The 72,089-nt window shown below is 42.1% G+C and overlaps 2 protein-coding genes across 4 annotated transcripts; both read left to right on the top strand.

Moving 5' to 3' along the window:
- Window positions 1–17,727: 17,727 nt before the first annotated feature.
- LOC106561272 (gastrula zinc finger protein XlCGF17.1-like) lies at window positions 17,728–20,422 on the top strand. Its single transcript, XM_014125043.2, has one exon. The coding sequence runs from the start codon at window positions 17,926–17,928 to the stop codon at window positions 18,889–18,891; it is 966 nt and encodes a 321-aa protein (XP_013980518.1). The 5' UTR covers window positions 17,728–17,925; the 3' UTR covers window positions 18,892–20,422.
- Window positions 20,423–25,137: 4,715 nt separating this feature from the next.
- LOC123733195 (protein MNN4-like) lies at window positions 25,138–58,168 on the top strand. 3 transcript variants are annotated; one of them, XM_045712614.1, is made up of 2 exons: window positions 25,138–25,405; window positions 37,705–37,796. In XM_045712614.1, the coding sequence occupies exons 1-2, from the start codon at window positions 25,141–25,143 to the stop codon at window positions 37,710–37,712; spliced, it is 273 nt and encodes a 90-aa protein (XP_045568570.1). In that variant the 5' UTR covers window positions 25,138–25,140; the 3' UTR covers window positions 37,713–37,796. The 3 variants fall into 3 exon arrangements, 1 of the variants encoding a protein (XP_045568570.1); XR_006763654.1 differs by lacking the exon at window positions 37,705–37,796 and adding an exon at window positions 58,110–58,168 and having other exon boundaries at window positions 25,267–25,405; XR_006763653.1 differs by lacking the exon at window positions 37,705–37,796 and adding an exon at window positions 29,364–31,002 and having other exon boundaries at window positions 25,267–25,405.
- The last annotated feature ends 13,921 nt before the right edge of the window (window positions 58,169–72,089 follow it).

Genomic DNA, 72,089 nt, shown 5'->3' with positions numbered 1-72,089 from the left:
ACACGTACCCGATTTAATCTGTTTACTACTCCTGCCCAGTAACTACAATATGCATATAATTATTGGCTTTGGATAGAAAACACCCTAAAGTTTCTAAAACTGTTTGAATGGTGTCTGTGAGTATAACAGAACTCATATGGCAGGCAAAAACCTGAGAAAATTCCTTACAGGAAGTGCCCTCTCTGACAAGTTCTTGTTCTTCTTGGCTCTGTTTATTGAAAACTGAGGATCTTTGCTGTAACGTGACACTTCCTACGGCTCCCATAGGCTCTCAGAGCCCGGGAAAAAGCTGAAAGATATCGAGGCAGCCCCAGGCTGAAACACATTATCGCTTTTGGCAAGTGGCCGATCAGAGGACAGTGGGCTTAGGCGCGTTCACGAGTCGACCCCATGCTTTATTTTCTTTCGTCTTTTTACCTAAACGCAGATTCCCGGTCGGAATATTATCGCTTTTTTATGAGAAAAATGGCATAAAAATTGATTTTAAACAGCGGTTGACATGCTTCAAAGTACGGTAATGGAATATTTAGAATTTTTTTGTCACGAAATGCGTCTGGCGCGTAACCCTTATTTACACTTCGGATAGTGTCTTGAACGCACGAACAAAACAACGCTATTTGAACATAACAATGGATTATTTGGGACCAAACCAACATTTGTTATTGAAGTAGAAGTCCTGGGAGTGCATTCTGACAAAGAAAACCAAAGGTAATAATATTTTTCTTATAGTAAATCTGACTTTGGTGAGTGCTAAACTTGCTGGGTGTCTAAATAGCTAGCCCTGTGATGCCGGGCTATCTACTTAGAATATTGCAAAATGTGCTTTCACCGAAAAGCTATTTTAAAATCGGACATATCGAGTGCATAGAGGAGTTCTGTATCTATAATTCTTAAAATAATTGTTATGCTTTTTGTGAACGTTTATCGTGAGTAATTTAGTAAATTTTTAGTAAATTCCCCGGAAGTATGCTAGTTCTGAACGTCACATGCTAATGTAAAAAGCTGGTTTTTGATATAAATATGAACTTGATTGAACAACACATGCATGTATTGTATAACATAATGTCCTAGGTGTGTCATCTGATGAAGATCATCAAAGGTTAGTGCTGCATTTAGCTGTCTTCTGGGTTTTTGTGACATTATATGCTAGCTTGAAAAATGGGTGTCTGATTATTTCTGGCTGGGTACTCTGCTGACATAATCTAATGTTTTTCTTTTGTTGTAAAGCCTTTTTGAAATCGGACAGTGTGGTTAGATTAACGAGAGTCTTGTCTTTAAAATGGTGTAAAAATAGTCATATGTTTGAGAAATTGAAGTAATAGCATTTCTAAGGTATTTGAATAACGCGCCACGGGATTCCACTGGCTGTTACGTAGGTGGGACGAAATCGTCCCACTGGCCCTAGAGAAGTTAACATAGAACAGTGCTCAAAAACCCCGGAATACATAAATCGAATACCCTTCTACAAAAACACCACCACGAACCACATAAAACAAATACCCTCTGCCACGTCCTGACCAAACTACAATAACAAATAACCCTTATACTGGTCAGGACGTGACAGTATGGCTCCCTCCATACTAATTTTCCTGAAAAAAACTGTCCTAACCAAACAAAGCCACAAAAAAATGTTAAAAAAAATAAAATAATAATAATAATAATAATAATAAAAACAAATAAACTTGACTCCCCTTTGGAGTGCTAACTTTTTTTTCTACCTAACCAGCGGTATGGTTAATCCAGTGCCCACATTCTCCACCACGTGTGGCAAACCTCTTCAAAGTTAGGAGCGTTTGTCACAAATTAAGTGGGAAACTGTCACCAAAGTCAGCCCAGAATGAAAGTTATTTTGAACATGACAGCACCTGTGTGTTTGTTTCTCTGTCCTGGTCCACCCAGGCCGCAGGTAAGGTCAAGGATAGCAGGGTTCGGTACACAAATCTGATTCTCAGTAGGTCCATGTCTAAACGCCAACAGGTAAGTCCAAAACAGTCCAGCTCGTACACGGTAAATCCAGCCAATGTAGATTGTCTCTTTCTCTATGGTTTGTAGATCCTTCCCGCCCTCTCTCTCTCTCTTCCTGGTTTTTCTTGACCCTTTATCCGTGGGTCGGCTCCACCTTCTGAGGGTTCCCCTTGCTTCTGGGAACTGTAGTTTTGGCAGTCGGCCATTTTGTGATCTGTAGTTCTGATCGGGGTGGCCGTTTTAGTGATCGGGCAGAGCCCGTTTATTAGTTCTGCCCTCACATATCTGCCATTTATCACTCGACCCCCTTCTTTGCCACAGTTTGTACAGTCTGGTGATATACCAGGGACTGGGGATGCAGTTAGGTTTGTATGCAGTCTGATGATATACCAAGGACTGGGGATGCAGTTAGGTTTGTATACAGTCTGGTGATATACCAGGGACTGGGGATGTAGTTAGGTTTGTTTTCCTCTAGCTATTCTCCAGTTTTCTCCCAGCTGCGTTCATAGAACATAGATCACTGTTAAACTAGGCTGCAGAGTTCCTAGTTTGACAGATAATTCAACCAGTGTGTGACCAGTGGGTTTCTTTAAATGAATGAATATCAAACTGCCTTAAATACAGATGTGAAGGACAGTATGTTTTAAATTCTCACTTAAAATATGCACTGCTCTATTTGAATGTCTCAATATAAGATCACTGCACCAGTACACAGATGGGCTATCTACCTACCTCATCCCCATACTGTATTTATTTATCTTGCTCCTTTGCACCCCAGTATCTCTACTTGCACATTCATCTTCTGCACATCTACCATTCCAGTGTTTTATTGCTATATAGTAATTACTTAGCCACCATGGCCTATTTATTGCCTTAACTTACCTCATTTGCACTCACTGTATATAGACTTTTTGTTTTCTTTTGTTCAACTGTATTATTGACTGTTTTGTTTATTCCATGTGTAACTCTGTGTTGTATGTGTCGAAATGTTATGCTTTATCTTGGCCAGGTCGCAGTTGCAAATAAGAACTTGTTCTCAACTAGCCTACCTGGTTAAATAAAGGTGAAATGAAATAAATAAAGAAAAATATTATTTCATGAAAGGAATGAAAAATACATTTGTGTGCAACAAAAAAAGTATCTAAACTGCGTTTCCCTCCAGACGGCGATGTGCGTCTTTCAGGTGATGCTGCCAGCGTGACGTATAATCTAGTGGACGGAACGGATCAACAACAACGAGTCAGCCACCTTGGTAGCCAACAGCCGAAACATTTAGACTGTTTCTGTGCATATTTGCCTCTGTGTTTTAAATATACTTCTGACGTCTAGTTAATTGCCCCCATTTAAATGATATAGGTACATTGTTAGTCAACTAGCTGGCTTGATAAGTTAGCCTAGCACTACACTAGTCGCTCATGCTAACTAGCTAGCTAACATCCCCGACCATGAGCTCGCTGATGTATTCCTCGCCTGCTAAAGAAGACGTCTGTTGGACGGAGAAAGATGCTCTGGGGCTGAACATTGTCGTGAAAGAGGAGAAGGAAGAGGAGGATGTTACAGTAAAAAAATAAGTAGAGGGTGAGGCTGTTACCGTGAAAGAAGAAGAGAAAGACGTTACAGTGAAAGAAGAAGAGAAAGCCGATACAGTGAAAGAAGAGGAAGACGCGTTCAGAGTGAAAGAGGAGGAGGATGTTACTGTAAAAGAAGAGGAGAAAGTGGATGATGCAGTTTTTGGAGTGAAGAAGGAGAAAGAGGGAGAGAACTGTCATATTGACAGAGGAGGCAGGAGATCTGATTACCATCAGTAAGTACTGTCTTAAAAACGGGCTCTAACTGTCCAAAGGTTTTGAACGAATGTGAGGTTTTAAAGCAGCATACTGAAATTCTATACTTGAAAATGTTGTTCTGTACTATAGGAATTTATGTTATAATATAATGTTAAAGCTACATTTTAAAATGGGTTATTAAAGCCCTGAATGCTGATTGGCTGACAGCCGTGGTATATCAGGCCGTATACCACGGCTATGACAAAACATGTATTTTTACTATTCTAATTACGTTGGTAACCAGTTTATAATAGCAATAAGCCACCTCGGGTTTGTGATATATGGCCAATATACCACGGCTAAGGGCTGTATCCAGGCACTCTGCGTTGCGTTGTGCATAAGGACAGTCTTTAACCATGCTATATTGGCCATATACCACACTTCCTCAGGCCTTATTGCTTAACTGTAACATGTGTATACCATCAGAGTCCCTCCCACCTCAAAATCACAACTTAATTGTCTCACAGAATGGCAAACAAGTTATATATTAAACTTTTGACGTGTCTATTGTAGGCCTTGCGTGGAGTGTGGATACCAGCAAAACGCAGATTTCTAAATAATGTTGGAGAAATACATAAAATAAGTAGCATTATTGACATGAAAAGGACAGTGGTTTTGGGGAGACTGAACATATTAGCAAAAGGACAAGCGTTTTGGGGAGACCCAACATATTAGCAAAAGGACAAGTGTTTTGGGGAGACTGAACATATTAGCAAAAGGACAAGTGTTTTGGGGAGACTGAACATATTATCAAAAGGACAAGTGTTTTGGGGAGACTGAACATATTAGCAAAAGGACAAGCGTTTTGGGGAGACTGAACATATTAGCAAAAGGACAAGCGTTTTGGGGAGACTGAACATATTAGCAAAAGGACAAGCGTTTTGGGGAGACTGAACATATTAGCAAAAGGACAAGCGTTTTGGGGAGACTGAACATATTAGCAAAAGGACAAGCGTTTTGGGGAGACTGAACATATTAGCAAAAGGACAAGCGTTTTGGGGAGACTGAACATATTAGCAAAAGGACAAGCGTTTTGGGGAGACTGAACATATTAGCAAAAGGACAAGCGTTTTGGGGAGACTGAACATATTAGCAAAAGGACGAGCGTTTTGGGGAGACTGAACATATTAGCAAAAGGACGAGCGTTTTGGGGAGGCTGAACATATTAGCAAAAGGACAAGCGTTTTGGGGAGGCTGAACATATTAGCAAACGTTTGTTAGTCGACAAAAAACATGGGCAAAATAGCCATTTCAAGGAAAGGCTTGGCTAAAGAATTATCATTTAGAAAAGATAGTAATTATTACTTTAGAGATTAAGTGGGCCACCAACAAAACGTTATTAACATTGGATCAAATGCAGCCTTTAACATTGACTGGAATAGTAATATATATTATTATAGAGCTCTGCTCAGCTTATAAACATTACATTATCTATTATTATAGAGCTTTGCTCAGCCTATAAACATGACATTATCTATTATTATAGAGCTCTGATCAGCCTGTAACCATGACATTATCTATTATTATAGAGCTCTGCTCAGCCTATAAACATGACATCTATTATTATAGAGCTCTGTTCAGCCTATAAACATGACATCTATTATTATAGAGCTCTGCTCAGCCTAAAATACGACATTATGTAGCCTGGCAGGTAGGAGCGTTGGGCCAGTAACTGAAAGGTTGCTGGATCAAATCCCCGAGCTGACAAGGTAAAAAGCTGTCATTCTGCCCCTGAGCAAGGAAGTTAACCCACTGTTCCCTGGCTGCCGATGACGTGGATGTCTATTAAGGCAGCCCCCCACACCTCTCTGATTCAGAGGGGTTGGGTTAAATACAGAACACACATTTCAGTTGAATCCATTCAGTTCACTAGGTATCCCCCCTTTCCCTTTTCCTATTATAGAGCTCTGCTATAAACATGAGAGCAAGATTAGATTTTATGTTCAACATTATTATTATTATTAGGGCAGCCACCAAGTTTTTATTAAACTATGGAATGTTCTGAAAACTGACTTCAGGTTTTTGAGGAATCTTGCCTCACAGGAAGACTAATATTTAACTAGTATTTAACTAAATACTCTGTTTGTCTTTGGTAGGAGAGGGACCAGACTGTCACTCTGACAGCGGGGAGACTCCTTCAGGGGAACCAGACCCAGAGACGCCCAAACCAGCGAGACAACACCACTGTTCCCAGTGTGGAAAGAGTTTTAAGTGGTTAAGGAACCTCAAAGTACATGACAGAACGCATACAGGAGAAAACCCTTATGATAGCTCCCACTGTGGAAAGAGTTTTACCAAGTTAGGGAACCTAAAAGAGCATGAGAGGACACACACAAGAGAAAAGAGTTTCCAATGTTCCCAGTGTGGAAAGAGGTTTACCCAGTTACGGTACCTGAAACAACATGAAGAAATACACACAGAAGATAGGAAGACCTACCACTGCTCTCAGTGTGGAAAGATATTTGCTGGGTTAGGGAACCTGAAAATACATACGAGAATACACTCTGGAGAGAAGCCTTATCACTGTTCCCACTGTGGAAGGAATTTTAGGTTGTATGCGAGCCTGAAGGAGCATGAGAGAATACACACTGGAGAGAAGCCTTATCACTGTTCTCATTGTGGAAAGAGTTTTAGGTGGTCAGGGAGTCTGAAAAAGCATGTGAGAAAACACACAGGAGAAAAGCCTTACCACTGTTCCAATTGTGAAAAGAGTTTTAACCATCGAGGGAGTCTGAAAGCGCATGAGAGAATACACTCAGGAGAAAAGCCTTACAAATGTTCCCGATGTGAAAAGAGTTTTACCCGGTTAGGGAGCTTGAAAAGGCATGAGAGAACACACGCAGGAGAAAAGCCTTTCCAACATACTAATACACAGGAGGAGAAGGCATACCACTGTTCTCATTGTGAAAAGACATTTTCCCAGTCAGAGGACCTGAAATCACACGAGAGAATAGAGAGGCTGTGTTCTGACTTGTGTTTTTGACTGAGAATTTGTGTTTTTGTTCATGCTACATTAAATCAAATTGTATGAATGAAATTATACTGAAAAATAGGTCAACATTTTTTTTTCAGCTCAAGAAATGATCATGTCGAAAATCGCATTAAAATAGTTAAAACATTTTTTTTAAATATTTTGATTATGAACTTAAGATTGATTGAATGCAAGTGTAAACCCCTAAATGTTGTTCACGATATAATTGGGATATTTCAAACATGTTAATTATTAAATAGATTAATATTAGTATTTCTTCATTCAGATTGTCATTGTAAATTCGAATTGGTTTTTCTGCTAAGGGGACAGGACAACTTCACCGCATCAAAGGGACGATGGATGGGGCCATGTACCGTCAAATCTTGGGTGAGAACCTCCTTCCCTCAGCCAGGGCATTGAAAATGGGTCGTGGATGGGTATTCCAGCATGACAATGACCCAAAACACACGGCCAAGGCAACAAAGTAGTGGCTCAAGAAGAAGCACATTAAATCAAATTTATTTATATAGCCCTTCTTACATCAGCTGATATCTCAAAGTGCTGTACAGAAACCCAGCCTAAAACCCCAAACGGCAAGCAATGCAGGTGTAGAAGCACGGTGGCTAGGAAAAACTCCCTAGAAAGGCCAAAACCTAGGAAGAAACCTAGAGAGGAACCAGGCTATGAGGGGTGGCCAGTCCTCTTCTGGCTGTGCCGGGTGGAGATTATAACAGCACATGGCCAAGATGTTCAAATGTTCATAAATGCCCAGCATGGTCAAATAATAATAATCATAGTAGTTGTCGAGGGTGCAACAAGTCAGTAACACAAGAGTAAGTGTCAGTTGGCTTTTTCATAGCCGATCTTTGAGAGTATCTCTACCGCTCCTGCTGTCTCTAGAGAGTTGAAAACAGCAGGTCTGGGACAGGTAGCACGTCCGGTGAACAGGTCAGGGTTCCAGCAGGTCTGGGACAGCAGGTCTGGGACAGGTGGCACGTCCGGTGAACAGGTCAGGGTTCCATAGCTGCAGACAGAACAGTTGGAACTGGAGCAGCAGCACGGCCAGGTGAACTGGGGACAGTAAGGAGTCATCAAGCCAAGTGGTCCTGAGGCATGGTCCTAGGGCTCAGGTCCTCCGAGAGAGAGAAAGAAAGAAAGAGAGAATTAGAGAGAGCATATTTAAATTCACACAGGACACCGGAAAGACAAGAGAAATACTCCAGATGTGACAGACTGACCCTAGCCCCCCGACACATAAACTACTGCAGCATAAATACTGGAGGCTGAGACAGGAGGGGTCAGGAGACACTGTGGCCCCATCCGATGAAACCCCCGGACAGGGCCAAACAGGTAGGATATAACCCAAACAGGTAGGATATATCCAGAGTGACTTACAAATTGGTGCATTCACCTTATGATATCCAGTGGAACAACCACTTTACAATAGTACATCTATATCTTATTTTGGGGGGGGGGTTAGAAGGATTACTTTATCCTATCCCAGGTATTCCTTAAAGAGGTGGGGTTTCAGGTGTCTCCGGAAGGTGGTGATTGACTCCGCTGTCTTGGCGTCGTGAGGGAGCTTGTTCCACCATTGGGGTGCCAGAGCAGCGAACAGTTTTGACTGGGCTGAGCAGGAACTGTGCTTCCGCAGAGGTAGGGAGGCGAGCAGGCCAGAGGTGGATGAATGCAGTGCCCTTCTTTGGGTGTAGGGACTGATCAGAGCCTGAAGGTACGGAGGTGCCGTTCCCCTCACAGCTCCGTAGGCAAGCACCATGGTCTTGTAGCAGATGCGAGCTTCAACTGGAAGCCAGTGGAGTGTGCGGAGGAGCGGGGTGACGTGAGAGAACTTGGGAAGGTTGAACACCAGACGGGCTGCAGCTTTCTGGATGAGTTGTAGGGGTTTGATGGCACAGGCAGGGAGCCCCACCAACAGCGAGTTGCAGTAATCCAGACGGGAGATGACAAGTGCCTGTATTAGGACCTGCGCTGCTTTCTGTGTGAGACAGGGTCATACTCTGCGAATGTTGTAGAGCATGAACCTACAAGATTGGGTCACCGCCTTGATGTTTGCGGAGAACGACAGGGTGTTGTCCAGGGTCACGCCAAGGCTCTTAGCACTCTGGGAGGAGGACACAATGGAGTTGTCAACCGTGATGGCAAGATCATGGAACGGGCAGTCCTTCCCCGGGAGGAAGAGCAGCTCCGTCTTGCCGAGGTTCAGCTTGAGGTGGTGATCCGTCATCCACACTGATATGTCTGCCAGACATGCAGAGATGCGATTCGCCACCTGGTTATCAGAAGGGGGAAAGGAGAAGATTAATTGAGTGTCGTCTGCGTAGGAATGATAGGAAAGACCATGTGAGGATATGACAGAGCCAAGTGACTTGGTGTATAGCGAGAATAGGAGAGGGCCTAGAACTGAGCCCTGGGGGACACCAGTGGTGAGAGCACGTGGTGCGGAGACGGATTCTCGCTACTTCACCTGGTAGGAGCGACCTGTCAGGTAGGACGCAATCCAAGAGTGAGCCGCGCCGGAGATGCCCAAATCGGAGAGGGTGGAGAGGAGGATCAGATGGTTCACTGTATCAAAGGCAGCAGATAGGTCTATAAGGATGAGAGCAGAGGAGAGAGAGTTAGCTTTAGCAGTGCGGAGAGCCTCCGTGACACAGAGAAGAGCAGTCTCACTTGAAAGACCAGTCTTGAAACCTGACTGATTTGGATCAAGAAGGTCATTCTGAGAGAGATACCACGAGAGATGGCCAAGGACGGCACGCTCAAGAGTTTTGGAGAGGAAAGAAAGAAGGGATACTGGTCTGTAGTTGTTGACATCGGAGGGATCGAGTGTAGGTTTTTTGAGAAGGGGTGCAACTCTCGCTCTCTTGAAGACGGAAGGGACGTAGCCAGTGGTCAAGGATGAGTTGATGAGCGAGGTGAGGTAAGGGAGAAGGTCTCCGGAAATGGTCTGGAGAAGAGAGGAGGGGATAGGGTCAAGCTGGCAGGTTGTTGGGCGGCCGGCCGTCACAAGTTGCAAGATTTCATCTGGAGAGAGAGAGGGGAGAAAGAGGTCAAAGCATAAGGTAGGGCAATGTGAGCAGGACCAGCGGTGTCGTTTGACTTAACAAACGAGGATCGGATGTCGTTAACCTTCTTTTCAAAATGGTTGACAAAGTCGTCCGCAGAGAGGGAGGAGGGGGAAGGGGGAGGAGGATTCAGGAGGGAGGAGAAGGTGGCAAAGAGCTTCCTAGGGTTAGAGGCAGATGCTTGGAATTTAGAGTGGTAGAAAGTGGCTTTAGCAGCAGAAACAGAGGAAGAAAATGTGGAGAGGAGGGAGTGAAAAGATGCCAAGTCCGCAGGGAGGCTAGTTTTCCTCCATTTCCGCTCGGCTGCCCGGAGCCCTGTTCTGTGAGCTCGCAATGAGTCGTCGAGCCACTGAGCAGGAGGGGAGGACCGAGCCGGCCGGGAGGATAGGGGACATAGAGAGTCAAAGGATGCAGAAAGGGAGGAGAGGAGGGTTGAGGAGGCAGAATCAGGAGATTGGTTGGAGAAGGTTTGAGCAGAGGGAAGAGATGATAGGATGGAAGAGGAGAGAGTAACAGGAGAGAGAGCGAAGGTTGCGACGGCGCAATACCATCTGAGTAGGGGCAGAGTGAGTAGTGTTGGAGGAGAACGAGAGGGAAAAGGATACAAGGTAGTGGTCGGAGACTTGGAGGGGAGTTGCAGTGAGATTAGTAGAAGAACAGCATCTAGTAAAGATGAGGTCAAGCGTATTGCCTGCCTTGTGAGTAGGGGGTACGGTGAGAGGGTGAGGCCAAAAGAGGAGAGGAGTGGAAAGAAGGAGGCAGAGAGAAATGAGTCAAAGGTAGACGTAGGGAGGTTAAAGTCACCCAGAACTGTGAGGGGTGAGCCATCCTCAGGAAAGGAACTTATCAAGGCGTCAAGCTCATTGATGAACTCTCCAAGGGAACCTGGAGGGCGATAAATGATAAGGATGTTAAGCTTGAATGGGCTAGTGATTGTGACAGCATGGAATTCAAAGGAGGAGATAGACAGATGGGTCAGGGGAGAAAGAGAGAATGTCCACTTGGGAGAGATGAGGATTCCAGTCCCACCATCCCGCTGACCAGATGCTCCCGGGGTATGCGAGAACACGTGGTCAGACGAGGAGAGAGCAGTAGGAGTAGCAGTGTTTTCTGTGGTAATCCATGTTTCCGTCTGCGCCAAGAAGTCGAGGGACTGGAGGGTAGCATAGGCTGAGATGAACTCTGCCTTGTTGGCCGCAGACCGGCAGTTCCAGAGGCTGCCGGAGACCTGGAACTCCACGTGGGTCGTGCACGCTGGGACCACCAGGTTAGAGTGGCAGCGGCCATGCGGTGTGAAGCGTTTGTGTGGCCTGTGCAGAGAGGAGAGAACAGGGATGGACAGACACATAGTTGACAGGCTACAGGAGAGGCTACGCTAATGCAAAGGAGATTGGAATGAAAATTAACTAAACAACTGGGGAAGCGAGAGAGCAGGGCCTCCCTCACTAACCATTCGCTGAAACACTCAAATATAACTATTCCAACTTCCACTTAGAAATTATAATTGATGTAAACCACAGTGGTTCAATGTTTCCAGGAATAGGCTCAAACTTATTTTATTCAGCTAGATAACTTGGTACAGTGTTCTTCCGTGAAACCCACCCAGTGCACCGTGTCCTATGACGCCATAGCTAACTAGCATGCTAGCATCCAATAACACACGGTTAGCACCAATACACAATGTTAGCACCAATACTTGGTTACAACAAACTACCAATGGATCATTCGTGTCCGTGTCTAGTTCCTTTCATAACGCAGAAGTAATTAAACGTTGGCTAGCTAACACAAAGTCAGTCCTGCTAGCTACACAAGTGGACTACACAACTCGAAAACTTACGTTGCAAAAATCTTATTGACTATAAATGATACACTACTGCTAGCTGGTAGAGTTGGCTAGCTAGCAGTGGCTGCGTTTACCTTTATCTTTGATACAAAGACAACTATGTAGCTAGCTAACGTTACACTAATCAAATCGTTCCGTTGTAATGTATTTCGTTTCTACAGTACTGCTAGTTGGTAAAGTTGTCTAGCTAGCAGTGGCTGTGGTGTTGTGTTGTTGACACCGTTTGGAAAACGGCGCGAACGAACGAATACAGCTGGCTAGCTAACCTTGTTAGTTTCTCAAAGTTAGTTTCTCAAAGCTACACCTACACCTTTAGCTACACCTTTATCCTTGATGCAAAGACAACTATGTAGCTAACTAGCTAACATTACACTAATCAAATCGTTCCGTTGTAATGTAAGGAATGTAAGGAAATGTAATATTACCCGCGGAGCGAAGTACAGCACGACTACTCACTCCAGCATCCGGAAGTCTCAGGTGGCTGTTGTCCTTGATGATCTAGTTTGTCCCCAGTGATGGGTTGGGCAGACCGCATCACCGGGGGGGAGTGCAGTTGCAGGCATTATCAGTTGCCGTACCAGACGGTGATACAGCCTGACAGGATGCTCTCAATTGTGCATCTGTAAAAGTTTGTGAGGGTTTTAGGTGCCAAGCCAAATTTCTTCAGCCTCCTGAGGTTGAAGAGTCACTGTTGAGCCTTCTTCACCACATTTCTGTGTGGGTGGACCATTTCAGATTTGATGTGTACGACGATGAACTTTAATCTTTCCACCTTCTCCACTGTGTCCCATCGATGTGGATAGGGGGGGTGCTCCCTCTGCTGTTCCTGAAGTCCACGATCATCTCCTTTGTTTTGTTGACGTTTGGTGAGAGGTTATTTTCCTGGCACCACACTCCCAGGGCCCTCACCTCCGCCCTGTGGGTTGTCTCATCATTGCTGGTAATCTGGCCTACTACTGTTGTGTCGTCTGCAAACTTGATGATTGAGGCTTGCGTGGCCACGCAGTCATGGTGAACAGGAAGTACAGGAGGGGGCTGAGCACCCTTCCTTGTGGGTATCAGTGACGTGGAGGTGTTTTCTCCTATCTTCACCACCTGGGGGCGGCCCGTCAGGAAGTCCAGGACCCAGTTACACATGGCAGGGTTTCAGACCCAGGGCCTCAAGCTTATTGAAGAGCTTGGAGGGTACTATGGTGTTGAATGCTGAGCTACAGTCAATGAACAGTATTCTTACATAGGTATTCCTCTTGTCCAGATGGGATAGGGCAGTGTGATGGCGATTGCATCGTCTGTGGATCTATTGAGGCGGTAAGCAAATTGAAGTGGGTCTAGGGTAACAGGTAAGGTAGAGGTGATATGATTCTTGACTAGTCTCTCAAAGCACTTCATGATGACGGAAGTGAGTGCTATGGGCCGATAGTCATTTAGTTCAGTTACCTTTGCTTTCTGGGCTCCCGAGTGGAGCAACGGTTTAAGGCACTGCATCTCAGTGCAAGATTCATCACTACAGTCCCTGGTTCAAATCCAGGCTGAATCACATCCGGCTGTGATTGGGAGTCCCATAGGGCAGCGCACAATTGGCCCTGTGTTGTCCGGGTTTGGCCAGGGTAGGCCGTCATTGTAAATAAATAATTTGTTCTTAACTGACTTGCCTAGTTAAATAAAGGTTAAATAATAATAAATAATAATAATAATAAATATATATATTGGCTACAGGAACAATGGTGGACATCTTGAAGCATGTGGGGACAGTAGACTGGGATAGGGAGAGATTGAATATGTCCGTAATATGTCTCATAGCAAAGGGTCTGAATACTTATGTAAATAAGGTATTTCTGTTTTTTATTTGTAATACATTTCCGATAATTTCTAAAAACCTGCTTTCACTTTGTCATTATGGGGTATTGTGTGTAGATTGATGAGCAACATTTTCTATTTAATCCATTTTAGAATGAGGCTGAAACGTGACAAAATGTGGAAAAGTCAAGGGGTCTGAATACTTTCCGAATGCGCTGTAAACTAAAGTAAAAAAAGGTAATTAAATACATTTAAAATTGACTTTATCTAAAAATAAAATATTTCCCTCAACTGCGTTTCCCTCCAGTCAGCAGACGGCGATGTGCGTCTTTCAGGCGATGCTGCCAGCGTGACGTATAATCTAGTGGACGGTTCTTCATAAACAGCTCGTCAACCACCTCGGTAGCTTGCTAGCCAACATAGCCGAAAGATTCAAGCTATTTAGACGCTTTCGGTGTATATTACCTACCGTGTTTTAGACACACTTCTGTCGTATCTACTTGTTGACCTATTTAATTTAATATTACGTTATTTTGTATTAGTCAGCTATAGTAGCTGGCTGGTTAAGTTAGCATTAGCCTGGTCGCTAATGATAGCTAGCTAGCTAACATCCCCGAACATGAGCTCCCTAAACTACTCCCCTCCTGTTAAAGAAGAGGAGGTCTGCTGGACGGAGAAAGAAGCTCTGGGGCTGAACATTGTCGTGAAAGAGGAGAAGGAAGAGGAGGATGTTACAGTAAAACAAGAAGTAGAGGGTGAGGCTGTTACAGTGAAAGAAGAGGAAGACGCGTTCAGAGTGAAAGAGGAGGAGGATGTTACATTAAAAGAAGAGGAGAAAGACGTTTCAGTTAAACAAGAGGAAGAAGAGGATGATGCTGTTTTTGGAGTGAAGAAGGAAGGAGAGATTATTGTCACATTGGAAGAGGAGGAGATAGGAGATCTGATTAACACCAGTAAGTACCGCCTTAAATTAGTTTTTAACTTTGGATATTCGGAGTTGGCTCGTCAATACCTCTTCAACGGAGGGCCCTGGGATGATGACTGATATGTCTAGAATCAGACGACGTAGAGAGCAAGCTACCCCTTGTTTCCAGAAAGTGACTTAACATATATATTTGAGAAGGGTCTATCTGCTGACCGCAGACTGGGGGGCCACGGCATGTAGTGATTTTAATGTAGTGATGTTTTACTACACACCGTGCACCCCAATAGAGCCATGTGAGAGTTGGGTTGGCTACACCAAAGATTATGGATATACTGACAAGATGTCTCTCTGCCCTAACAAGGGGAGTCGTTGTCCACAAAGCGGCACTGTGAGTTGTCTATTTCCCACCTATCCTTTCTTTAAATTGGTGGATACATCTTATTATTGTAATCTATTGTTTATAGTCTATGAGGGTTGTTGTCGTCAACCGCCTGTATTCAATGGAGAGAGATGCTAAGCTACTAGCATGAATATGCATAGCGATCTGGAGACAACTCCTATAGTGTTTTTATCAAAGTTGTCAGTATGTCACGTGTCCACATAACAACTTTATCATTACGAAACTTCTGTTAGATCAAGTAAACCTCATGTAGGAAATAAGCCATTCATTTTGTTATTGACCAAATTCAACACTTTCCACATTGGGTTGATAATATACAACCTGTTGGGGCAAGGTGGCAGTATTTGCACGGCCGGATAAAAAACGTACCCGATTTAAACTGGTTACTACTCTTGCCCAGAAACGAGAATATGCATATAATTAGCAGATTTGGATAGAAATCATTGAAGTTTCTAAAACTGTTTGAATGGTGTCTGTGAGTATAACAGAACTCATCTAGCAGGCCAAAACCTGAGAAGATTCCATACAGGAAGTGCCCTGTCTGACAATTTGTTGTCCTTCAGTTGCATCTCTATCGAAAAAACAGCATCTCTGCTGTAACGTGACATTTTCTAAGGCTTCCATTGGCTCTCAGAAGGCGCCAGAAAGTGTAATGGGTGTCTGTAGTCTCTGGGCAAAGAACAGCAGCTCTGTTTGTGAGTGGTCAGCCTGGGAACAGTGAGACTGAGAAGCGTGTTCATGAGAATTCAATTTTTTTTATTTCAGCCTTTGAATGAATTCAACGTCGCCCGGTTGGAATATTATCGCTATTTTACAAGAAAAATAGCATAAAAATTGATTTTAAACAGCGTTTGACATGCTTCGAAGTACGGTAATGGAATATTTTGAATTTTTTTGTCACGAAATGCACTTGCGCGTCATTGTTTGGATAGTTACCTGAACGCATGAACAAAATGGCGGTATTTGGATATAACTATGGATTATTTGGAACCAAAACAACATTTGTTGTTGAAGTAGAAGTCCTGGGAGTGCATTCTGACGAAGAACAGCAAAGGTAATCCAATTTTTCTTATAGTAAATCTGAGTTTGGTGAGGGCCAAACTTGGTGGGTGTCAAATTAGCTAGCCGTGATGGCCGGGCTATGTACTCAGAATATTGCAAAATGTGCTTTCGCCCAAAAGCTATTTTAAAATCTGACACCGCGATTGCATAAAGGAGTTCTCTATCTATAATTCTTAAAATAATTGTTATGTATTGTGTGAACGTTAATCGTGAGTAATTTAGTAAATTCACCGGAAGTTTTCGATGGGTATGCTACTTCTGAACATCACATGCTAATGTAAAAAGCAGTTTTTTGATATAAATATGAACTTGATTGAACAGAACATGCATGTATTGTATAACATAATGTCCTAGGAGTGTCATCTGATGAAGATCATCAAAGGTTAGTGCTGCATCTAGCTGTGGTTTTGGTTTTTGTGATATATATGCTTGCTTTGAAAATGGCTGTGTGATTATTTTTGGCAGGGTACTCTCCTGACATAATCTAATGTTTTGCTTTCGCTGTAAAGCCTTTTTGAAATCGGACAATGTGGTTAGATTAACGAGAGTCTTGTCTTTAAAATAGTGTAAAATAGTCATATGTTTGAGAAATTGAAGTTATAGCATTTTTGAGGTATTTGTATTTCGCGGCACGCGATTCCACTGGCTGTTACCTCGCCCAGGGAGGTTAACCTACTGTCATGACCTAGAGAGTTACAACCTACTATAACCTACTGGCATGACCTAGAGAGATACAACCTACTGTAGCCTACTGGCATGACCTAGAGAGATACAACCTACTGTAGCCTACTGGCTTGACCTAGAGAGCTAAAGTTTTAAAATTCCTGGATTTTAAATGAATATTTTCCATAATAATGATAATTTGTATCTTCCTATCCACATATTGGATCCCTCTTCTTTGTCATCCACTCTACACCAATAACAGACAACTACTGTGGGACTCCCAATCATTCAGCCTGTATTCGAACCAGGGACTGTAGTGACGCCTCTTGTACTGAGATGCAGTGGCTTAGACCGCTGCATCCGTGTGTGTGTGTGTGTGTGTTAACTATGTAACTGTACTAGAATGCTTAGAAGGCCGCTAAAAGTTTTAATATCGGTTATCGGTATCATTTTTTGGGGCAAGGAAAATATTGGATATCGGTATTGGCCAAAAATGTAATATCGGTTTTAGGATATTGCGGTGAGAAAATCCCTCTAAGCTCACACAGCTCTCCTGCACCTTTATCAGATCCTCAGCGATTCTCGTCAGCCTCCAGAGAGGTAGTCAGGTGTAAAGTGCTGCAATCATCATGGTGTGTAATTGTTGTTTTGAGTGAGGCCATAGCAGGCACAGTCTTGTTTCACAGATTACTTCAATCTGTTTTGAAAGTATCAGAAACCTCTTGTATTCAGGTCTGAATCGTAGCCACGACCTCAGTTGAAATGAAAACTATCTCCGAGCATAGTAGCTTGATGGCCTCGAATGTTCATTTTAGCCCCCAGACAAAACCACACACCCGGGCAAAGTGCAAGTCTCTGGGCTTTCAGTCTCAGGAGAGGGTGGTGATGAAACTGGGTGTTGTAGGCCGGGTTCATCTAACTAATATTTGAAAATATATGTTTTACTGCTAATTTCACATACATTTTAAGAATACTGCTGCAGCAAACAGAAAACACATTGGGTTTTTACAGAAATGTTTGATGATTGACTAGGAATGCCTTGGTGACCACTGTTTTTCACACTGGCTATTATTTTAATGAACTCCCCCAAACAAGACCCAATCTGAACCAATCATAGATTTATATGTTTCACCAGTTTGGCCACACAGTACAGCACAGGAGACAACTAAGTAACTAGATACTCTGTTTGTCTTTTTCAGGAGAGAGACCAGACTCTCCCTCTGACAGTGGGAAGAGTCCTTCAGGGGAATCAGACCCAGGGAAGAGTCCTTCAGGGGAATCAGACCCAGGGAAGAGTCCTTCAGGGGAATCAGACCCAGGGAAGAGTCCTTCAGGGGAATCAGACCCAGGGAAGAGTCCTTCAGGGGAATCAGCAGAATCAGGCCCAGAGATGCCCAAAGCAACAGGAGGACATCATCACTGCTCCCACTGTGGAAAGAGTTTTACCAAGTTAGGGAACCTGAATAGGCATGAGAGGACACACACAGGAGAAAAACCTTTCCAATGCTCCCAGTGTGGAAAGAGTTTTAACGAATTAGGGTACCTATTAATACATAAGAGAATACACTCTGGAGAGAAGCCTTACCATTGCTCCAAATGCGGAATGACTTTTACCTGGTTAGGGAGCCTGAAAACACATGAGAGAATTCACACTGGAGAAAATCCTTTCCAATGTTCACACTGTGGAAAGAATTTTACCCAGTTAGGGAACCTAAATCGGCACAAGAGGACACACACAGGAGAGAAGCCTTATCACTGTTCCCAGTGTGGAAAGGGTTTTAGGGGTTTAATGAGCCTGAAACAGCATGAGAGGACACACACAGGAGAGAAGCCTTATCACTGTTCCCACTGTGGAAAGAGTTTTAGGGGTTTAATGAGCCTGAATCAGCATGAGAGGACACACACAGGAGAGAAGCCTTACCAATGCACCATATGTGGAAAGAGATTTACCCTGTTAAAGTCCATGAAATTACATGGAAGAATACATACGGGAGAGAAGCCTTATCAATGTTCCCAATGTGGAAAGAATTTTAGGGGTTTAGTGAACCTGAAACAGCATGAGAGGACACACCCACAAGAAAAGCCCTACCACTGCTCCCTGTGTGGAAAGAGTTTTACCAAGTTAGATGGCCTGACTAGGCATGAGAGGACACACTCAGGAGGAGATAAGACCTACCACTGCTCCCTGTGTGGAAAGAGATTTAACCGGTTAAGGCATCTGAATAAGCATGAAAGAATACATACACAGGAGGAGAAGACATACCACTGCTCTCATTGTGGAAAGACATTTTCCCAGTCAGAGGACCTGGAATCACATGAGAGAATAGAAAGACTGTGTTCTGACTTGTGTTTTTGACTGAGAATGTGTGTTTTTGTTTATACCACATGAAATATTGTTTATATGAAGTCTTCAACAAAATAGGTTTACTTAAAAAAAGTATGTTTTATGTGTCTAAAATGAGATTTAAAAGTACATTGATGTATTGGATACAAGTGTAAAGCCTTAGATTTTCATTTGATGACTGGAATATTTGAAAATGTTAATTATTATATAAGTAATGTGGTGGAAATTCTAACCAGAAAGGGAAAGAGAGACTGTAGATTCTTCAAATACCTTATTTTATGATAAGAATTCCAATTGTGGAGCGGTTAACAATCACACAACAGGTGCAACAGCCAAGAGCCCAACGAACAAGAGGTCTCTGCTTTTAGAACCTTTGTCTACGTGGCAGTTTAGCAGGTGTGTGACATCATGATGGGAACATGGCATACAAACAAGTGATGATGCCAGTTTTGTTGCTCCTTTCTGCTGATAGAATTATCACTGCTGCTCAAACTAGCCTCTGTTCTCTTCATATCTCCACACAGCTTTGACCTTGACAGATACGAAAAGAACTAGATGGACCAAAAACTGGTCTCTCTCTGACGGCCCTTTGTCTTTGGCCACGTGACCAAGTTACTCAGAAACAAGAGAGGAAAAACACTGGATTCTTCTGACATGAGAGAAACAGACAGAGGAAATGTACAGGTTTAAGGCTCATACAGCGCAGGTGCATAACAAAGTTTGTAATTTTCCACGATAGTAAGTAAGTAGCCTTGCAGGAGCCTTGGCTTGTCTGATCCAGAACATCTCATAGTAACAGGAGCCTTGGCTTGTCTGATCCAGAACAGCTCATAGTAACAGGAGCCTTGGCTTGTCTGATCCAGAACAGCTCATAGTAACAGGAACCTTGGCTTGTCTGATCCAGAACAGCTCATAGTAACAGGAGCCTTGGCTTGTCTGATCCAGAACAGCTCATAGTAACAGGAACCTTGGCTTGTCTGATCCAGAACAGCTCATAGTAACAGGAGCCTTGGCTTGTCTGATCCAGAACAGCTCATAGTAACAGGAACCTTGGCTTGTCTGATCCAGAACAGCTCATAGTAACAGGAGCCTTGGCTTGTCTGATCCAGAACAGCTCATAGTAACAGGAGCCTTGGCTTGTCTGATCCAGAACAGCTCATAGTAACAGGAACCTACTTCCCCTGGACAGGACTCTAGTCTATAGATCCTCTTAATTTTTCACTGCTGCTCTTTAATTATTTTGTTATCTTTATTTCTCATTTGTATTTTTTGAAGTTATTATTATTTATTTATTTATTTAACTGCATTGTTGGTTAGGGCTTGTAAGTATTTCACTGTAAGGTGACGGTCTACACCTGTTGTATTCAGTGCATGTGACATAAGATTTGATTTGATAGTCTATTAAGTTGTTATATAGATTAATGGAATTTTGCATTTCTTGATTCCAACCTTGAAACCTCTTGAATTGGATTTGATATATGATTTGAATATTGCTAAATGAATTTGATTGGATACATTTGCAGATAAACATATTGGCACCGTTGCACTTTTCTTAAATAATGACCCATTTCTTCTAAAATAAGTTGAAACTGATGGTCTCCATATCTTATAGGATTTTCAACATTGCAGAACCAATACATTTTTTTGTTAACTTAAGTTTACATTCGGCTAATTCAGCCGCACCCGTTGCTGACAGGTGTATAAAATTGAGCACACAGCCATGCAATCTCCACAGACAATCATTGGCAGTAGAATGGCCTTACTGAAGAGCTCAGTGACTTTCAACGTGGCACAGTCATAGGATGCCACCTTTCCAACAAGTCAGTTTGTCAAATTTCTGCCCTGCTTGAGCTGCCCCGGTCAACTGTAGGTGCTGTTATTGTGAAGTGGAACCGTCTAGGAGCAACAATGGCTCAGCCGCGAAGTGGTAGGACACACAAGCTCACAGAACGGGACCGCTGAGTGCTGAAGCGTGTAGCACGTAAAAGTCGTCTGTCCTCAGTTGCAACACTCACTACCGAGTTCCAAACTGCCTCTGGAAGCAACGTCAGCACAAGAACTGTTCGTCGGGAGCTTCTTGACTATCTTCACATTACGCACACACACACACACACACACACAGCTGCCTAGCATGAAAATATTTTTGATATCTCGGATTGTTCTGACAAATATTTCCAGGCTGCGCTGGCATGGAATCTCCCAGGATAAACATCCATGCTCTCCTCCCGGAGGTTATGACAACACAACATCAAACACCGTAAATACACAACTTCAAGCAACCACATGAAAAGGTTGGGAACATGTTTTCATTGGCCAGTGAGTGGTTAAGCCCTCGCCACAGCTACAACTTATTGATCAACGCGAGTTTGATAAGATTTATGTTTGGTTTGTTAAAATAGAATCTTTAGTCTTGGTTCCCTGCATTTTATAACATTTCTTTACTTTTGATATTGAATACTGCATTGTTGTTGAGGAAGAGCTTGCAGGTAACGGGGCATTTATACTATTGGTAAAACATGTGGATAACCACGCTAGCTTCGCTCTCGTGTGGTGCTAACAAGTATAATAGGTAGTGCTAGGTATCAACAGCCTCCTGAGTGGTGCTAACAAGTATAATAGGTAGTGCTAGGTATCAACAGCCTCCTGAGTGGTGCTAACAAGTATAATAGGTAGTGCTAGGTATCAACAGCCTCCTGAGTGGTGCTAGCAAGTATAATAGGTAGTGCTAGGTATCAACAGCCTCTCGTGTGGCGCAGCTCTGCATCGCACTACAGATCCGGGTTCGATCCCGGACTGTGTCGCAGCCGGCCGCAACCGGGAGACCCATGAGGCGGCACACAATTGGCCCAGCGTCGTCCGGGATAGGGGAGGGTTTGGATTTCCTTGTCCCACCGATCATAAGATCTAAATGATAGGTTTACAGTCTAAGCCCTGTCTGAGGATGTCCCTGCCTGAGGATGTCCTTGTCCCACTGATCATCAGATCTAAATGATAGGTTTACAGTCTAAGCCCTGTCTGAGGATGTCACTGTCTGAGGATGTCCCTGTCTGAGGATGTACCTTGTCCCACCGATCATCAGATCTAAATGATAGTTTTACAGTCTAAGCCCTGTCTGAGGATGTCCCTGTCTGAGGATGTCATTGTCCCACCGATCATCAGATCTAAATTATAGTTTTACAGTCTAAGCCCTGTCTGAGGATGTCCCTGTCTGAGGATGTCCTTGTCCCACCGATCATCAGATCTAAATGATAGTTTTACAGTCTAAGCCCTGTCTGACGGGGGAGGTTCCTCTAAGCTATATGGAACTGTTTTAAGAAGGTTATACCAAGGATCATTTTGCTATTTGATTTTGAACTTTAAGACCCATGGAAGTATCAATAAAGAAATATTCAAAAGTTATTTTATGTAAAACAATATTTGGCCATACTGCTATAACCCATACTAAGGCATAGCATAACATTCACAACATGGAACAACAGTCCCCCAAAACATCTAAAGGAAGTTTGTTCTGAAGTGTCTGTCCTATATCTGAGAGATGCATGTCTTTAACCCCCTTTTTTTTGCCACTTAAGTCTTTCCACATTGTGTTACGTTACAGCCTTATTCTACAATGGATTAAATAAATAAGAATCCTCATCAGTCTACACACAATACCCCATAATGACATCACAATACCCCATAATGACATCACAATAAATGTCACATTTATTAAAAATAAGAAACATAAATACCTTATTTAAATAAGTATTCAGACCCTTTGCTATGAGACTCGAAATTGAGCTCAGGTGTGCATACTGTTTCCATTGATCATCGTTGAGATGTTTCTACAGCTTGATTGGACATGATTTGGAAAGGCACACACCTGTCTGGCTACCACAGCATTCTGAAGCGATACGCCATCCCATCTGGTTTGCGCTTAGTGGTACTATCATTTGTTTTTCAACAGGTCAATGACCCAACACACCTCCAGGCTGTGTAAGGGCTATTTGAGCAAGAAGGAAAGTGATGGAGTGCTGCATCAGATGACCTGGCCTCCACAATCACCCGACCTCAACCCAATTGAGATGGTTTGGGATGAGTTGGACTGCAGAGTGAAGGATAAGCAGCCAACAAGTGCTCAGCATATGTGGGAACTCCTTCAAGACTATTGAAGAAGCATTCCAGGTGAAGCTGGTTGAGAGAATGCCAAGAATGTGCAAAGCTGTCATCAAGGCAAAGGGTGGCTACTTTGAAAAATCAAATATATATTTTTAACTGTTTACCACTTTTTTGGTTACTACATGATTCCATATGTAGAAAATGGTAAAACAAATAATTATAACCCTTGAATGAGTAGGTGTGTCCAAACATTTGACTGGTACTGTATATACACTTACAACTGTATATCTCATGAATGTTTTTACATTCAGTTACATGAAGTCACTTTCTTACCACTTCTTCCATAGGCAAACATGTAAGGAAAGCTTTTTTTATATCAAAAGGGATGCTGCCAAAAATGTATTGAATTCAAATGGATTTACCCAGCCTACAAAGCACTACAGCCACTCTGTGATGACCAGTTCTGCTCTTTTATTGAGGGATCTCGTCTAGATTAAACCTCATAGGAAGACAGTTTTATCATGTGGAGGTTTCATTCAGGTCTCTGTTTAACGGGATACTCTGTTTGTCTTTGGCAGGAGAGAAACCAGACTCTCACTCTGACAGCGGGAAGAGTCCTTCAGGGGAACCAGACCCAGAGACGCCCAAACCAGTGAGACAACACCACTGCTCCCACTGTGAAAAGAGCACTCAGACCTCAGACTGGGGGCGAAGGTTCACCGTCCAACAGGACAACAACCCTAAGCACACATCCACGACAGCACAGGAGTGGCTTTGGGAAAAGTCTCTGAATAACCTTGAGTGGCGCAGTCAGAGCTGGAAATTAACCCAATCTAACATCTCTGGTGAGACCTGAAAATAGCTGTGTAGCAAAGCTCCCCATCCAATCTGACAGAGTTTGAGAGAAGAATGGTTGAAACTCCTCAAATACAGGTGTGCCAAGTTTGTAGCATCATACCCATGAAGACTGGAGGTTGTAATCGCTGCCAAAGGTGTTTCAACAAAGTACGTAGTAAACGGTCTGAATACTTCTGTAGATTTTTCAGTTTATTATTTTAATAAATTAGCAAAGAAATATATATAGTGTTTTTGGTTTGTCATTATGGGGTATTGTGATGTCATTATGGGGTATTGTGTGTCGATTGAGTATTTAAACAAATCATTTTAGAATAACCTAACAAAATATGGAAATAGTGAAGGGGTCTGAATACTTTCCAACTGCACTGTGTTGTTACACCATGTAGGAGCAGTATAGACCTAGTCTGTTCATTATATACATCTACATGATGTATTGTTACACCATGTAGGAGCAGTATAGACCTAGTCTGTTCATTATATACATCTACATGATGTATTGTTACACCACGTAGGAGCAGTATAGACCTAGTCTGTTCATTATATACATCTACATGATGTATTGTTACACCATGTAGGAGCAGTATAGACCTAGTCTGTTCATTATATACATCTACATGATGTATTGTTACACCACGTAGGAGCAGTATAGACCTAGTCAGTTCATTATATACATCTACATGATGTATTGTTACACCATGTAGGAGCAGTATAGACCTACAGTAACTAGCTACTTATTTAGATTTAGTTTGACTGAATGAAACTGGCTTAAATGTGCTGTAGTAAACATGTTTTATTCGCACTAATCAATCAACACATTCAGGGCTTTGTATGTCTAAATATAATAGTATTATTTAATTAAATCTATGTAAAATAATCTTTGTCTGAAAATAAAATCTGATCCTCAACTGCGTTTCCCTCCAGTCAGCAGACGGCGATGTGCGTCTTTCAGGCGATGCTGCCAGCGTGACGTATAATCTAGTGGACGGTTCTTCATAAACAGCTCGTCAACCACCTCGGTAGCTTGCTAGCCAACATAGCCGAAAGATTCAAGCTATTTAGACGCTTTCGGTCTATATTAGCTACTGTGTTTTAGACACACTTCTGTCGTATCTACTTGTTAACCTATTTAATTTAATATTACGTTATTTTTTATTAGTCAGATATAGTAGCTGGCTGGTTAAGTTAGCATTAGCCTGGTCGCTAATGATAGCTAGCTAGCTAACATCCCCGAACATGAGCTCCCTAAACTACTCCCCTCCTGTTAAAGAAGAGGAGGTCTGCTGGACGGAGAAAGAAGCTCTGGGGATGAACATTGTGAAAGAGGAGAAGGAAGAGGAGGATGTCACAGTAAAACAAGAAGTAGAGAGTGAGGCTGTTACAGTGAAAGAAGAGGAAGACGCGTTCAGAGTGAAAGAGGAGGAGGATGTTACATTAAAAGAAGTGGAGAAAGACGTTTCAGTTAAACAAGAGGAAGAAGAGGATGATGCTGTTTTTGGAGTGAAGAAGGAAGGGGAGATTACTGTCACATTGAAAGATGAAGAGGGGGAGATAGGAGATCTGAGTAACACCAGTAAGTTCCGCCTTCAATTTGTTTTTAACTTTGGATATTCGGAGTTGGCTCGTCAATACCTCTTCAACGGAGGGCCCTGGGTTTGATGACAGGTATGTCTAGAATCAGACGACATAGAGAGCAAGCTACCCCTTGTTTTCTCCGTTCCGTTTCCAAAAAGTGACTTAACATACACTACCGTTCAAAAGTTTGGGGTCACTTAGACATTTCCTTGTTTTTGATAGAAAGCAATTTTTTGTTGTCCATTAAAATAACATCAAATTGATCATAAATACAGTGTAGACATTGTTCGTTGTAAATGACTATTGTAGGTGGAAATGGCTGATCTTTAATGGAATATCTACATAGGCGTACAGAGGCCCATTATCAGCAACCATCACTCCTCTGTTCCAATGGCATGTTGTGTTAGTTAATCCAAGTTTATCATTTTAAAAGGCTTATTGATCATTAGAAAACCCTTTTGCAATTATGTTAGCACAGCTGAAAACTGTTGTGCTTATTTAAAGAAGCAATAAAACTGGCCTTCTTTAGACTCGTTGAGTATCTGGAGCATCAGCATTTGTGGGTTCGATTACAGGCTCAAAATGGCCAGAAACAAAACTTTCTTCTGGAACTCGTCAGTCTATTCTTGTTCTGAGAAATGAAGGCTATTTCATGTGAGAAATTGCCAAGAAACTGAAGATCTTGTACAACGCTATGTACTACTCCCTTCACAGAACAGCGCAAACTGTCTCTAACCAGAATAGAAGGAGGAGTGGGAGGCCCCGGTGCACAACTGAGCAAGAGGACAAGTATATTACTGTCTTGTTTGAGAAACAGACGCCTCACAAGTCCTCAACTGGCAGCTTCATTAAATAGTACCCGCAAAACACCAGTCTCAATGTCAACAGTGAAGAGGCAACTCCAGGATGCTGGCCTTCTAGGCAGAGTTGCAAAGAATAAGCCATATCTCAGACTGGCCTATAAAAGATTAAGATGGGAAAAAGAACAGACACTGGACAGATGACTTCTGCCTAGAAGGCCAGCATCCTGGAGTGTTTTGCTGGTACTATTTAATGAAGCTGCCAGTTGAGGACTTGTGAGGCGTCTGTATCAGCAGGTTGTGTTCCTCTGACAGGTTGTGTTCCTATAGGTTGTGTTCCTATATCATAACACACTAACACCAGTGTTCCTATATCATACCACACTAGCACCAGTGTTCCTATATCAGACCACACTAGCACCAGTGTTCCTATATCATAACACACTAACACCAGTGTTCCTATATCATACCACACTAACACCAGTGTTCCTATATCATACCACACTAGCACCAGTGTTCCTATATCATACCACACTAGCACCAGTGTTCCTATATCAGACCACACTAGAACCAGTGTTCCTATATCATACCACACTAGCACCAGTGTTCCTATATCAGACCACACTAGCACCAGTGTTCCTATATCAGACCACACCAGTGTTCCTATATCAGACCACACCAGTGTTCCTATATCATAACACACTAGCACCAGTGTTCCTATATCATACCACACCAGTGTTCCTATATCAGACCACACTAGCACCAGTGTTCCTATATCAGACCACACCAGTGTTCCTATATCAGACCACACTAGCACCAGTGTTCCTATATCAGACCACACCAGCACCAGTGTTCCTATATCAGACCACACCACTGTTCCTATATCAGACCACACTAACACCAGTGTTCCTATATCAGACCACACTAGCACCAGTGTTCCTATATCAGACCACACTAGCACCAGTGTTCTTATATATGAACACACTAGCACCAGTGTTCCTATATCAGACCACACTAACACCAGTGTTCCTATATCATAACACACTGACACCAGTGTTCCTATATCAGACCACACTAGAACCAGTGTTCTTATATATGAACACACTAGCACCAGTGTTCCTATATCAGACCACACTAGCACCAGTGTTCTTATATATGAACACACTAGCACCAGTGTTCCTATATCAGACCACACTAGCACCAGTGTTCTTATATATGAACACACTAACACCAGTGTTCCTATATCAGACCACACTAGAACCAGTGTTCTTATATATGAAAACACTAGCAGCAGTGTTCGTTGTTTCCTCAGTTTGCCACTTTGGCTTGTTGTTATTTCATTCTGTTATTTTCTTCTTGTCCCATCGGCCATGGTCATAGGAGCTTATATTAATGAATCCCCTCTGTTGCAAACCAAATGCTAGGCTAGAATCATGGGGTAATAATCTCTAGATAATTCTTTCTAGTGGACATTAGTTTATAAATTGCCTGGCAGGGCTGTGGGACAGTGGATATATAGGAATGATTCAAATAGAACTGTTAACAGCCATTACCCGGGTAGTATTGTGAATAACTAACGGCTATTAACCAATCAGCATCTAGGATCCAAATGTTGTGTTATAATGAAATATCTAGGTCTGGATTAACCTGTTAGGGCTAGGGGGCAGCATTTGCACGTCTGGATAAAAAAAATGTACCCGATTTAATCTGGTTACTAATCCTACCCAGTAACTAGAATATGCATATACTTATTATATATGGATAGAAAACACTCTAAAGTTTCTAAAACTGTTTGAATGGTGTCTGTGAGTATAACAGAACTCATTTGGCAGGCAAAACCCTGAGACATTTTCTGACAGGAAGTGGATACCTGATGTGTTGTATTGACTTTAAACCTATCCCATTGAAAAACACAGGGGCTGAGGAATATTTTGGCACTTCCTATTGCTTCCACTAGATGTCACCAGCCTTTACAAAGTGTTTTGAGTCTTCTGGAGGGAGATCTGACCGAACAAGAGCCATGGAACGATGATGTCCCATTAGACACCTGGCGCGCGAGTTCATGTTGGGTACCCTCGTTCCAATACGTTATAAAAGAGTATGCATTCGTCCACCTTGAATATTATTCATGTTCTGGTTAAAAAAGGCCCTAATGATTTATGCTATACAACGTTTGACATGTTTGAACGAACGGAAATATATTTTTTCCCCTCGTTCATGACGAGAAGTCCGGCTGGCTTAGATCATGTGCTAACAAGACGGAGATTTTTGGACATAAATGATGAGCTTTTTTGAACAAAACTACATTCGTTATGGACCTGTGATACCTGGAAGTGACATCTGATGAAGAGAATCAAAGGTAATGGATTATTTACATAGTATTTTAGATCTCCCCAACACGACGTCTAGTCTGTATCGCAACGCGTATTTTTCTGGGCGCAGTGCTCAGATTATTGCAAAGTGTGATTTCCCAGTAAGGTTATTTTTAAATCTGGCAAGTTGATTGCGTTCAAGAGATGTAAATCTATAATTCTTTAAATGACAATATAATATTTTACCAATGTTTTCTAATTTTAATTATTTAATTTGTGACGCTGACTTGACTGCCGGTTATTGGAGGGAAACGATTTCCTCAACATCAATGCCATAGTAAAACGCTGTTTTTGGATATAAATATGAACTTGATAGAACTAAAAATGCATGCATTGTCTAACATAATGTCCTAGGAGTGTCATCTGATGGAGATTGTAAAAGGTTAGTGCATCATTTTAGCTGGTTTTATGGTTTTGGTGACCCTGTCTTTGACTTGACAAAACATTACACACAACTCTTGTAAATGTACTGTCCTAACATACTCTAAATTTATGCTTTCGCCGTAAAACCTTTTTGAAATCGTAAAACGTGGTTAGATTAAGGAGATGTTTATCTTTCAAATGGTGTAAAATAGTTGTATTTTTGAAAAATTTGAATTTTGACATTTATTTGGATTCAAATTTGCCGCTCTTGAAATGCACCTGCTGTTGATGGAGTGCACCACGGGTGGCACGCTAGCGTCCCACCTAGCCCATAGAGGTTAAACCTCAGTAGGAAGACTGTTTTATCATATGGTTTCATTCAGGTCTCTGTTTAACTAAATACTTTGTTTGTCTTTGGCAGGAGAGAGACCAGACTTTCCCTTTGACAGACGGAAGAGTCCTTCAGGGGAACCAGACCCAGAGACTCCCAAACCAGTGACACGACATCACTGTTCCCTGTGTGAAGGGGTTTTACCAAGTTAGGGAACCTAAAAGAGCATGAGAAAAAACACACAGGAGAAAAGCCTTTCCAATGCTCCCAGTGTGGAAAGAGATTTTCACGAACTCATGAACTAATATTACATGAAAGGACACACACGGGAAAAACCACACTATTGCTCCCAGTGTGGAAAGAGTTTTGCGCAGTTAGGGAACCTAAAAAAACACAAGAGAGTACACTCTGGAGAGAAGCCTTACCCCTGTTCCCATTGTGGAAAATATTTTAGGCTGTCAGAACACTTAAAATCACATGAGAGGACACACACAGGGGAAAAAACACACACTTGCTACCAGTGTGGAAAGAGTTTTTCTCATTTAGGGAACCTAAAAAAATCATAAGAGAATACACACTGGAGAGAAACCTTACCCCTGTTCCCATTGTGGAAAGAATTTTAGGTTATTACAAAACTTAAAATCACATGAGAGGACACAGGGGAAAAACCACACAATTGCATCCAGTGTGGAAAGAGTTTTTCCCATTTAGGGAACCTGAACAAACATAAGAAAATACACTCTGGAGAGAAGCCTTACCCCTGTTCTCGTTGTGGAAAGAATTTTACATTGTCAGAAAGCTTAAAGTCACATGAGAGGACACACACAGGGGAAAAAACCACACAATTGCTCCCAGTGTGGAAAGAGTTTCCCATTCAGAGACCCTGAATCAACATAAGAGAATACACTCTCGAGAGAAGCCTTACCGCTGTTCCCAATGTGGAAAGAGTTTTGCATTGACAGATAACCTGAAGGAGCATGAGAGGCCACACACAGGAGAAAAGCCTTACCAATGCTCCCAGTGTGGAAAGAGATTTTCAAGAACACCAGATCTTAAGAAGCATGAACGGACACACACAGGAGAAAATCCTTACCACTGCTCCCAGTGTGGAAAGAGTTTTACTGACTTAGCCTGAACATACATAAGATAATACACTCTAAAGAGAAACCGTACCATTGTTCCCAGTGTGGAAAGAGTTTTACTAAGCTAGGGAACCTGAAAAGGCATGTGGACATACACACATAGGGGAGGATAAGCTCCCAGTTTGGAAAGATTTTTAGTTAGGGAACCTAATTGTGGAAATACATTTTCCCCGGACAGAGGACCTGAAATCACATGACAGAATAGACAGGCTGTGTTCTGACTTATGTTTGACTGTTGTTTTATGGCACATTAAATCATATTGTTTACATGAAATTTAACTCAAAAATAGGCCTCTACTTTTGTTTTAGTTTTTTCCTCTGGAGACATGATAACTCAATGCCTAGGTTTACCTCCACTGTTCCCGCACCCTACCATACCCCTGTCTGTACCTTATGCCTTGAATCTATCCTACCACGCCCAGAAATCTGCTCCTTTTATTCTCTGTTCACAACGCACTAGAAGATCAGATCTGATAGCCTTTAGCCGTACCCTCATCCTACTCCTCCTGTTCCTCGGGTGACGTAGAGGTTAAGCCCTGTGTGTCCCCAGGCGCTCTCATGTGTTGACTTCTGTAACCGTAAAAGCCTTGGTTTCATGCATGTTAACATCAGAAGCCTCATCCCTAAGTTTGTTTTACTCACTGCTTTAGCACACTCCGCCAACCCTGATGTCCTTGCCGTGTCTGAATCCTGGCTTAGAAGGCCACCAAAAATTCAGAGATTTCCATACCCAACTACAATATTTTCCGTCAAGATAGAACTGCCAAAGGGGGAGTTGTTGCAATCTACTGCAGAGATAGCCTGCAAAGTTCTGTCATACTTTCCAGGTCTAAGCCCAAACAGTTTGAGCTTCTAACTTTAAAAATGAATCTCTCCAGAAATAAGTCTCTCACTGTTGCAGCCTGTTATAGACCCCCCTCAGCTCCCAGCTGTGCCCTGGACACCATATGTGAATTGATTGCCCCCCCATCTATCTTCAGAGTTCGTTCTGTTAGGTGACCTAAACTGGGATATGCTTAACACCCCAGCAGTCCTACAATCTAAGCTAGATGCCCTCAATCTCACACAAATTATCAAGGAACCCACCAGGTACAACCCTAAATCCGTAAACATGGGCACCCTCATAGATATTATCCTGACCAACTTGCCCTCCAAATACACCTCTGCTGTTTTCAATCAGGATCTCAGCGATCACTGCTTTCGACTTTGTCAATCACCGTATTCTTATCGGCAGACTCAACAGCCTTGGTTTCTCAAATGACTAACTCGCCTGGTTCACCAACTACTTCTCAGAGTTCATTGTGTCAAATCGGAGGGCCTGTTGTCAGGACCTCTGGCAGTCTCTATGGAGGTACCACAGGGTTCAATTCTCAGACCGACTCTTTTCTCTGTTCAACGATGTTGCTCTTGCTGCGGGTGATTCCTTGATCCACCTCTACGCAGACGACACCATTCTGTATACATCTGGCCCTTCTTTGGACACTGTTAACAATCTTCCAAACGAGCTTCAATGCCATACAACACTCCACCCGTGGCCTCCAACTGCTCTTAAACGCTAGTAAAACTAAATGTATGCTCTTCAACCGATCACTACCCGCCCGTCCAGCATCGCTACTCTGGCATCGCTACTCTGACTTATGTGGAATATGTGGACAACTATAAATATGTGGACAACTATAAATACCTAGGTGTCTGGCTAGACTGCAAACTCTCCTTCCAGACTAATATTAAGCATCTCCAATCCAAAATTAAATCTAGAATCGGCTTCCTATTTCGCAACAAAGCCTCCTTCACTCACGCTGCCAAACATACCCTTGTAAAACTGACTATCCTACCGATCCTTGACTTCAGCGATGTCATTTTCAAAATGGCCTCCAACACTCCACTCAGCAAACTGGATGCAGTCTATCACAGTGCCACCTGTTTTGTCACCAAAGCCCCATATACCACCCACCACTGTGACCTGTATGCTCTCGTCGGCTGGCCCTCGCTTCATATTCGTCGCCAAACCCACTGGCTCCAGGTCATCTATAAGTCTTTGCTAGGCCGCCTTCACTCAGCTCACTGGTCACCATAGCAACACCCACCCATAGCACGCGCTCCAGAAGGTATATCTCACTGGTCATCCCCAAAGCCAACACCTACTTTGGCCACCTTTCCTTCCAGTTCTCTGCTGCCAATGACTGGAACGAATTGCAAAAATCGCTGAAGTTGGAGACTTATATCTCCCTCACTAACTTTAAGCATCAGCTATCTGAGCAGCTTACCGATCGCTGCAGCTGTACACAGCCCATCTGTAAATAGCCCATCCAACTGCCTACCTCATCCACATGTTTTTATTTACTTTTCTTGCTCACACCAGTATTTCTAACTATGTGTTGTTGTATGTGTCGCACTGCTTTGCTTTATCTTGGCCAGGTCGCAGTTGTAAATGAGAACTTTTTCTCAACTGGCCACCTGGTTAAATAAAGGTGAATAATAGTCACATGTTCAACTATCATCAGCTGATCCAGGAAATCATTTTCTGAATGACAGTCAAATGACAAACATCACGACATATGTGAGGTTTGGGTACTACAGTAGGTCTATGTTATTGTTAGGTGGAGTTATGGGCCAATTTGGCAAACACTTAGTGTACAACCCCTCATTGTCAGGCTGATGGAAAAGCTAGCCAAAGAGCATTTTACTGTTTGAAGTGTTTTTAAGTATAAAGCGGTTGATTTGCGATGATGACACAACCATTATATTAAACAGAACATTCAAACGAGCCTTACAATTATAATCCAAAGTAGTGTGAAATGAACTCATAAGCAACCTGGAAATGGAGGTTACTCCCCTGAGTTTTTCTCCATTCACATTCAGAATACATTGTGAAAAACTCTAATCTTTGCTCACCATTTTTGCTCCAGGCAGATATAGTACATCCGTAACTAGTGGTTTCCTCATGACCAGATATACTACATCCATAACTAGTGTTTTCCTCATTAGCAGGGAGGAGTTTCTGCAATCAAATTGTGTGTGCATCGCCCTCATGCTGCAATTTTAGAAAACACAGAAAGGGGCCTATATTGGAGAACAAAAGTCGTCTGGCACACTGCTTAGAGTTTCAACAATTTTAATACCTTATTTCTAGTTACTACTAATGTGAAAACAAGACAAAATATGATTGTTGCTAAGTTGACTGTCTTAATTGTCAAATAATTTAACAGATGTCAATTGTTGTACAACTTCATGGGTATGATCTGGTCATCGCCTTTTACCTCAAATAAACAGTGGATTTCTGCTGTTGTGGGCCTTTAACCGTCTGTCTGACTTTGTCGTTCACACAGGAGAGAGGCGGGACAGTCGTGGATCCTCTGGGGAGCCTCAACAACCTCATGATGCTGACGAGGCAGAGAAGAGTCTCTCCAGATCAGAACACCTCAAGAAACACCAGCAGAGATCCACAGGGAAGAAATCTCATTGCTGCTCTGACTGTGGGAAACGTTGCAAATATTCATCAGACCTTAAAATACACCAGCGAGTACACACAGGAGAGAAACCTTATAGCTGTAATCAATGTGGGAAGAGTTTTACTACATCTAGTCAGCTGATAGTACACCAGAGAACACACACAGGAGAGAAACCTTATAGCTGTGATCAATGTGGGAAGAGTTTTACTCATTCAAGCTCCCTGAAATCCCATTGTAAACTACACACAGGAGAGAAATCTTATAGCTGTGTTCAATGTGGGAAGAGATACTCTGATAAAAGTTATCTGATCAAGCATCAGAAAATACATACATGAAGGAGTTGTTTCATGATATCAATGAAATGATGTCACAATGTAGAATGTTTTAACTTTGTAGTTGGAGTATTTTAAGGAATTTCACAATTTAGAACCCCAAACGTTTGCCCCATTCAATTGATTTCAGCGTGATTTGGATATTAGCCTTGGCAAAAATCCAGGCTCTGAATTGAAAGAGTACTTACCATGTTGGTGACCCACTTGAATCAAAATGCAACACTTCAAAATGTAGCTAGCTGTTTTCTACAAATTATCCTCTAACCAGTGATGTACACATTATTCCCAGATTCCGTGTGGTTTTTGAGCTGTTAGTTTTAACAGGACGTGCAACCTCATCTCCCCTCCGCAATTGATTTCAACATGATATTAATGAGTGATGACAAATAAGTGTTGCGTTCCTTTGTTTAGCGACCCCGAAATTTAAATGCAAAACTCCAAAATGTAGCTGACTGTCTTCTGCAGGTTGTCCTCTAATCAGTGAGGTAAAATATATCTCCCATTTCCATGTGTTTGTTTAGTTGTGTTTTTTAGTTGTGTTAGTTTCAACAGCACGAACAACCTGATTTCCCCCCTAATCGATATCATTGATTTATTGCTAAAACAACAGCGTTTTTGGTGCTTGTGCAGTTTATAACGTGCTTGTTTAAAAAAAAAAAATACAAGTAATATGATTATTATGGCAGATGTTTGTGGATATAGTACATTTTACGTTTAGGTTTTCAATTTATCACAAACTGTTTCTGCATTTGGACTATTGATATGGACACGTTAAAACTGTGACATTGGGGACTTCCAACCTAGCAAAATGTCGTTGAAACTAAGACTATGCCCGACATACAATATAAGTTTGGTTTTAGTTGAAAAGAAAACTATTTAATTTCAATGTACTTGCAGCTTATACACAGCTTATACACATGGACGTCTATAATCAGTTTTATTAACAAGCCTAATAAATTGAGTCATAAATATACAATATATTTGTTGTCCTAAGGGGAAGGTGTTTCAGTCTTTGATTTTGAGGTAGCTCGTTAGCACGTCTAGCTCCGTTAGCACGTATAGCTCGTTAGCACGTAGGACGCACTGATTGGTGTCACCTCGTTAGTCAGTATGTGTTACACCTGTGCTGGCTTGTCCATCTCGTTAGTGGGAAGGTGTTTCACCTGAGCTGGTCCAGGTTCTATTTAAGAGTGTCTGGCCCAGTGCTCCAGTTGTCTTGATACATGTGGAGAGTCAACACCTTTAGTTGCTCCACCTTTTTGGTTTGCTTCCTGTCTTTAAGTTTGGTGTGGGTTTTTCTTCTGTTTGCCTCTTCTTGGGCAGATTTAGTGGGTCTCATGGTGGGTGTCTTTCAGGTCCCAGTTGTTGTTACTAGTCAACTTTCAGTGGACACCCCCATAGTGTCTATCAGAACCCCTCCTAAAACCTCACCTGTTTAGTTGTGGTTGTTGTCAGTGACTCTTTGTTAGTTCTCTCTTCTATTTAAGGGACATTTCTGGTTTTCTTGATGGGGAACGTAACAACAAACAATGTAGTAAAACAAGCTGATATTTTGGGTTGGATGTTGCATCAAATTAATATTTTAATCTATGGCATTTCCTTAGAATGTTTATTAGTCTTTCAGTTAATCTTTTTTATCTTATGTTTGTTGTGGTAAATATTTGTTTATTTTCATTGTTTTTTTCCTGTGAAGCCATTGTGTTGCATCCATGTCTGAAATTTGCTATATAATTAAAGCTTGATTTGATTTGAACATATTGCAAAACAAATGAACCCAATGATTGACAAATCAACAGACTCTTTGTCCCTCTTGAGTATGAAAATCAGTATCAATCCCATGTCAAAGGATTCAACTACTGAAAACTGAAACAAGCAAATGGATCCCACTTTTCCAGCCTGCTGAAGGAGTGGTAAACACCACCCCCGGCTCTACCAGGGGCTTGAGGTGGTCTCCCACAGCTCTGCTTATGTCATGTTCTGTGGCCTTGCTGTTCCATTTCTTGACTGCCCCTGCAACACAGAAACACATTTAGTCATATTATATAAAACACTCAAAGTAATGGATATGGAGCATCTATGGCCTCAGTTACACCTGGCACCTAAATGTGACTTCTGTCATCCGATCACTCCAAGCTGCATTAGGTTCAGATCTACCAGGATGGGCCTTTGACATAGTCTGGATGCAGTCAGGCCACTGAATATAAATAAGCAACGTAAAGAGATGGGATGAATGAGTGGGGAAAAGTACATTTTACACATAACCTTCATAAGAAATGAAATCAAATGTTATTTGTCACATACATGTGTTTAGCAGTTGTTGTTGCGGGTGTAGCGAAATGCTTGTGCAGTAATATCTAACAATTTCACAGCAAATACCTAATACACACAAATCTAAGTAATGGAATAAAATATATAAATATATGGACGAGCAATGTCAGAGTGGCACAGACAGATACAGTAGAATAGTATAGAATACAGTATATACATATGAGATGAGTAATACATAGACAGATACAGTAGAATAGGATAGAATACAGTATATACATATGAGATGAGTAATGCCAGATATGTAAACATTATTAAAGTGACTAGTGTTCCATTCTTTAAAGTAACCAATGATTTCAAGTCTGTGTATGTAGGCAGCAGCCTCTGTGTTAGTGATGCTATTTAACAGTCTGATGGCCTTGTGATTGAAAAACAGCTTCTGTCTCTCGGTCTCAGCTTTGATGTACCTGTACTGACCTCGCTTTCTGGATGATAGCGGGCTGAACAGGCGGTGGCTCGGGTAATAACAAAGAACAAATGTGTGTGCCTGAGGGGAAATTCACTTTCATACAGCCAAAAGGGGTGAGAAATTACACCAATATCAGTGGATTATTTGCACTAATGTAAATAAACATGGATGATGGAACATATTCCCTTTGCTGACGTGATGGCTATTTAAACCTCTCTAGGGTACGTGGGACGGTAGCCTCCCACCTGGCCAACATCCAGTGAAGTGCAGGGCACCAAATTCAAACTACAGAATAGTAAATATTTAACATTCTTGAAAATACACATGCAATATGTCAAATTAAAGCTTGACTTCTTGTTAATCCAGCCACGGTGTCATATTTCAAAAAAGGCTTTACGGTGAAAGCAAACCATGCGATTATCTGAGGACAGCACCCCATCAAACAAACACAGACAATCATATTTCAGCCCGCCCGGCGCGACACAAAACTCAGAAACAACGATATAATTCATGCCTTACCTTTGAAGATCTTCTTCTGTTGGCACTTCAAAATGTCCCATAAACATAACAAATGGTCCTTTTGTTCGATTAATTCCGTCGTTATATCTCCAAAATGTCCATTTATTTGGCGCGTTTGATCCAGAAAAATACTGGTTCCAACTCGCACAACATGACTACAAAATATCTAATAAGTTACCTGTAATCTTTCTGCAGCGATACTCCATCACATCTGGTTTGCACTTAGTGTGACTATCATTTGTTTTTCAACAGGACAATGACCCAACACACCTCCAGGCTGTGTAAGGGCTATTTGACCAAGAAGGACAGTGATATGTAGCATCAGAGGACCTGGCCTCCACAATCACCCGACCTCAACCCATTTGAGATGGTTTGGGATGAGTTGGACCGCAGAGAAGGAAAAGAAGGAAAAGCAGCCAACAAGTGCTCAGCATATGTGGGAACTCCTTCAAGACTGTTGGAAAAGCATTCCTGATGAATTCCTCATGAAGCAGGTTGAGAGAATGCCAATAGTGTTATTGTCGTCACTATTATTGTACAATGTAGAAAATAGTAAAAAAAATGTAAAAAATTGAATAAGTGTGTCCAAAATGTTAGTCCATAATCAACTAGTCTCCCACTGTTTAACCAGAATAACATGAGTTGTGTCCTTCAAACTGTTAGACTGTTAGTCCATAATCATATTCAGCTACTTAGATGTCATGTGTTGTCATGTCATGTTCTCTATAATGAAACATCACCAAGTGAAATAAAGTTGATAAGATATTCTTAATAGACATTAAATAAAAAATGGTTGTTCAGAAATCATTAATTATCATGTTGCTCTCATGAAATGAACTAAATATTTCACAATCATTACCACTGCTGATATTCACATAGAATAATTACAAGGATCATATTTCTCAGTTTCATTGACCTGCAGACATCAGACACCACCTCTCCCTTATGCACATGTGACTGAAATGGAACCAAGCACACAAATCACTAAACAGATTTGATGGCCCAATAAAAAACAGCAAGTTTCTGCGAGCCAATGGGATAATTCCAGTGCAGTACATGTGTAAAGGGTGTAGAGGGATACTCGAAATTAACCAATCCTCCGTGGGTCTGGACAGGTGTGATGTAGTTAATGCAGATGGAGGTGTGTTCTAGTGGGTCTGGGCAGGTGTGATGTAGTTAATGGAGATGGACGTGTGTTCTAGTGGGTCTGGACAGGTGTGATGTAGTTAATGGAGATGGAGGTGTGTTCTAGTGGACAGGTGTGATGTAGTTAATGCAGATGGAGGTGTGTTCTAGTGGGTCTGGGCAGGTGTGATGTAGTTAATGGAGATGGACGTGTGTTCTAGTGGGTCTGGACAGGTGTGATGTAGTTAATGGAGATGGAGGTGTGTTCTAGTGGGTCTAGGCAGGTGTGATGTAGTTAATGGAGATGGAGGTGTGTTCTAGTGGGTCTAGGCAGGTGTGATGTAGTTCATGGAGATGGAGGTGTGTTCTAGTGGGTCTGGACAGGTGTGATGTAGTTAATGGAGATGGAGGTGTGTTCTAGTGGACAGGTGTGATGTAGTTAATGGAGATGGAGGTGTGTTCTAGTGGGTCTAGGCAGGTGTGATGTAGTTAATGGAGATGGAGGTGTGTTCTAGTGGGTCTGGGTAGGTGTGTGTATGTTTTGTATTGTTTATAAAATATCAAATAAAATATGTTTAAGTCCCAATGCAAAGGTACACCTCACTGTTCTATTTTTGGAGTTATTACATAAAACCAATTAGAATTACAAAGAATGATAAAGTCAGGTGTGATGTAATATGGAGGACCAGCCTATTCGATGTAAACTACAACAGAAATAACTTCAAATGTATAACTTCATATTAAACCAATCGTTTGCACTCATGGGTTCCCACTAGATAACACAACCACACAGTATATGAAACGCATGAGGTGTGGCTAATGTTGACAAGCTGCAGCTAGCTACCGAGCTAGCATACAAACTCTGTAGCACAGAGTAGATCCTCCATATGACGTAGAGAAATAGTGCATTGCGGGTAGTTTAGAAGATATCCAGAAATAAGTTAAGAAATATGGAATAACACAAAAATATAACTGTACTTATAGGAAACCAGATCGTGATTACAACTCAGTTACTAAGTATTTAACCACACTGTGTTGTTACACGGGTGAGTAAAAACTCATGCTTCCTACACTTTAACTTGTTGTCTGAAGATAAAATGTACATTTTATAGAACTGCGTCCAGTCAGCAGATGGACTAGATGCCGCTTAGGCCGCCCATTGTGACTCCATCAAGAATTCAGCAGAGCAAGTTTGTATGAAGGTCTGGTTATTAAATGGGTACATAGTTCAATAGTAATATCCTCTAAAACGCTCTGGTGACAAACTTTGCTGCCCTGTTTCCAATTGTCCACATGGCTGGGTAAACCTATTCAAGTAATTAAGTAAGTAAATAGATTTTGAAAATGTAAAAACCAACAATGTATTATTAGCTAACTAGCTACAGTGCAGGCTAACTCAAATGAGCTGCTAAATTAGCTAGCTAGTTGGCTAGCTAACTATCTAACCAACTTCAAATACTGTATAGATAGATAGCTAGCTAAGTGAATTAAATATCAGCAACTACCTAACTTCATATTAGCTAGCTATCTTTATGTATTTATCACTGTAAAAAACAAACTCCAAATGCATTTGTAGGTAGCTAGCTAGCAGCCATGGAGTAGGGTGAAAGGATAGCAGCCCCAACTGTCAGTGAGAGAGGAGGCTATTCTGGATAGGGCAGGTACTTTTGTGTAGTTCCTGTCCCTAGAAGTGAGGACGGAGATAATAGTAACATAATATTCAGTGTGGTGTAATTTGACTATAATGAAGTCTGTTTCTTGTGAGGTTTTCTGTCCTCAGATAAAGAGCTCTATGAAAGCCAGTCTACATATGAAGAGGTCCCAATGAAGAGCAGTGGTTCTCAGTCCTGGGGACTCAAAGAAGGGCACATTTTTGTTTTTGCCTTCACACTGCACAGCTGATTCAAATTATTCAAACTCATTATCGAGCTTCAAGTGGTATTTATGTATTCATTTGTGATCAAATCAGATTTATTTATATAGCCCTTCGTACATCAGCTGATATCTCAAAGTACTGTACAGAAACCCAGCCTAAAACCCCAAACAGCAAGCAATGCATGTGAAAGAAGCACGGTGGCTAGGAAAAACTCCCTAGGAAAAACTCCCTAGAAAGGCCAAAACCTAGGAAGAAACCTAGAGAGGAACCAGGCTATGAGGGGTGGCCAGTCCTCTTCTGGCTGTGCCGGGTGGATATTATAACAGAACATGGTCAAGATGTTAAAATGTTCATAAATGACCAGCATGGTCAAATAATAATAATCATAGTAGTTGTCGAGGGTGCAACAAGCATGTCCGGTGAACAGGTCAGAGTTCCATAGCCGCAGGCAGAACAGTTGAAACTGGAGCAGCAGCACGGCCAGGTGGACTGGGGACAGCAAGGAGTCATCATGCCAGGTAGTCCTGAGGCATGGTCCTAGGGCTCAGGTCCTCCGAGAGAAAGAAAGAAAGAAAGAAAGAGAGAATTAGAGAGAGCATATTTAAATTCACACAGGACACCGGATAAGACAAGAGAAATACTCCAGATGTAACAGACTGACCCTAGCCCCTCGACACATAAACTACTGCAGCATAAATACTGGAGGCTGAGACAGGAGGGATCAGAAGACACTGTGGCCCCATCCGATGATACCCCCGGACAGGGCCAAACAGGCAGTGATGCCGTCCTTGATATGATCCTGTTATTGTCACATGCTACACATGTACATATGTGTGCCCATGCATCTAACAATCCAATGTTATCATGATTTGTAATCAGGGATATTATACTTTAGTAATCCACAATGACCTGGTGATGTAAAAGTCTAAAAATTACATTGTCTTCCATATTCCTACAGAGACCTTGTAACTGGAGATTCCTTCAAAACGATTGCCTACAGTTACCTTGTAGGGCACTGCAAGGTTAGGTGACCAGGGTCATCTGGGACTGCCTCCTGGAGGAATTCAGGTGTGTGAAGGCTACCTGTGTCCTGCGTAACTTCATGAGGACACGAGGACCAGGAGGGGATCTGCAGCTCGCCGCCGTGTGCCAGAGGAGGAGTCTGCTGCTCTGCAGGATGTTTCAAGGATGGGGTCCAACAACGCAGCAAGAGAAGCAATCCGTGTGCAGGAGATCTTCACCTCCTACTACTTCAGAGGGTGCTGTTCCCTGGCAACACCATGGACTACACTATGCACAACCAAAGGCTCTTTTAAGAGCCATTCACATTGCAATAAGAGTATTCTTCCATTTACTGAGCTATGTCAACTGCAGTTATTCAATTCACAGTTTCTCTCCCTTTGATTTCTACTTCTCAGGTGAGGGTGCTGTTTAGGTAAGGGTGTGATGTCTGTGCAAAAAACAAAACAGACTATTTTAAATCAATGTAGAACAATTAGACACTCTATAACCCACACCTATACACTGATGTATCAATCTGATTGATGGATTGTGTTGTGCAGTAAGCAGGTTCAGGTGTATAACTGTGGCTCCTTCCACCTTCAAAGAATAGACAAGATGGCCAACCGTGGAGAATAGTAAGACACTTCATTATTTCTATAACTACGCTATATTGTTTGTCCTTGTGTGTCTGTTCATATTTTTCAGCATAAAGTACTCTGCAGCCACTTAGTGTGGTGTGGACACCAGGTGAGGCCACACACAGATTCCTGTTGAACACTGTCGCTTTAACTACCTTATTTTCTCAATAACAGTCTCTCTCCTTCACTTCATCCCTCTCTCCTCTTCTCCCTAAATCCTCTAGGTTATATCAGCTGTGTCGGTGAACCCCTCCTGCATCTGAACTGGCTACATAGAGGGCATAGCATGATCAGAGGTGAGAGGTCACTTGGTCAGGTCAACAGGAAGTATTATTAAAGAGATGATTTACATTGAATTACAGACAGCGATGCAGTAGTCCCAGAGTTAATGATGCCTGGTCAGTTTATATTATACAGGAAGTATTATTAAAGAGATGCTTTACATTGAAATACAGATAGAGATGTAGTAGTCCCAGAGTTAATGATCCAATGTCAGTTTTGCATTTCACCTCCTGATTGATGACTAACAATGTTAGAATAAAAAATAAAAACACATGCTCTCTCTCTCCATCTGTCTCTCGTCTGCAGGTATATTTTGATGTGAGATGATGCCAACCCCCAGTCCCATCATCGCCACCTCACCTGCTTTTAAGAACCTTTGGGCCGACGAGAGACACTATTATGTAATTGTGATGAACTGAGAGAATATTTAGGTAGCACTGTGATTCAATAATCATGTGCTGCCTTCCCTGCTCCTATGTGCTTACCTCTTTCCCTTTATGTCTTTTACATCTCTTTCACCACCTCCTCTTTCTTCCTCTGTTTTTATAATGCACAACAGATGTGCATTGAAGGACAGATTGAAACTTGTATTTCTAACACTTGGATAATGAGCTTTTCAATAAAGCGTTTCACATTCTCTACTGGTTGAAATGAAGTGTAATTTGATGAAATACTCCACCTATCCTGTGTTTATCAGATCAATGCAGATGAAGGACATTAGATGGTGAGATGAACCAGTGTTAGAGTATTTACATGATGCATAGGAAGTGTAGTGTTCTGTTTTTTAACATATTTCTGTAGATATGAATTAACTAGTTAAATCCTGTTTCTAGTCTATTAGTTACAATGTGTAACCATTGATGTCCCAGGAGTACAATTTCATACTCATGTCACAACACCCATAAAGCTAGTCAGCTTGCTGGCTAATATTAGCTAGTCAGCTAGCTGGCTAATGTTAGCTAGCCCAGCTAGCTGGCTAATGTTAGCTAGCCCAGCTAGCTGGCTAATGTTAGCTAGCCCAGCTAGCTGGCTAATCTTAGCTAGTCAGCTAGCTGGTTAATGTTAGCTAGTCAGCTAGCTGGCTAATGTTAGGTAGTCAGCTAGCTGGTTAATGTTAGCTAGTCAGCTAGCTGGCTAATGTTAGCTAGTCAGCTAGCTGGTTAATGTTAGCTAGTCAGCTAGCTGGTTAATGTTAGCTAGTCAGCTAGCTGGTTAATGTTAGCTAGTCAGCTAGCTGGCTAATGTTAGCTAGTCAGCTAGCTGGCTAATGTTAGCTAGTCAGCTAGCTGGCTAATGTTAGCTAGTCAGCTAGCTGGTTAATGTTAGCTAGTCAGCTAGCTGGTTAATGTTAGCTAGTCAGCTAGCTGGTTAATGTTAGCTAGTCAGCTAGCTGGTTAATGTTAGCTAGTCAGCTAGCTGGTTAATATTAGCTAGTCAGCTAGCTGGCTAATGTTAGCTAGTCAGCTAGCTGGTTAATGTTAGCTAGTCAGCTAGCTGGTTAATGTTAGCTAGTCAGCTAGCTGGTTAATATTAGCTAGTCAGCTAGCTGGCTAATGTTAGCTAGTCAGCTAGCTGGCTAATGTTAGCTAGCTCAGTTAGCTGGCTAATCTTAGCTAGTCAGCTAGCTGGTTAATGTTAGCTAGTCAGCTAGCTGGTTAATGTTAGCTAGTCAGCTAGCTGGTTAATGTTAGGTTGTCAGCTAGCTGGCTAATGTTAGGTAGTCAGCTAGCTGGCTAATGTTAGGTAGTCAGCTAGCTGGCTAATGTTAGCTAGTCAGCTAGCTGGTTAATGTTAGCTAGTCAGCTAGCTGGCTAATGTTAGGTAGTCAGCTAGCTGGCTAATGTTAGCTAGTCAGCTAGCTGGTTAATGTTAGCTAGTCAGCTAGCTGGTTAATGTTAGCTAGTCAGCTAGCTGGCTAAATTGCGATTTTCGTAAATGAACTTCACGATAAAAAAAAGCATAATCGTTTGTCTCTACATTAACTAACATTCCTGTCAACTGTACATGTTTTTGCATGATTCGTTATGACGTTATAATCCTTTACATTTGCTTCCATCCTAGTATTTCTGTCCGCCGTCTTTGATCCAGTTCAGTTCTGTGTAGGGGTACCCCTCTCTCCTAGTATTTCTGTCCTCCATCTTTGATCCAGTTCAGTTCTGTGTAGGGTTACCCCTCTCTCCTAGTATTTCTGTCCTCCATCTTTGATCCAGTTCAGTTCTGTGTAGGGATACCCCTCTCTCCTAGTATTTCTGTTCTCCATCTTTGATCCAGTTCAGTTCTGTGTAGGGGTACCCCTCTCTCCTAGTATTTCTGTCCGCCGTTTTTGCTGAAGAAAGTCTAACAGTCACTAGTGCAGCAGCAGCCTCCCCTGGTCCGAGTGCCGGCCTGGTAAGAAGTTCAAGATGCGATGGAACGGTTGACGAAAAAAAGAAATCACAGAAAAAATATATTGATTGATATTGATTTATTTGGGGGGGGGACCTAATGAATATTTTAGGCCTAGCGACGTCCCTGATTCCTACCCTTTATCTTTTGTCTGAAAATAAAATAAATATTTTACTCAACTGTGTTACCCACTCCAGTCAGCAGATGGCGGTCTGGGAATTTAAGGTAATGCTGTTGGTGTGACGTATAATGTAGTGGACGGAACGCTTCTTTCAACAGCAGCAACAGTTATTCAGCCTCCTCGGTAGCTTGCGAGACAAAATAGCTGAACCAATTAAGCTCTTTAGACGCTTTAGTGTATATTAGCCGCTGTGTTTTAAACCCAATTCTGTCGTTTAGTTAGTTATCCGATTTAATTTCATATTTACGGTGTTGTTGTTATTGGTAAACTAGCGGGCTGGTTAAGTTAGCATTAGCCTAGCTAACATTCCCAACCATGCGGTCACTAAGCTACTCTCCTGCTAAAGAAGAGGAGAACATCACAGTAAAACAAGAAGTAGAGGGTGATGCCGTTATACTGTGAAAGAAGAAAAAGACGCGTTCAGAGTGATTGTTGTTATTGTTTCAACTGCAGATTGCTGGGTTGTGTGGGTTTTTAAAACAGCAACAAAATGGCTGCCCAGAGGCTTGGTTTGGTAAACAGCTGATGGATGGGGGAAGAAGTGTAACCACTCTCAAATTCATACAGAAAGCTATTGTAGCAACCGTAACTCAACACCTAGCGACCTCTTCAAGAAGTTCAGACATCTTGGCGTAACAGTTATAAGGTGTTGGCATGACAGTCACTGGACCCAGGTTTGAGTTCAGCTCAGGGCCTCCCCCTGAATTCACTATACTATGAATACAAAGATCAGCCATCCATGATGTCATAATGATAGTTTAACCAGGTTTCTAGGCTATATAGTATATTCTAGAATTCATCCATGATGTCACAATGATAGTTTAACCAGGTTTCTAGGCTATATAGTATATTCTAGAATTCATCCATGATGTCATAATGATAGTTTAACCAGGTTTCTAGGCTATATAGTATATTCTAGAATTCATCCATGATGTCACAATGATAGTTTAACCAGGTTTCTAGGCTATATAGTATATTCTAGAATTCATCCATGATGTCATAATGATAGTTTAACCAGATTTCTAGGCTATATAGTATATTCTATAACTGCCAGTGTAGATTTCCTGTGGAGGCTAATTATTAGAGCTGTTGATAAGTCATTGTATAATATTCAGCCCAATTTTTTTCATGCCATTACATTAAAGGCAAGACATACCTAGATTTAATTACATTCATGAATTGGTTTGAAACCTTTGTTTTAAACCCTTCTCAAAGTTGGTGCCTTGACAGATTTGTAAAAAATGGTTTGTCATGAAACACTATTTTTATATTTATTTAAACGTAACCTTTATTGAACTAGGCAAGTCAGTTAAGAACAAATTCTTATTTACTATGACTGCCTACCCTGGACGACGCTGGGCCAGTTGTGCGCCGCCCTGTGGGACTCCCAATCACGGCTGGTTTTGATACAGCCTGAATTTGAACCAGGGTGTCTGTAGTGACGCCTAAAGCACTGATATGCAATGTCCGCTGCGCCACTCTGGAGCCCCAACATCATGTTCTAGTGCTGTCCCCAACTAAAATACATCTTGGTTAACCAAGAGTCATCTGTTCTTTCTACCAATCGCCCCATGTGTTTTTATAAAATCTATATGTACTGAACTTGTCTGATGCTTTAAGCATGCTGTTTGATTAAATAAATAAGACACACAAATGACTAGAGGGAGCCAGTCGTCAACATAACCTGACTAGAGGGAGCCAGTCATCACTATAACCTGACTAGAGGGAGCCAGTCGTCACTATAACCTGACTAGAGGGAGCCAGTCATCACTATAACCTGACTAGAGGGAGCCAGTCGTCACTATAACCTGACTAGAGGGAGCCAGTCATCACTATAACCTGACTAGAGGGAGCCAGTCATCACTATAACCTGACTAGAGGGAGCCAGTCATCACTATAACCTGACTAGAGGGAGCCAGTCATCACTATAACCTGACTAGAGGGAGCCAGTCATCACTATAACCTGACTAGAGGGAGCCAGTCATCACTATAACCTGACTAGAGGGAGCCAGTCGTCACTATAACCTGACTAGAGGGAGCCAGTCGTCACTATAACCTGACTAGAGGGAGCCAGTCATCACTATAACCTGACCTAGAGGGAGCCAGTCATCACTATAACCTGACTAGAGGGAGCCAGTCATCACTATAACCTGACTAGAGGGAGCCAGTCGTCACTATAACCTGACTAGAGGGAGCCAGTCATCACTATAACCTGACTAGAGGGAGCCAGTCTTCACTATAACCTGACTAGAGGGAGCCAGTCATCACTATAACCTGACTAGAGGGAGCCAGTCGTCACTATAACCTGACTAGAGGGAGCCAGTCATCACTATAACCTGACTAGAGGGAGCCAGTCGTCACTATAACCTGACTAGAGGGAGCCAGTCATCACTGTAACCTGACTAGAGGGAGCCAGTCGTCACTATAACCTGACTAGAGGGAGCCAGTCGTCACTATAACCTGACTAGAGGGAGCCAGTCGTCACTATAACCTGACTAGAGGGAGCCAGTCATCACTATAACCTGACTAGAGGGAGCCAGTCATCACTATAACCTGACTAGAGGGAGCCAGTCATCACTATAACCTGACTAGAGGGAGCCAGTCATCACTATAACCTGACTAGAGGGAGCCAGTCATCACTGTAACCTGACTAGAGGGAGCCAGTCGTCACTATAACCTGACTAGAGGGAGCCAGTCATCAACATGACCTGACTAGAGGGAGCCAGTCATCACTATAACCTGACTAGAGGGAGCCAGTCATCACTATAACCTGACTAGAGGGAGCCAGTCATCACTATAACCTGACTAGAGGGAGCCAGTCATCACTATAACCTGACTAGAGGGAGCCAGTCATCAATATAACCTGACTAGAGGGAGCCAGTCATCACTATAACCTGACTAGAGTGAGCCAGTCATCACTATAACCTGACTAGAGGGAGCCAGTCATCACTATAACCTGACTAGAGGGAACCAGTCATCACTATAACCTGACTAGAGGGAGCCAGTCGTCACTATAACCTGACTAGAGGGAGCCAGTCGTCACTATAACCTGACTAGAGGGAGCCAGTCGTCACTATAACCTGACCTAGAGGGAGCCAGTCATCACTATAACCTGACTAGAGGGAGCCAGTCATCACTATAACCTGACTAGAGGGAGCCAGTCATCACTATAACCTGACTAGAGGGAGCCAGTCATCACTATAACCTGACTAGAGGGAGCCAGTCATCACTATAACCTGACTAGAGGGAGCCAGTCATCACTATAACCTGACTAGAGGGAGCCAGTCATCACTATAACCTGACTAGAGGGAACCAGTCATCACTATAACCTGACTAGAGGGAGCCAGTCATCACTATAACCTGACTAGAGGGAGCCAGTCATCACTATAACCTGACTAGAGGGAGCCAGTCATCACTATAACCTGACTAGAGGGAGCCAGTCGTCACTATAACCTGACTAGAGGGAGCCAGTCGTCACTATAACCTGACTAGAGGGAGCCAGTCATCACTATAACCTGACTAGAGGGAGCCAGTCATCACTATAACCTGACTAGAGGGAGCCAGTCGTCAACATAACCTGACCTAGAGGGAGCCAGTCATCACTATAACCTGACTAGAGGGAGCCAGTCATCACTATAACCTGACTAGAGGGAGCCAGTCGTCAACATGACCTGACTAGAGGGAGCCAGTCATCACTATAACCTGACTAGAGGGAGCCAGTCATCACTATAACCTGACTAGAGGGAGCCAGTCGTCACTATAACCTGACTAGAGGGGGCCCCCCTTCCCCCTCTGCTGCTGGAATTCTGCTCCTGAAATTTTCAGTAATCGACTACACCAGCAATCAGCAACCTTTTCCAGTTGGAGTGCCAATTTATCTGACCATTTCTACAAATCTGTGTGCCAGTTATGATTTTCATATGCACAATTACGTGGAACAGTTTCATTTAATTTATAATAGTATCTCAAAATTATTGTCTGTGATTAATCTACATTCTATCTAAATCTAAATGAAAATTATACAAATGTAAAAGTAACTTTTATTTCCATTGCCAACTATGTAAAGAAATTGCCTACATAAAGCCAACAAATAAAAACATTGCATTCTGCAGGCAGAAAATATCGTGATAAAAATAAATATCCTAGAAATCACTTTGGCTGCACATGGCCTGTCTACAACAAACCTGAAACATTATATCAACTATCAACTGGGTCAGTGAAACTCAGATAGCAAGCTTGCAACATTGTATACATGTTTTCTGTCCCTCCCAAAAGATTGAATTTGTAGATAATTGGTCCTCTTTCTGGGACTCGCCCACAAACAGGACCAAGCCTGGCCTGTTGAGGAGTGACGGACTCCATCCTAGCTGGAGGGGTGCTCTCATCTTATCTACGAACATAGACAGGGCTCTAACTCCCCTAGCTCCACAATGAAATAGGGCGCAGGCCAGGCAGCAGGCTGTTAGCAAGCCTGCCAGCTTAGTGGAGTCTGCCACTAGCACAGTCAGTGTAGTCAGCTCAGCTATCCCCATTGAGACCGTGTCTGTGCCTCGATCTAGGTTGGGCAAAATTAAAGATGGCGGTGTTTGCTTTAGCAATCTCACTAGCATAAAGACCTCCTCCATCCCTGCCATTATTGAAAGAGATTGTGATACCTCACATCTCAAAATAGGGCTACTTAATGTTAGATCCCTCACTTCCAAGGCAGTTATAGTCAATAAACTAATCACTGATCATAATCTTGATGTGATTGGCCTGACTGAAACATGGCTTAAGCCTGATGAATTTACTGTGTTAAATGAGGCCTCACCCCCTGGTTACACTAGTGACCATATCCCCCGTGCATCCCGCAAAGGCGGAGGTGTTGCTAACATTTATGATAGCAAATTTAAATTTACCCCAAAGAAAACAACAACGACGTTTTCGTCTTTTGAGCTTCTAGTCATAAAATCTATGCAGCCTACTCAATCACTTTTTATAGCTACTGTTTACAGGCCTCCTGGGCCATATGCAGCGTTCCTCACTGAGTTCCCTGAATTCCTATCGGACCTTGTAGTCATCGCAGATAATATTCACATTTTTGGTGACTTTAATATTCACATGGAAAAGTCCACAGAACCACTCCAAAAGGCTTTCGGAGCCATCATCGACTCAGTGGGTTTTGTCCAACATGTCTCTGGACCTACTCACTGCCACAGTCATACTCTGGACCTAGTTTTGTCCCATGGAATAAATGTTGTGGATCTTAATGTTTTTCCTCATAACCCTGGACTATCGGACCACCATTTTATTACGTTCGCAATCGCAACAAATAATCTGCTCAGACCCCAACCAAGAAGCATTAAAAGTCGTGCTATAAATTCTCAGACAACCCAAAGATTCCTTGATGCCCTTCCAGACTCCCGCTGCCTACCCAAGGACATCAGAGGACAAAAATCAGTTAACCACCTAACCGAGGAACTCAATTTAACCTTGCAATACCCTAGATGCAGTTGCACCCCTAAAAACTAAAAACATTTGTCATAAGAAACTAGCTCCCTGGTATACAGAAAATACACGAGCTCTGAAGCAAGCTTCCAGAAAATTGGAACGGAAATGGAGCCACACGAAACTGGAAGTCTTCCGACTAGCTTGGAAAGACTGTACCGTGCAGTATCGAAGAGCCCTCACTGCTGCTCGATCATCCTATTTTTCCAAATTAATTGAGGAAAATAAGAACAATCCAAAATTTATTTTTGATACTGTCGCAAAGTTAACTAAAAAGCAGCATTCCCCAAGAGAGGATGGCTCTCACTTCAGCAGTGATGAATTCATGAACTTCTTTGAGGAAAAGATCATGATCATTAGAAAGCAAATTACGGACTCCTCTTTAAATCTGGGTATTCCTCCAAAGCTACGTTGTCCTGAGTCTGCACAACCCTGCCAGGACCTAGGATCAAGGGAGACACTAAAGTGCTTTAGTACTATATCTCTTGACACAATGATGAAAATAATCATGGCCTCTAAACCTTCAAGCTGCATACTGGACCCTATTCCAACTAAACTACTGAAAGAGCTGCTTTCTGTGCTTGGCCCTCCTATGTTGAACATAATAAACGGCTCTCTATCCACCGGATGTGTACCAAACTCACTAAAAGTGGCAGTAATAAAGCCTCTCTTGAAAAAGCCAAATCTTGACCCAGAAATTATAAAAAACTATCGGCCTATATCGAATCTTCCATTCCTCTCAAAAATTTTAGAAAAAGCTGTTGCGCAGCAACTCACTGCCTTCCTGAAGACAAACAATGTACACGAAACGCTTCAGTCTGGTTTTAGACCCCATCATAGCACTGAGACTGCACTTGTGAAGGTGGTAAATGACCTTTTAATGACGTCAGACCGAGGTTCTGCGTCTGTCCTCGTGCTCCTAGATCTTAGTGCTGCTTTTGATACCATCGATCACCACATTCTTTTGGAGAGATTGGAAACCCAAATTGGTCTACATGGACAAGTTCTGGCCTGGTTTAGGTCTTATCTGTCGGAAAGATATCAGTTTGTCTCTGTGAATGGTTTGTCCTCTGACAAATCAACTGTACATTTCCGTGTTCCTCAAGGTTCCGTTTTAGGACCACTATTGTTTTCACTATATATTTTACCTCTTGGGGATGTCATTCGAAAACATAATGTTAAATTTCACTGCTAGGCGGATGACACACAGCTGTACATTTCAATGAAACATGGTGAAGCCCCAAAATTGCCCTCGCTAGAAGCCTGTGTCTCAGACATAAGGAAGTGGATGGCTGCAAACTTTCTACTCTTAAGGCGCCACAGCGCATTTTGAAAAAAAATCGTTCCCATTTTCAACGGCCTACTAATCAAACTCAGAAGCTAGGGCATGCATATACTTATTATATATGGATAGAAAACACTCTAAAGTTTCTAAAACTGTTTGAATGGTGTCTGTGAGTATAACAGAACTCAAATGGCAGTCAAAACCCCGAGACCGATTGAAACAGGAAGTGGAATTCTGAATTGTGGACTCGACTTCTCATCTTTCCCTATAAATAACACCGTTAACCATGGTTCAGTGAGCACTTCCTATTGCTTCCACTAGATGTCGCCAGTCTTTTCACAGTGGTTTGAGCCTTATAGAGTCAAAACTCAGTGAATGAGACGAGTTTGAAATTGGTCACAGGGGATGAGCCATCACCATTATGACGCCGGCGGCCATGTCTGCCCCCACCTTTGGAAACGGGTTTAAAGGCCATGACATCATCCCCCTCGAATCTTATTGGCTCTGTTGGTGTTATAGGCCTTGAAGATTTATGTTTTACAACGTTTGACATGTTTGAACGAACCTACATGCGGGAGCATCGCATTTTATCCGGAACTTCAGCCCTGCGCTTGGAGAGAGCCATAGGACGCGCTACCAACATCAGGCTAATGGAATGTGAAGTATGGACTTTTTGACCGAAAATACATCTGTTGTGGACCTGGGATGCTTTCTGATGAAGACAACTAAAGGTAGGCGATTATTGACAATATTATACAAGATGAGATGTGACATGCGATTGTTTCCAAGATGGCGCCGAGCTCTGTATATTAGCTCATTTTCTGAGTATCGCATCTCCTTTTATCGCAAAGTGTGATTACCCAGTAAAGTTAATTTAAAATCTGGTATGACAGGTGTTCTCAAGAGATATTCATCTATAAATGTTAGATTGACAATATAAATTTAAAAAATCGTTATAGGATAGTAATTTAGGGAAATGTAGCATTGTTTACCGGGACGCTTTTGAGGGGAAATTATGTAGTCAACCTCAGACAGAGATGTAAAATGCTGTTTTTATATATAAATATTACCTTTATTGAACAAAAGAATGCATGCATTGTATAACATGATGTCCTAGGGGTGCCATCTGATGAAGTTTGTAAAAGGTTAGTGCTGCATTTATCTGTTTTTTGATTATATGTGATACAAGTGGTTGGTCGGAAAATGGCTATGAAGCTGCTTTTTACGATGGACTCATCTAATATAATCTAATGATTTGCTTTTCCTGTAAAACCTTTTTGAAATCGGACGACGTGGGTCGATTCAGGAGAGGTGTATCTATAAAAAAAAATTTTTTTAATTATGATTTTTTTTTAATGCTAATTGGCGATATGATTTTTCGCTGGATTTTGATCCCGGTGACGGGATGAGACGCTGAAGAGGTTTTAAACTCGGACAAAACAGAGATGCTTGTTCTAGGTCCCAAGAAACAAAGAGATCTTCTGTTGAATCTGACAATTAATCTGGATGGTTGTACAGTCGTCTCAAATAAAACTGTGAAGGACCTCGGCGTTACTCTGGACCCTGATCTCTCTTTTGAAGAACATATCAAGACTGTTGAAAGGACAGCTTTTTTCCATCTACGTAACATTGCAAAAATCGGAAACTTTCTGTCCAAAAATGACGCAGAAAAATTCATCCATGCCTTTGTTACTTCTAGGTTGGACTACTGCAATGCTCTACTTTCCGGCTACCCGGATAAAGCACTAAATAAACTTCAGTTAGTGCTAAATACGGCTGCTAGAATCCTGACTAGAACCCCAAAATTTGATCATATTACTCCAGTGCTAGCCTCCCTACACTGGCTTCCTGTTAAGGCAAGGGCTGATTTCAAGGGTTTACTGCTAACCTACAAAGCATTACATGGGCTTGCTCCTTCCTATCTTTCCGATTTGGTCCTGCCGTACATACCTACACGTACGCTACGGTCACAAGACGCGGGCCTCCTAATTGTTCCTAGAATTTCTAAGCAAACAGCTGGAGGCAGGGCTTTCTCCTATAGAGCTCCATTTTTATGGAATAGTCTGCCTACCCATGTGAGAGACGCAGACTCAGTCTCAACCTTTAAGTCTTTACTGAAGACACATCTCTTCAGTAGGTCCTATGATTAAGTGTAGTCTGGCCCAGGGGTGTGAAGGTGAACGGAAAGGCTGGAGCAACGAACCGCCCTTGCTGTCTCTGCCTGGCCGGTTTCCACTCTTTCCACTGGGATTCTCTGCCTCTACCCCTATTACGGGGGCTGAGTCACTGGCTTACTGGTTTTCTTCCATGCCGTCCCTGGGAGGGGTGCGTCACTTGAGTGGGTTGGGTCACTGACGTGGTCTTCCTGTCTGGGTTGGTGCCCCCCCTTGGGCTGTGCCGTGGCGGAGATCTTTGTGGGCTATACTCGGCCTTGTCCCGGGATGGTATGTTGGTGGTTGGAGATATCCCTCCAGTGGTGTGGAGGCTGTGCTTTGGCAAAGTGGGTGGGGTTATATCCTACCTGTTTGGCCCTGTCCTAGGGGTTTCATCGGATGGGGCCACAGTGTCTCCTGACCCCTCCTGTCTCAGCCTCCAGTATTTATGCTGCAGTAGTTTATGTGTCGGGGGGCTAGGGTCAGTCTGTCACATCTGGAGTATTTCTCTTGTCTTTTCCGGTGTCCTGTGTGAATTTAAATATGCTCTCTCTAATTCTCTCTTTCTCTTTCTTTCTTTCTCTCTCTCGGAGGACCTGAGCCCTAGGACCATGCCTCAGGACTACCTGGCTTGATGACTCCTTGCTGTCCCCAGTTCACCTGGCTGTGCTGCTGCTCCAGTTCCAACTGTTCTGCCTGCAGCTATGGAACCCTGATCTGTTCATCGGACATGCTACCTGTCCCAGACCTGTTGTCCCAGACCTGCTGGAACCCTGACCTATTCACCGGACGTGCTACCTGTCCCAGACCTGCTGTTTTCAACTCTCTAGAGACAGCAGGAGCGGTAGAGATACTCTCAAAGATCGGCTATGAAAAAGCCAACTGACACTTACACTTGTGTTACTGACTTGTTGCACCTTCGACAACTACTATGATTATTATTATTTGACAATGCTGGTCAGTTATGAACATTTAAACATCTAGGCCATGTGCTGTTATAATCTCCACCCGGCACAGCCAGAAGAGGACTGGCCACCCCTCATAGCCTGGTTCCTCTAGGTTTCTTCCTAGGTTTTGGCCTTTCTAGGGAGTTTTTCCTAGCCACCGTGCTTCTACACCTGCATTGCTTGCTGTTTGGGGTTTTAGGCTGGGTTTCTGTACAGCACTTTGAGATATCAGCTTATGTAAGAAGGGCTATATGAATAAATTTGATTTGAATTTGATTTGATATAAAATATTCTAGACCCTCAGTTTCCTGCTCCAGTGAGTTCTGGACAGACACAGCTGTAAGCTATTTGTGCAAAGGATAAGAAGTAATCAGGTATTTTATGACATTTCCACAGGATCAGAGCATTACATTTTTCCCTTTTTATGCTGAATGGTTATCGAAAGGGCGAGAGCTGGAAATATTTTACGAAAATACTTTGAGGAACTATTGTCATAGGCAAATGATTTTGATTAGACTTTGTTTACGTGTTTTTTGGAAGTGAAGAAAAAATTACTTTGAGAAGCTCCAACTCATTAGTGGTGGTGTGTTAAGACAATCAGAAATACTATCAGACATTCCCAAATAGGCACATTTATAGGTCTACATTTGCGTGCAGGCCAGGTAGATTAATCCTACTTCTATATGGGTAATAAGGTGTGCGTCCTTACTCAACATTGACAGGAGTGTTTCAAACAAAAGACAATGAATAAATTGACAAAATTGACGCATCTTGCGGGGTAAGGTCTGGGTGGTCTGCCAGGGGCCGTTTCATTTAGTATCCGTTTGGGTCAGCATGGGGAAAGATTGTATTTCCCCATGGTATGTTGTACCGAAGTTGACCGACTGAAAGGGAGTGTAACTTTATGACTATAATTACTGTTCCCTGAAGGAGGGAAACGAGGTACAACACCTGCTTGGTCCCGCCCTTTACTGGGTCGGTGAAGAGCGGTATTAAATTGAAGGAATATATCCGAGTCTCACTCTCATCACCTGTGGAAGGCGGGGCTTCCAGCGAGGCGTGGATTTGATTGTATGTTGTACCTAGTTTCCCTCCTTCAGAGAACAGTAGTTATATTCATAACATGTGGATTTAATAGTATGTTGTACCTAGTTTCCCTCCTCCAGGGAACAGTAGTTATAGTCATAACATGTGGATTTAATAGTATGTTGTACCTAGTTTCCCTCCTTCAGGGAACAGTAGTTATAGTCATAACGTTAAGCTTGTCATATGATGAACTTCAACTTAAATACTGGATCTTGCTGTCGGAGAGTTTTTTTGTATTCAGGTCTCTGAAATGCTCTCTAACTACGTAACATTTATTGTCTCCTTATGTTACGCTGGGAAAACAGTTTTCATGGGCACAGAAATCCTAACTCATTTCAGTTTGCTAAATCCAATGGTTCTAACCGAGAGTCACCTTAACTTTATTGACAACACCCAAATGGATACTGTCATTAATGCGGTTCTTCAATAATTACACATAAATCTTAATACTGTAGCTGTTTAGTTACAGTCACATGTTCAACTATCATCAGCTGATCCAGGAAATCATTTTCTGCATGCCAGTCAAATGTATTTCTTCATTCATTACACCGGTAAAGACAGTTATGCCGTGCTCCACGTTGGATCCAACATCCCAAACAAATCAATATTTATAATGTTTTATTGTCTACTTGATTTACAGTAGGGTCTCATTAGTCTGTTTGGACACAGAGATCCTTAGCTCATGTGTAGAGAACTGTTCGTTGATGGATAGGCTATTGTACAACACACAGAGCTATTTTCCTTTATTCAGGACATTTAGAATGACAACACATTACAGAGTAGCCTAGTGGGATTATTCACAAAATTATCTAGTGATCAGGTTATGAAATGTCATCACAGACATTTTAGTTTCCATGTTTCACCTGAAATATTAAATGATTTATAGTTCTAGGTCTATGTTATTGTTAGGTGAAGTTATGGGTCCTGCAGTAGGTCTGTTATTGTTAGGTGAAGTTATGGGTCCTACAGTAGGTCTATGTTGTTGTTAGGTGAGATTATAGAACATTTTGTCATACACTTAGTGGACAAAACCTCATTGTCAGGCTGATGGAAAACTAGCCAATGAGCATTTTACTGGTTGAAGTCGTTATTAAATATAAAGTAGTACATTTTCGGCAATAACACAAACATTATATTAAATCAGGACATTCAAACGAGCCTTAGAATTCTAATCTAAAGTGGTGTCAAAAGATAATAATCATAAGCAACCTGTAAATGGAGGCTATTTTTGCTGTCAGCCTATGAGAACTCCCCTGAGTTTTCCCCCACGGTGGTGAATTAGTGAATAGACACAGAGCTTAATGTGAGTTACCTTGAGTAGCACTCCTGATCTAGTGCTGTAATATTCAGAATACATTGCGAAAACTAAAATCTTTGCTCACCATTTTTTTAATATATATATTTTTTCACCCCTTTTTTCTCCCCAATTGGTACATACAGTCTTGTCTCATCGCTGCAACTCCCATAAGGACTCTGGAGAGGCGAAGGTCGAGAGCCATGCGTCCTCCGAAACACAACCCAACCTAGCTACTTCTTGACACAATGCCTTTCCAACCCGGAAGCCAGCAGCACCAATGTGTCGGAGGAAACACCGTACACCTGGCGACCTGGTCAGCGTGCACTGCGCCCGGCCCGCCACAGGAGTCGCTAGTGCGCGATGAGACAAGGATATCCCTGCCGGCCAAACCCTCCCCTAACCCGGACGACGGTGGGCCAATTGTGCGTCGCCCCATGGGCCTCCCGGTCGCGGCCGGCTGCAACAGAGCTTGGACTCGAACCCAGAATCTCTAATGGCACAGCTTAGGCCACTTGCTGACAATTTTTGCTCCAGGCAGATATACTACATCCATAACTAGCGGTTTCTGCATTAGCAGGGAGGTGTTTCTGCAATCAAATTGTGTGTGCATGGCCCTTGTCGCAATTTTAGCAAACACAGAAAGGTGCCTATATTTGAGAACAAAAGTCACCTGGCACACTGCTTAGGAGTTCAACACCTTTTACTTATTTCTAGTTACTACTAATGTGAAAACAACACTAAATATGACTATTGTTGCTCACTTGACTGTCTTAAGACAATTGTCAAGTAATTTTAACATTCATTACAGACGTCAATTGTTGTACAGTATCATGGCTACGCTGTTGGCATCACCTTTTTCAATGGATTTCTGCTGTTGTGAGCCTTTAACTATCGGTCTGACTTGTTCACACAGGAGAGAGACGTGACTATCATGGATCCTCTGGGGAGCCTCAACATCATGATGCTAACGAGGCAGAGAAGAGTCTGTCCAGATCCTATCACCTCAAGAAACACCAGCAGAGACCCACAGGGAAGAAATCTATCTGCTGCTCTTGCAAATCTTCATCAGAACTTAAAATACACCAGCGAACACACACAGGAGAGAAATCTCACCACTGTTTTGATTGTGGGAAGAGTTACTTAAGATTAAAATCACTAAAAGTACACCTGAGAATTCACATTGGAGAGAAACCTTACAGCTGTGATCAATGTGGTAAGAGTTTTACTACATCTAGCTATCTGATTATACACCAGAGAACACATACAGGAGAGAAACCGTACAGCTGTTCTCAATGTGGGAAGAGTTTTACTCAGTCAAGCAACCTGTTATTACACCAGAGGACACACACAGGAGAGAAATATTTTAGTTGTAATCAATGTGTGAAAAGTTTTAATACATCTAGTGAACTGACTGTACACCAGAGAACACACACAGGAGAGAAACCTTATAGCTGTGATCAATGTGGGAAGATTTATATTTCATCTTGCCATCTGACTAGACACCAGCGAGTACACACAGGAGAGAAACCATTCCACTGTTCAGATTGTGGAAAAAGATTCTCATCTTCACAGAATATGAAGAAGCACCAGAAAACACACACAGGAGAGAAACCTTATAGCTGTAATCAATGTGGGAAGAGTTTTACTCGGCCAGACAGCCTGATATTACACCAGAGAACACACACAGGAGAGAAACCTTATAGCTGTAATCAATGTGGGAAGAGTTTTACTCGGCCAGACAGCCTGATATTATACCAGAGAACACACACAGGAGAGAACCTTATAGCTGTAATCAATGTGGGAATAGTTTTTCTACATCTAGAGATCTCACTAAACACCGGAGAACTCATACAGGAGAGAAACCATATAGCTGTACTTAATGTGGGAAGAGTTTTTCTACGTCTAGCTATCTCACTATACACCAGAGAACACACACAGGAGAGAAACAATATAGCTGTAGTCAATGTGGGACAATATTTGCTTGGCTAACCAGCCTAGTATCACATCAGAGAACACACACGAGATAATCTCATAGCTGTGATCAATGTGGGAAGAGATACTCTGATAAAAGAACTGACTAAACATCAGAAAAAACATACATGAAGGAGTTGTTTCATGATATCAATGAAATAATGTCACAATGTAGAATGTTTTAACATTGTAGTAGGAGTATTTTAATGGTGTCACAATGTACAACCATAAACATTTGCCCCCTGTTCTATTGATTTTAGTTTCAGGGGGAAAATCCAGGCTCAGAAATGGAAGAGTTACTATTTATGTGATTTAACAAAAAGTGACTAACAAAAAAAGAGCTGTGTTACACTTACCACATTGGTGACGCACTTGAATCAAAATGCACCACTTCAAAATGTAGCTAGCTGTTTTCTACAAATTGTCCTCTAACCAGTGATGTACACATTATTCCCAGATTCTGTGTGGTTTTTGAGCTGTTAGTTTTAACAGGAGGTGCAACTTCATCTCCCTCCTGTCACACAAATGATTTTAGCGTGATATCGATGAATAAGTGTTGTGTTCCTTTGTTCAGCGACCCCTACATTTAAATGCATCACTCCAAAATGTAGCTGACTGTCTTCTGCAGGTTGTCCTCTAACCAGTGAGGTGAAATATATCTCCCATTTCCATGTGTTTTTGTTTAGTTGTTAGTTTCAACATCACGTACAACCTGATTTCCCCCCTAATCGATATCAGTGATTTATTGCTACTTGTCAAAACAACAGCGTTTTTGGTGCTTGTGCAGGTTATAAGGAGCTTGTTTAAAAAATACAAGTAATATGATTATTGTGGTAGATGTTTTTTGTATATAGCACATGTTATGTTTAGGTTTTCAATTTATCACAAACTATTTCTGCATATTGGTTATTGATTTGGACACGTTAAAACTGTGTTTTGACATTGGGGATATCCCACCTAGCAACATGTCATTGAAAAGACTTCGAAAATAAGACTATGCAACCAAATATTTAATATTTACATTTCATGTAACATTTAGTAATCATAATTATTTATGTAACCAACTGACAATTTTTGGGTACAATTATATTGACATTGTTACTCTGATTTTAAAATATCAGGGTTCATTCTCAAATGTGCCAACCCAAATGTACTAGAGCATGACATTGGGGCCTGGGCCCCGATCCAACAACATGCCTAGTGAACCCTGAGAAGAGAGAGAAGCTCCGCAGTGATGTGGAAAGTTACTACGGATATTGCAGGAGTTTCCTCTTGAAATCAGACATGTCTGTGGTAAGGACGACTTGGTTGCTGATTTTCTCAAGGCTGGGCAGTCAAAAAGTTTTGTTTTTTGCGTTTAGCCAGTGCGTTACCATGGATCACAATTTATTTTGACTGCACGTTTTTCCATATTGGAGATGAGTTTTGTTTGGGCTTGTTCCAAGGGGACGAGAGTTCTAGAAGCAAAAAATTACATTGTAGAAAAATGTATATATTTAGAAGTAAAAAATTTTAATGTTTTTTTTTATTGTCAGCCAACTGCCTTGTTCAGGGGCAGAACAACAGATTTTTACCTTGTCAGCTCTAACCACTAGGCTACCTGCTGCCCTCTTGCATAACCAATGAGCACATATTTTAGTCCATCTTAGAATGAAAAACTGAATTGATACTGTTTTTCATTCTATCTTCCACTATGTCAAAACAGTATCACTTTTCAACCAACCCAGTGCATTTGTTGAAACGGAATAGTTTTGAAATCAACAATACGTCAAAGGATTCAACAACTGTAAACTGAAACAAACAATTGGCTCAAACAGATCAATCCCACTGGGCATTAGGTTTCATTCAGACCCTGCAGGGCTTAGATTAAGCCAGGACTAGATAAACTAGGATATTTAAGTAGCTTTCCTGAAAGTGTCTTTAAATTTGGCTTAGTTAGTCAGAGACTGGAGTCCTGGAGTCAGGTAAGTGTTGGTTCCACTCTTCTGGGCTCCGTTATTTACTAAAGAAATAAGGAACACTCAAAATGTGCACTTATAAATCATAACAATTTTCATCAAAATACAGCTGTAGACAGAAGTCAAAGATCAAACATCAGACATACAACTGATGTCTCTCCTGAGTTCTGCCCTGAACAAAAGAAAGACAGGATCTTATATAGATCACACCTTATCTCCCATGTCCAAAACATCCTTCCAGAAAGCTAGCACTAATGTACATTCCCATATTGTGTGTAAAAATGTCCCAGTGTCTTTTTGGCATTAACAACACAGAGAATTGTTGGTAAGCACCATCTTATGAAGCTTTGTTGGGGTCCAATGAAACCTCTCCTATATTGAGTAAGTTTCCCCCGGCTTCCCTTATGTTCCTCCCTGAGCTGGACAAGATCTTCAACCAGGTATCATCCTCAAGTTCACACTTAAGGTCAATTTGATATATTGTTCTGAGGTTTTTACAGTCTTTACTCTGCAGATGACTAAATATTGAGTAAAAAACACCTGCTTTTTGTTTGGGTAATTCCAAATACTCAGCAATTGGGTTCTTTCCTGGACTTTGTTGACAGCCAGTTAATAAACATTCTCTCAATTGTAAATATTTCCAGAAATGTCCCTTGTTTCCCACATCATGTTTTTTTGTTTGTTGATCAAATCTGAGAAGTTATACAACTTCATTGTACAGATCACCTTTAGTATGAATTCCTTTCATTAGCCACTGTTTCCAGTACACAGACTTCTTTCCTATCCGTAGCCTAGAATTGTTCCACCATGATGAAGATCCTTGTTTTAGATGTGAAATTCCACATATCTTGTGTACTGTTCTCCACACTTCTTTTGAGTGTAACAAAATTGGGTTGGGAGTTTCAACAGACCTCCGTAAGACTATGTGACAGAGTATCAACAGGGATGAAAGCATAACTTTGTTACCGTTCTATTGTTATCCAATCCAAGCCAGCATCCCATTTGCCCCAATGCTTTGCCAACTTAGCCATTTCAAATGATAAATGATAAGTGGTACAACGTAACATCTAGTACAGCCTTCTACATCCCTTGGTGAGCACATCTTCTTCATATTAATCCTGGGGTTTTTCCTTTCCCACATCAAGGATTTAGTTCAACTGTTTAAAATACCGGTCTGTAATATTCATAGGTAACATTGCAGAGATCTCATTAAATTGTGGGACCACAACCATTTTAATCACGTTGATCTTTTCACCATAAAGAAAGTTTCATATTTTCCAATTTGTCTAAATTGGTCTTAATCTTAATCTTGACTAATTTAACTTTGTCCAAATTTGAGCTCAACTTAATACCCCAATATTTAATCCCAGTATGGAACCCATTTGAAATGATATGGGGTAACGGTTCCAGAGTAATACATGGAGTTAGTTGGCATTGTTTCCCACTTTATTACAATACATTTTGTAGCCTGACAAACTACAATATGATTCAATAGAAGTAAGTGTTACGTGTTACGTTTTTCTTGCTCCCCATTTCCCCATGTTAGTGTGTTTGTGTCCTAGGCATTACAGGTGTACCTAGTTGCGGCTGACGATGGTGGGCGTGGCTGTAGCTGATTGAAGAGAGGATATCTGTTTGTCGTGTGAAAAGAGAAGAGAGGGGACACTTGTTTTGTTTGATTATTTGATGATTTGTTTTAATTTCTTTATTTAATTTGTGTTTCAGCCTGTCCTCCTGATGTACTCCACCCTACCTAGGTTCTGGAGAAGGGAAAAGGTAGATCTGCCCATGGGTGTACATTCCCACGTAGATAACCCATTGTTTTATACACTAGGTTAGCCGGGCGGGTGTCACCCTTGTATTTTCTTGGAACCAGGTAGGACAGTGGGTTAGGGTTTAGAGTGTGTTAGGAAGGATTAGGAACCAGGTAGGACAGTGGGTTAGGGTTTAGAGTGTGTTAGGAAGGATTAGGAACCAGGTAGGACAGTGGGTTAGGGTTTAGAGTGTGTTAGGAAGGATTAGGAACCAGGTAGGACAGTGGGTTAGGGTTTAGAGTGTGTTAGGAAGGATTAGGAACCAGGTAGGACAGTGGGTTAGGGTTTAGAGTGTGTTAGGAAGGATTAGGAACCAGGGAGGACAGTGGGTTAGGGTTTAGAGTGTGTTAGGAAGGATTAGGAACCAGGTAGGACAGTGGGTTAGGGTTTAGAGTGTGTTAGGAAGGATTAGGAACCAGGTAGGACAGTGGGTTAGGGTTTAGAGTGTGTTAGGAAGGATTAGGAACCAGGTAGGACAGTGGGTTAGGGTTTAGAGTGTGTTAGGAAGGATTAGGAACCAGGTAGGACAGTGGGTTAGGGTTTAGAGTGTGTTAGGAAGGATTAGGAACCAGGGAGGACAGTGGGTTAGGGTTTAGAGTGTGTTAGGAAGGATTAGGAACCAGGTAGGACAGTGGGTTAGGGTTTAGAGTGTGTTAGGAAGGATTAGGAACCAGGTAGGACAGTGGGTTAGGGTTTAGAGTGTGTTAGGAAGGATTAGGTGTGTAGAAGAGGAGGGACCTTTTGTTTATTTTCATTAATTGGACCCTGATCCCAAACATTCCCTTCTCTTACCTTCCCTGGTTATGGTTGTTAGTTTTTGTTTTCTTACTGATTCTTTATGGGTGTTTTATATTGTTTATTTAATTACTTTACTAAACATCCCCTGAGGGCTAAAATGTAGTTCTGGTTGTGGTCTGATTATTTTTGCTCATTACACCCCACATTTCTTCCCCTTTCATCTGGTTTACCTGGTGTGTTTAGGCCCAGGCATTTACGTCTCTTCCTCAGACGAACTACACCCGAGGGGAGAACGTAATAATCATATTAAATATATTACTCTATTGTTATCATATAGAAACATCATGGAATATTGTACATCATATTAAATATATTACTCTATTGTTATCATATAGAAACATCATGGAATATTGTACATTATATTAGCATCAACATTTGTTTCATTCAATTTCACATAAGGATATTTCATATTTTCAAGTTCAGAAGTCAGAACCCATCACCTGCTATGTAAAAGAGACAGAAGAATGGTCAATGCTATCTGGGATCCTTGGGACATCCCTACCCTAAACCCTAACCTTAACCCCTACCTTAACCATTTTAAATGTCAACTTCAACGGGCTAGGGACGTCCCAAGCATGTATCTCTACTAAACTACTAAAATAGTGATTTTTGTCAGACAGCAGCTCTACACTTTATTGACTGACTGATCCTTCCATCCCTCCTCAGCCTTCCTCTCCTCTGAAGACCCAGTGAGGGTGGAGCTCAGTCAGAGAGCTGTTGAGGGACTGGTTAGGAAGAACACTTCTACAGCCAGAGAGGTGAGAGGTCACACATGGTTTAGATGGTAAATATTTATGTCCCCTTAGTGGTTCATCACATCAGCAAAAGGGAATATGTTCCATCATCTGTTTATTTACATTAGTGTAAATTGTCCACTGATATTGGTGTAATTTCTCACCCCTCTTGGCTGTATGAAAGTTAATTTCCCCTCAGGCACATGCATTTGTTCTTTGATATTATGACGGTCATTTGTGAAGAATGTACTTCTCCTCACATCTCTTTACATTGCTTATGCATATTCAGTGGCCTGACTGCGTCCAGACCGTCAAAGGCCCATCCTGGTAGATCTGAACCTAATTCAGTTTGGAGTGATCAGATGACAAAGTCACATTTAGGTGCCAGGTGTAACTGAGGCCATAGATGCTCCATATCCATTACTTTGAGTGTTTTATATAATATGACTAAATGTGTTTCTTTCTGTGTTGCAGGGGCAGTCAAGAAATGGAACGGCAAGGCCACAGAACATGACATAAGCAGAGCTGTGGGAGACCACCTCAAGCCCCTGGTAGAGCCGGGGGTGGTGTTTACCACTCCACCACACCTTCAGCAGGCTGGAAAAGTGGGATTGATCTGTTTGATCCATTTGTTTGTTTCAGTTGTTGAATCCTTTGACGTATTGTTGATTGCAACATTTTTCATCAACAAATGCACTGGGTTGGTTGAAAAGTGATACTGAACTATTTTGACACTAAGATGGACCAAGATAAGTGTTGCTTTTGCACATATTTGTTCATTGGTTTTGCAAGAGTGTTGGTCAGTCATTGGATTCATTTGTTTTACAATATGTTCAAATCAAGCTTTATTTATACTGCACATTTCAGACATGGATGCTTCACAGGAAAAACAATATTTACTACACAACAAACAGAGGATAAAAAACAGAAGACTAACAAGCATTGTAAGGAAATGGTATTGATTAAAATATTAACAATATAATGCATTATCCAACCCAAAATATAAGCTTGTTTTACGTTCCTCAACAAGAAAAACAAATGTCCCTTAAATAGAAAAGAGAACTAACAAAGAGTCACTGACAACAACCACAACTAAACAGGTGAGGTTTTAGGAGGGGTTCTGATAGACACTATGGGGGTGTCCACTGAAAGTTGACTAGTAACAACAACTGGGACCTAAAAGACACCCACCATGAGACCCACTAAATCTGCCCAAGAAGAGGCAAACAAAAGAAAAACCCACACCAAACTTAAAGACAGGAAGCAAACCAAAAAGGTGGAGCAACTAAAAGTGTTGACTCTCCACATCTATCAAGACAACTGGAGCACTGGGCCAGACACTCTTAAATAGAACCTGGACCAGCTCAGGTGAAACACCTTCCCACTAACGAGATGGACAAGCCAGCACAGGTGTAACACATACTGACTAACGAGGTGACACCAATCAGTGCGTCCTACGTGCTAACGAGCTATTAGCTAGACGTGCTAACGAGCTAGACGTGCTAAAGTTCAACCTCAAAACATAAATGGAAAAACCAAAGCCTGTAACACCTTCCCCCTTTAAGACAACAAATATATCCTATATTTTTGTTGGACAAGTTTGCTCACCACCAACAGAAAACAACTTCCATTTCACATTATAATCAACTAGAATGATTCACCTTCACCAATATAAACATGGTGTCTACTGGCTGTCAACAATTAAAAACAAGAAGAAAAAAAACTAGTAGAACTCTCGTACCCTTCGAACGAGCCCAAACAAAACTCATCTCCAATACGGAAAAACATGCAGTTTGACTGCCCATCCTTGAGACAAACAGCAATCAAGTTGTCCTCACCACGGACATGTCTGATTTCAAGAGGAAACTCCTGCAATATCCGTAGTAACTTTCCACCTCACTGCAGAGCTTCTCTCTCTTTTCAGGGTTCACTAGATAGGCATGTTGTTGGATCGGGGCCCAGTCCCCAATGTCATGCTCTAGTACATTTGGGTTGGCACATCTGAGAATTAACCCTGATATTCTAAAAGCAGGGTAACAATGTGAATATAATTGTACCAAAAAATTGTCAGTTGGTTGCATAAATAAATACGATTATTAAATATTTGGTTGCTTAGTCTAATTTTCAACGACATTTTGCTAGGTGGGATAGCACAATGTCAAAACACAGTTTTAACATGTCCAAATCTAAACATAAAATGTGCTATATACACAAACATCTGCCACAATAATCGTATTACTAAAACAGGCTCCTTATAAACTGCACAAGCACCAAAAACGCTGTGGTTTTGACAAGTAGCAATAAATCACTGATATTGATTAGGGGGGAAATCAGGATGTTCGTGCTGTTGAAACTAACACAACTAAAAAAACACATGGAAATGGGAGATATCTTTTACCTCACTGATTAGAGGACAACCTGCAGAAGACAGTCAGCTACATTTTAGAGTGATGCATTTAAATGTAGGGGTCGCTGAACAAAGGAACGCAACACTAATTTGTCATCACTCAACGATATCACGTTGAAATCAATTGTGCCGAGAGGAGGGAGATTAGGTTGCACGTCCTGTTAAAACTAACAGCTCCAAAACCATACTTTCAATTCAGAGCCTGGATTTTCCCCCTGGGGCTAATATCCATATCATGTTGAAATCAATAGAACAGGGGACAAACGTTTAGGGTTCTACATTGTGACATCATTAAAATACTCCTACAATGTTAAAACATTCTACATTGTGACATTAATTCATTGATATGATGAAACAATTCCTTCATGTATTTTCTGATGTTTAATCAGAGATCTTTTATCAGAGTATCTCTTGTCACATTGATCACAGCTATGAGGTTTCTCTCCTGTATGTGTTCTCTGGTGTAGAGTCAGATAGCTAGATCGAGAAAAACTCTTCCCACATTGACCACAGCTATACGGTTTCTCTCCTGTGTGTGTTCTCTGGTGTTGAGTCAGAGAGCCAGATCGAGAAAAACTCTTCCCACAATGACCACAGCTATAAGATTTCTCTCCTGTGTGTGTTCTCTGGTGTACAGTCAGATTTCCAGATCTACCAAAACTCTTCCCACATTGACCACAGCTATATGGTTTCTCTCCTGTGTGTGTTCTCTGGTGTTGAGTCAGATCTCCAGATTGACCAAAACTCTTCCCACATTGACCACAGCTATAAGATTTCTCTCCTGTGTGTGTTCTCTGGTGTGCAGTCAGATTTCCAGATCTACCAAAACTCTTCCCACATTGACCACAGCTGTACGGTTTCTCTCCTGTGTGTGTTCTCTGGTGTACAGTCAGATTGCTAGATGTAGTACACCTCTTCCCACATTGACCACAGCTATAAGGTTTCTCTCCTGTGTGGACTCTCTGATGAATTTTAATGCCTGAAGAGTTGAATCTCTTCCCACAGTCAGAGCAGCAGTGAGTTCTCTTCCCTGTGGATCTCTGCAGGTGTTTCTTGAGGTGTTCTGATCTGGAGAGACTCTTCTCTGCCTCTTCAGCATCATGAGGTTGTTGAGGCTCTCCTGTGTAAACAACAAAGTCAGACAGATGATTAAAGGCCCACAACAGCAGAAATCCACTGTAAAAGATGATGCCAACAGCGTAGCCATGATGTTGTACAACAATTGACATCTGTAATGAAAGTTAAAATTATTTAACAATTGTCTTAAAATTAGGAAGAATAGTCATATTTTGTCTTGTTTTCACATTAGTAGTAACATCGATGATTGTAGGCTAGAAATAAGTTATTAAAGTTGTTGAAACTCTAAGCAGTGTGCCAGACTACTTTTGGTCTCCAATATAGGCCCCTTTCTGTGTTTGCTAAAATTGCGGCACGAGGGCAATTTGATTGCAGAAACTCCTCCCTGGTAATGAGGAAACCGCTAGTAATGGATGTAGTATATCTGCCTGGAGCACAAATGGTGAGCAAAGATTTTAGTTTTTCACAATGTATTCTGAATGTGAACGGGGGAAAACTCAGGGGAGTAACCTCCATTTCCAGGTTGCTTATGAGTACATTTCACACTACTTTGGATTATAATTGGAAGGCTCGTTTGAATGTCCTGCTTAAAATATATTTTTTTTGTGTCATCATTGCAAATCAACTGCTTCATACTTTTTTTTAAAACACTTCAACCAGTAAAATACTCTTTAGCTAGCTTTTCCATCAGCCTGACAATGAGGGTTTGTACACTAAGTGTTTGCCAAATTGGCACAAAACTTCACCTAACAATAACATAGACCTACTGTAGTACCCATAACTTCACCTAACAACAAATATCGTGATACCATATATATATATATATATATATATATATATATATATATATATATAAATACCATGTCGTGATGTTTGCCATTTGACTGTCATTCAGAAAATGATTTCCTGGATCAGCTGATGATAGTTGAACATGTGACTAACTAAACAGCTACAGTATTAAGTATTATGTGTAATTATTGAAGAACCACATTAATGACAGTATCCATTTGGGTGTTGTCTGTAAAGTTAAGATGACTGTTATTTGTTGTTTTATGTATTATTATTATTATTATTATTATCATCATCATCATCATCATCATAGGAGAGGCAGACTGAGCGGCCTACTGGTCAGACTCAGAAGGAGAGCACATCATCCACCGCTTCCGATCATATTACTCGCCAATGTCCAATCTCTAGACAACAAGGTGGACGAAATTGCTACCAGATAAATTAAACAACTTCTTTGCTCGCTTTGAGGACAATACAGTGCCACCGACACGGCCCTCTGCCAAAGACTGTGGGCGCTCCTCCATGGCCGACGTGAGTAAAACATTTAAACGTGTTAACCCTCGCAAGGCTGACGGCCCAGACAGCATCCCTAGCCGCGTCCTCAGAGCATGCGCAGACCAACTGGCTGGTGTGTTTACGGACATATTCAATCAATCCCCATCCCAGTCTGCTGTTCCCACATGCTTCAAGATGGCTACCATTATTCCTGTTCCCAAGAAAGCTAAGGTAACTGAACTAAATTACTATCGCCCCATTTCACTCACTTCTGTCATCATGAAGTGCTTTGAGAAATGAGTCAAGAATCATATCACCTCCACGCTATCCAATACCCACTTCAATTTGCTTACTGCCCCAATAAGGCCACAATGCAATCGCCATCACACTGCCCTATCTCATCTGGATAAAAGGAACACCTACGTAAGAATGCTGTTCATTGACTACAGCTCAGCATTTAACACCATAGTACCCTCCAAACTCGTCATTAAGCTCGAGACCCCGCCCTGTGCAATTGGGTCCTGGACTTTATGACGGGTCACCTCCAGGCGGTAAAGGTAGGAAACAATATCTCCACCCCGCTGATCCTCTACAATGGGGCCCCGCAAGGGTGCGTTCTCAGCCCTCTCCTGTACTCCCTGTTCACCCATGACTGCGTGGCCATGCACGCTTCCAACTGCAGATGACACTACAGTAGTCGGCTTGATTACCAACAACAACGAGACGGCCTACAGGGAAGAGGGGAGGGCCCTCGGAGTGTGGTGTCAGGAAAATAACCTCTCAATCAACATCAACAATACAAAGGAGATGATCGTGGACTTCAAGGAAACTGCAGAGGGAGCACCCCCCTATCCACATCGACGGGACAGTAGTGGAGAAGGTGGAACGTTTTAAGTTCCTCGGTGTACACATCACGGACAAACTGAAATGGTCCAACCACACAGACAGCATGGTGAAATAGGTGCAACAGTGCCTCCTCAACCTCAGGAAGTTGAAGAAATTTGTCTTGTCACCGAAAACACAAACTTTAACAGATGCACAATCGAGAGTATCCTGTCAGGCCGTATCACCGCCTGGTATGGCAACTGCACCGCCCTCAACCGCAAGGCTCTCCAAAGGGTAGTGCGGTCTACTCAACGCATCAATGGGGGCAAACTACCTGCCCTCCAGGTCACCTACAACACCCGATGTCACAGGAAGGCCAAAAAGATCATCAAGGATAACAACCACCCGAGCCACTGCCTGTTGACCCCGCTATCATCCAGAAGGTGAGGTCAGTACAGGTGCATCAAAGCTGGGACCGAGAGACTGAAAAACAGCTTCTATCTCAAGGCCATCAGACTGTTAAACAGCCATCACTAACATTGAGTGGCTGCTGCCAACATAGACTCAATCTCTGACCACTTTAATAAATGGACTTAATCAAAGGTATCACCAGTCACTTTAATAATGTTCACATACCCTACATTACTCATCTCATATGTATATACTGTATTCTAGGCCTGTAAATGTGCCAATTTGGGATGTCTGATAACATTTGATTGTCTTAACGCACTAATGAGTTGTGGAGCTTCTCAAATACATTTTTTCTTCACCTCAAACAGCAAGTAAACAAAGTCTAATCAAAATCAATTGCGGGGGCGGAGCTAGCATGTTGGAGTGAACGGCTGTGTGTGAGAGGCTCCTGCAACTTTTTTGCGAAATAATGTAACCTAACCTACTTTATAGCACTACAACAAACGTTTCTTTCTAATACAATATTGGAACATTTAAGTCATTTAGCAGACGCTCTTATCCAGAGCGACTTACAAATTGGTGGATTCACCTTATGATATCTAGTGGAACAACCACTTTACAATAGTGCATCTAAATCTTTAGGGGGGGGGGCTTTCTATGTGAAAATGCCGAGTAATAAGCGACCAAAGGACAATAGATTCACTTCGGAGGCCTACTCCCCGCCAAACAACGTGACAGACATGGCGGAGGGCACAGGTAACAACGTGACACTTAGAGAACTTACCCGGGTTTTGGGAGAACTACGTGTTGCTATAGCTGAGGATCTTAAGGCTACTATTGCTGAACTGGACACTAAAATTGAGAGCACCATTCGAACGGTCGCCTCGCAGGGCCAGAGTATTGTGGACCTTGAGAAAGCTTCTGAATTCAACGCTGATAGGATTGACGAGTTGGAGAAGCTATGCACGTCATTGCAGGATAGTGTGCAGAGGCTTTCTGTGAAAGTGGTCGACCTGGAGGGCCGATCCAGACATCATAACCTTCGCGTTGTTGGTCTGGCAGAGGGGATAGAGGCTGGCTCTCGCCCCACCGACTTCTTCGCCAAGCTATTGAAGGATGCAATGGGATCGGATGTTTTGGCTTCAGATCCCCAACTGGACCGTGCACATCGCTCCCTTGTCCCAGTGCCTGGACCGGGCCAACGTCCTCGCCCAGTAATCATCTGTTGTCACAGTTTCAAGACCAAGGATCTTATCCTGTGCGAGGCTCGAATGAGGGGCAACCTGTTACATAAAGGGCACCCCTTCCGTGTATATGAGGATTATGCGCCCGATGTGGCAAAGCATCGCTCCGGCTACAGAGACGTCATGACCAAACTCTACAAACTCCATCTTCGCCCAGCAAGACTAAGAATTACCCTGCCTTCCGGAGAGAAGATTTGGCTCTCCTCGGTTTTGGACGCAGAGAAGTTTATCCGGGAATATACGCCAATCACCCGTACAGGTTAGAGTGCCTTGTCATTGTGTGTTAGGGTCTGCTCATGGACTCGAACCCATACTATACCATAACGGATGAAACCGTACTAAACGGTCTCAACAAGGCCTGCCGAACATG

This window comes from Salmo salar, unplaced genomic scaffold (genome assembly GCF_905237065.1).
Source record: "Salmo salar unplaced genomic scaffold, Ssal_v3.1, whole genome shotgun sequence".
Lineage (NCBI taxonomy): Eukaryota > Metazoa > Chordata > Actinopteri > Salmoniformes > Salmonidae > Salmo > Salmo salar.
The sequence above is the reverse complement of the archived record's forward strand: the minus strand, read 5'-3'. Positions and strand labels throughout refer to the sequence as shown.

What these genes read in the sequence shown, in the direction of transcription:
- LOC106561272 (XM_014125043.2), top strand. Translation starts at nt 17,926, where the DNA reads ATGCCCAAAGCAACAGGAGGACATCATCACTGCTCCCACTGTGGAAAG.
- LOC123733195 (XM_045712614.1), top strand. Translation starts at nt 25,141, where the DNA reads ATGAACATTGTGAAAGAGGAGAAGGAAGAGGAGGATGTCACAGTAAAA.